The 52744-nt window shown below is 45.0% G+C and overlaps 2 protein-coding genes and 1 long non-coding RNA gene across 5 annotated transcripts; 1 reads left to right on the top strand and 2 right to left on the bottom strand.

The window, feature by feature from the left end:
• Positions 1-1078: 1078 nt before the first annotated feature.
• On the bottom strand, positions 1079-7961 carry Gata1 (GATA binding protein 1). Its single transcript, XM_063245803.1, has 6 exons — positions 7847-7961; positions 4027-4265; positions 3183-3560; positions 2943-3088; positions 2193-2318; positions 1079-1607 (listed from the first exon to the last, which is right to left on the bottom strand). Exons 2-6 carry the CDS (start codon positions 4244-4246, stop codon positions 1239-1241), a joined length of 1239 nt encoding a protein of 412 aa, XP_063101873.1. The 5' UTR covers positions 4247-4265; positions 7847-7961; the 3' UTR covers positions 1079-1238.
• On the top strand, positions 6555-50826 carry LOC134475424 (uncharacterized). Of its 3 annotated transcripts, XR_010046530.1 has the most exons (7): positions 6555-6643; positions 14615-14690; positions 21184-21297; positions 21814-21857; positions 28444-28541; positions 31216-31324; positions 50531-50826. It is a non-coding gene; the product is annotated as an uncharacterized LOC134475424 (long non-coding RNA). The 3 variants fall into 3 exon arrangements; XR_010046528.1 differs by lacking the exon at positions 50531-50826 and having other exon boundaries at positions 31216-32959; XR_010046529.1 differs by lacking the exons at positions 21814-21857; positions 50531-50826 and having other exon boundaries at positions 31216-32959.
• Positions 23141-30925, bottom strand: Glod5 (glyoxalase domain containing 5). The gene is made up of 4 exons (XM_003462584.5): positions 30769-30925; positions 28195-28338; positions 24340-24495; positions 23141-23370 (listed from the first exon to the last, which is right to left on the bottom strand). The coding sequence occupies exons 1-4, from the start codon at positions 30817-30819 to the stop codon at positions 23248-23250; spliced, it is 474 nt and encodes a 157-aa protein (XP_003462632.2). The 5' UTR covers positions 30820-30925; the 3' UTR covers positions 23141-23247.
• Positions 50827-52744: the final 1918 nt, after the last annotated feature.

Below are 52744 nucleotides of genomic sequence, written 5' to 3'. Positions count from 1 at the left end.
TAAAAACTGCCAAACCCTGTCATCCAACCCCACTGTGAGCCCTTAGGAAATGGTGCTACTTGCTATGGGGTGCAGGTGGATGACAGGTCAAGATGAACTCTCAAGACTGCCTTACCTGGCCCCTTGCTGTGCTCTGTGGCCTGAGTGATCCTAAGACCTGTCTGCCTTTGGATGTCCCCAACTCAAGAGTATGTTCCCATATGCTTATTAAATTGAAAGACAGATTTGGCTTTGAGGGTAACAGTTCATTCAGGTGAGTAGGTTTGTTTGGGAGGGTGGTGGCACTGTGTGGAACTCCCTAATTCTGTGTCCTGATCTTGCCCATAAATCTCTTCTATTTTCCACAGGGATACAGGCTGAGGAGCTCAGAGCTTGAATGAGGTCAATGAGACAACTGACAGTAAGGGGAAGTGACCACCTCAACTTCCAGCACTGGTCTTCTCACTTTGGAAGCCACCAATCCCAGTTCGATACTTCTCTCTGGAAAACAAAGTCCCTAACTTTCACCCTAAAAACTATGCCTGTTGATACCTCCATAAAGGAACATTGTCAGCCATTTGGTGGCACTTGGCAAGGCACATGCCACACATTATGTCCATGCATACACATCCACCCATGTAAGACCAGCAGGGGAATATTGCTGTTCTGAGGCATTTTCACAATGTCACACGTACTTCTGGCTCATATTCTGTGCCCAGTGCACAGTGGACTCATACTTCCTCACAGGCCCCAGAGTCATGCACAACTGCACCCTTACAACCCACATGCTTCTTCCTTATCACTATTGCATAGACATGCTGTCCTCAAGTCACCTGGTGTCACACATACCATCTCATGCTGCCTCGTCTCCACAGTTAACTGGTCACATGTCATCTCACCATGATGTATGGAACCACTGCATGCTGTGCATAGTCTCACATGTACGGTTACATTCACATGTACCAACCTTCAGTCATGAAAGGTCACGCATGCTACCTCACCCAGCATCATCCTGGTTGTACACTGTAGCCAACTGCTGTCATGAGAGAACTACCCAGTGCCACACACCCCACATAACAATGCCATTTACTCAATCACATGCAGACCCACACCTTCAGTTTTATTATTATTTTATTTTACAAAAACTTTGAAGGTCCAGGCCAGGGGGTGTATGGGGCCCAGAGGGTTGGGTTGCACAGACTGATGGCTATAAGAGGACGAAGACAGCACCCCTGTCCGCTGAGGCCATGCTCTAGCCCTCAGGAACTGAGTGGTGCCACCACAGTGGTACTGGTGGTGGGAGGCACCGGGCCTGTGGAGAAGGAGCCAGTGGGTGAGCCCAGCAGGGGGCCTGGGAAAGGCATGAGGTGGCTAACAGGCCCAGACAGCACCATGGGGCCTAGGCCTTGGTAGAGATGGGCAGTACCTGGGGCACCCAGTGTCAAACCTGAGGCCACCTCCCCACAATTCCCACTACCACTGCCACCTGCCACCACCATGAAGCCACTAGGTTGTCCTTCTGCTACTGCCCCTCCTAGGCTTGATCCACGCTTTTTTTTCCCTTTTCCAGATGCCTTGCGGTTCCGGGTCTGAATACCGTCCTTCCTCATGGTCAGTGGTCGGTTCACCTGCCAGAAGGGATGCCATGGTTGTTCCCAGCTCCAGCCATTTGTGTCTGTCAGAGCCACTTTTTTTCCACCCCACTTCTCTAAAAATAGGGACTCAGTTCAAGGACTAGGTGAATGTGTCCCAGAGGCTGATGCAGTCACCACTCTTAGGAATTGGAGGTGGTGAGGGCGGGAGGTTGGAAGCCCCCCAGGATGACAGAAGCTACCCACGACCTAGGGTAAAAGGTAGAAGTTGGGGCTGGGGGATTAGCTCAGCGGCATAAGCACCTGCCTTGCAAGCAGGCGGTCGTGAGTTCGATCCCCGGTACTGATAAAAATAAAAAAGACAAAAAAAAAAAAAAAAAGTTACGGGATAACTGGAGGTGGGAAAGAGGAAAGAGATGGGAGACAGAGGAGGGAGTAGAGAAGGAAGATGGAAAGAAGCGGCTAAGACAAGTGATTGGGAAGCAAAGGGCAGGAAGGAAAGTGAGAGGGAGATAAAAGACAGAAGAGAGGAACACAATAGGTTCAGATAAGAAACAGGGCTAAATGAGGTGGGGAGCGGGGAGCGGGAGCGTGGTGTGAGGACAGGAAAGCAGAGGTCACCTGGTGTAGCTTGTAATAGAGGCCACAGGCATTGCACACGGGGTCTCCACTGGCATTTCTGCGCCACAGTGTGGTGGTCGTTGTCTGGCAGTTGGTGCACTGAGTACCTGCCCGTTTGCTGACAATCTGGGGGATGACAGGGTGTGGGATCAGGGCTCTCGGGAAGTAGAAGTGGAGATCAGGGCTCAGTGCCTGACAGAAGGACCTGAGAGGTGGAGGTCAGGTTGAAAGCATGGGTTCCTGTCCAGGGTAGAGGGTTTTTATTTTGTATTCTATGGAGGACTATATTGATGGTTCTCAAATTTAGCCACACATCAGAATCACATGGGGAGTTTTAAAAAAGTCCCAGGGTTGAGGGTGCTGCTTAGTAGTATAGTACTTGCCTAGCATGTGTGAATCCTTGGGTTCCATCCCCTGCATTGCCAGAATCAATCAATAAATAAAACTCCTAAAGCAGCACCCCAGTTCAACCAAGTCAGCACATGGGGGATGGGCCCCAGGGCAGGGTTTGTCTGCTGCCTATAAGAGTAGTTTGAGAATGAAGTTCCTGCTCAGAACTGGGTTCCCATCTAGGAAAGGGGCAGCAGTTCCTGGTGCAATGGAAGATGAGCTCAGGGCTTCCACAGAGGACTCTCATGGGCTTTCTAGGTAGGGTGGCAGGCAGCAGTTTCTGGTATGTCTAAGGATGAGGTTCCCCTGCCATGGGGCCTCATGAGGCCCCCATCCAGCGAGGCAGGCCTGTGGTCTTACCAGGCGCTTCTTGGGCCGGATGAGGGGCCTGTTCTGCCCATTCATCTTGTGATAGAGGCCACAGGCATTGCACAGGTAGTGACCCGTCCTGTCCCTCCGCCACAGTGGAGTGGCTGTTGCTCCGCAGTTCACACATTCCCTGGCCTCTGAAGAGGTGAAGAGTGGGGGGGAAAAGGAGCCCATCTCAGTTTAATTTTGCCCCTCCCCCCTTATCTCCCTGTTCCTTTTCAAGACACTCACCACAGGGGGGCAGGGGCAGGCTCCCACGAAGCTTGGGGGAGGAATAGGCTGTTGAATTGAGGGGGCTCCCCGTGGGAGAAAAGAAGGGATTGGAAAAGTCGGGGCTCCCATAAGCACTGCTGGAGACCGAGAGTGATGAAGGCAGTGCAGGCCCCAGGGTGAGGAGGTCTGGACTCAGGCGCTCAGTCTTCAGGGTCTCCAGGAAGCTGGTGCTGCTCTTGCCATCCGGGTCTTCTGGGGCCTGGGGAGGGGAGTCCTCACGGCTGGGGCACACGGTTGTGGCAGGATAGAGCCCTGTCTTGCTGTAGGTCCAGCCAGCATAGGGTGAGCCCCCTGGGATCCCCTCCACACAGTTGAGCAGCGGGTATACCTGAAAGACTGTTGGGGGCAGGAAAAGGAAGGAAGGGGGAAAGAAGAGGAGAGGTCAGTCTGAGATCACTCCATTTTTAGGGTGCAGTGGTGCCCAAGAGCCTCAACACCGTGGCCAGATTTCCTGCCTTTCCAAAAGTTGCCAAAACAACTGCTGGCCCATGGGCAACTCCTCAGTCCGGAGCTTCCAACTGAATGGGCTAATGGGCTTTTTAAAAATTTTTGCTTTTTTAGATAGGGTCTTGCTAAGTTGCATAGCTGGACTTGAACTTGAAATCCTCCTGCCTCAGCCTCCCAGAGTGCTGAGAGTACAGGTATGTACCATGTCTGGCTTCCAGGTATGGACATAACTAGAGAAAGGTGTCAGCACATCTGTGTGAGAAGCTTCCACCCACTTCCAAGATGACCACTTAGTGCGATTTCAACCTGGCTGAGGAGCTCCATGGCCCCAACAGCATGCAGCCTGCAAAGTTACCTGGGGAGTGTCTGTAGGCCTCAGCATCCCTGTAGTAGGCCAGCGTGGCAGCTGCGGCAGTGGCTGTACTGGGGGCCGTGGAGGAGGCTGCTGCATCCAAGCTCTCAGGCCCAGAGGGAAAGAAGATCCCCGACTCTGGTGTCGAGGACACCAGGGCAGGATCCACAAACTGGGGTAGGGGTTCTGAGGTGCCCAGGGTCCCCAGGCCAGAGAACTCCATGGGGCCTCTGGGGGTTAACCTGTGAGGACAGGCAGGATCCTGAGACACACACGCCCTCCTCCCCTGCCCTTTCCTCCTGTCCCTCTGCCCTCCTCCGGGGAGCCCCTCAGTCTCCCTGTCCCTCCTTTTCTTCCTCCCTTCTCACACCTGCAGCTCCTATTCCAGGTTCTCTCACTGCCTGCCCTTCCTCCCTCCCTCTCGTCTTCACCACTCTGCTCTTCCCCGCTCGCTCCGCTCTCTGCTCTCCGCTCCTCGTCCTCCTTTCCCTTTCTTCCTCCTCCCCATGCCTTCTCCTCTCTCTTCTTTTCTCTCCCCCTTTCTCCCATCTTCCTTCCTCCCAACTCCTTCTCCACTCTTCATTCTCTTCTCCTCTCTGCGACCTCATCTTCTTTGCCTCCTCCCTCCTCTTCCCTTCCTCTCTCCCTTCCTTCTCTCTCTGGCTGTGTCTCCCAGTTCACTGTGTCCCTTTTCCCTTTTCCGCAGCTTCCCTTCCACTCCTCTTCCTTCTTTCTTCTTCCCCTCCTGCTTTTCCTCTTCGTTTTACTCATCCTTTCCTTTTCCTCCTCCTCTCCCTCTCTTCCTCCCCTCCTCGACTTCCTCTTCTGAGTCCCCCCCTTGCCCTCTGCCTCCTCCAGAAGGGTCTGTGTGGGGACTGGATGCGCGGCACGCCCGGGCTCCCTGAAGCCCTGGGTCCCTCCTCCCAGTCCTGGGCTCTGCCCTCTGTGCTCCCGGACTCCGCATCTATCTGTTGCATCTTGCCCTCTGACTTTCTCAGAAACCCCATGGTTTCCGGCTTCACTCCTCTCCCTCCCTGGGTCTGCAGACGTAGGCCCCCTTAGTTCCTCCCTGCACCCCTCAACACTGCTTATCTCTGCCATCCCCGCCCAACTTTTGAAATCACCCCAAGGCCACTGGCTTCCTCTGAGGAGGGTGACGGGTGGGAGGCGGTCCCTCTGTTCTTGGGTGGCTTGCCACAGTTCTGGTTTCCCAAGACTCCTGGTCTCATCAGTCTCAGGCCTCAGTTTCCCCGTCTGCTCTATTGGAGGTGGTGATAGGGGCTGAACTAAGACCTGGGAGATGGCCTCGGTCTCTCTCTCTCTCTCTCTCTCTCTCTCTCTCTGTCTCTCTCTGTCTCTCTCTCTGTCTCCCTGGGTCTTTTTCCTGCCTGTTTCTCCCCATCTTCCTATGCCCTTTGCATCTTTGTTTTTATGAACGTCTACTGTTTCCCCTCCAGTTTTCTGTCCTTCTGTGTCTCCCCTTGACTCCCCTTCCTCTCCCTCTGTAAGCTCTACCTGTGCACATTTAGATCCCTCTTGCTTTCTCCCTCTTCACACATCTTTCTCTGGCCATTGCTTTTGATGTGCCCTCCCATTGCATCCCCCCTACTTTTCCCTTCGAGCCCTGCAACCCTGCCTGCACACCTCTCATTCTTCCCACGACCCTGAGCAGACCTGGCTATGTACTGCCTGGGCCGAGAATGAAGCGTCCGAAACTTGCCCTGGGCCTGCCTGCTCCATTTCTGTCTCAGGGTGGTGTGCAGATGGAGTAGAAGGCCATCCTCAAACTGTCCCTATGTGTAGACCCAGACTGTAGCTGTGCTGGAAATGGCAGCCTTTGACCGACCACCTCCCTGCTGACCCCAGGATTCCCTCTGTCTGTCCTTGAACAAAGCTTGCTTTTCTATCTTTCAGGCCTCCACCTCATCTCCCATCACTTTCTTCTCTATCTTGAATCTTTTGTCGCTGTCTCTCCACAATTCTGCTTGCTGTGTCTTGGGACTGAGCCCAGGGCCCTCACACTAAACTACTGAAAGATGAGTGGAGAGGGGGAAAGCAGGAGGGACCTAAATGTATGCAGGGGAAACTCAGAGATGGAGGGCTACAGAAAGACAGAAGAACCAGAAGGGAAAACAGTAGATGTTCATAAGGCAGGGCCTTGCTAAATTGCAATCTTCCTGCTTCAGCCTCTCAGGAGGCTGGGATTATAGGCATGGGTCACTACACCCAACCCTTTCGGCGCTTTCTCTTTTTCTCTGCTGTGTGTCTGGGTTCCTCTCCAGCACTGTTCTCTTTCCCTGTCTCACTATATGTCTCTTGCTCTTCCTCTCTCCATCATTACTATGGTGTCATCCCCTCATCCTTGCCCACCATAATCTTCTAGCCTCACTGCCCCCCCAAACTTTGGTGGGTCTGGGGCTGCCCACCCCTCTGGCAGTGGCCCAGCCCTACCCCCAGTTATCACTCTCTGGACAGAGATAAAGTTTATCTCTGAGGCTGGGGGATATGAAAGCTTCTTATCAGCTGCCCCACTAGAGTAAGCGCTGCCTGCCCAGCTGCGGAGGTGGCAGGCAGCAGCCTGGCGCCCTCAACTTTCCCTCAGCCCAGCCCCTCAGCCCAGGTAACATCCTAGCCCATCCCTCAAGGGAGGGTCTCATAGGACCGAAAGGAGCAGTCTGAGGGACTGGGGGCAGAAATGGAGCTTGGGGCTTAGAGGTGGCATCTGAAGGTCAGCTATGCGGCTGAGGAAGGAGAGAAAGCTTTGGGGTGTAGCCACAAAGTTTGGGAGAAGCAAACAGGTTTTGAGGAGCGGGGGCAAGCATAGGAGTTCAGAGACACACTTTGGCTTCAGAAATAGGTTGGGAAAAAGAGAGAGGAGGTTGGGGAATCAGAAGTGTAGTTTGTGGCTGAGCAAAAGCTGACAGAAATGTAGTTGGGGGTTAGACATGAATCCTGAGAGCCATAGGAAAACGCAAGGAGGGGTGCACGGCATTTTTTAGAGCAGACACGGAGTTGAGGAATCAGCAGCTCAGGCAGGCCAAAATCTAGCTAATTAGAGTTGGGTCTTGGGTACACAAGAAGGATTTGAGAAGCAAAGGCAAGGTAGAATCAGGGTAAGAAAGTTTGGTACCAGAAGGATTTGGGGGCAGAGATATGTTTTAAGGCTCGGCTGGGGCTTGGGGAAGACAGACAGCAGGGCTTGTGCAGCAGAAGAGATTTTGGGGGAGCAGCAGACTTAGTGTTTGGAGAAACAAAGACATACTGGCAAGCAGGTGAGGAGTTGGGAGAGAGAAACGGTTTAGGGAATAAATATAGGGTTTGAGAGGCAGATGGGCATAAACTTTAGGGTTTAGCAGGTCAGAGACAGGTTTGGTGGCTGAGAGAGAACTTGGGGCCGGCACAAGGGTAGTGTGGAGCAGATGAGGGGTCTGGGAGCAGAAATATTCTTGGAGGAGCAGAAGTAAAATCTTGGGAAAACAGAAACAAATTTGAGTGAGATAGGATTTTTAGAGGTGAGGGCATGTTTTGGGGGCCAGAGCTGGTGTTTTGGGGAGGCAGATGGGAAGGTAGGAGGAGAAAATTAAAAGAGCAGGGGGACGTAGGTATCTTGGTAGGAGTAGGTGGATGTCAGGACAGAAGGAGGTGGGCTTTGCGGTAGAACCGGAGAGACAAGTGGGTCTGAGGCGTTGAGGTGGGATTCAGGGGTGGCCAACACTTAAGCAGTGGGTTAGGGGAGCCCAGAGCAGGCTTGCAGAGCAGCTGTGAGGTTCAGGCACAGGCCAAGGTTTGCCCTGCTGGGGACTTCTGGGGGGCTGAGACTGACCTGGGTGGGTTGGTGCAGAGGGTTCGGCCACCTTGGGGATGTGGAGAGTTCAGTGTGATCCCAAAGGGTGTCCCGGCTGGCCTCAGCCTTTGAGGCTCCCTCCCTCTTGCCCGCCCTCTTCTCCCTCCTCCCTCCTCTCCAGGGAGTGGCTGGTGCCTCAGTGGGTGGGGCAGGTCAGGGGAGGGGGTGTGCTCCCTGCTCATGGGGCACCTCCTGGGCACTGGGGACCTCACCTACCCTACCTTCCCGCTCAGTGGGTTTTCACATCAGACCCTACTTGACTTGGTCTCTTGTGGACCTCAGCGTCCAACTAAGCGACATGGGCTGAAACCAAGATAATTGAAACCAGCAGATATGATTTCACGACTCCATTGGGCTTCACAGAGAGGGAGGCCCCAACTGTATTTCAGTCAAATGTGGGCTGGACCCTTATGTATGGGAGCCTTCCTGGCTGCAGGAAAGGAGGAATACGGCCATACCCATTTTGCAGATGAGAAGAATAAGACTCAGAAGTGTGGACAGATTTGAACTAGAGCCCATAGAATACCTTGCTGACCCAGCTGTGGGGCTCTTCCAGGGCTGGAGGGAGGCAGTGAGGGTTAGACCTCAGGCTCAGGCTCCGACTCCGGCCAGGCCCTCTGCTCACTGGCTGCCTCCTCTGTGCTGGGGCTTACGCCAGCTCTGGCCTACCCTGAGCCAGCAGATAAGTCTTATCAGATGGAGGCCACTGTGGCTGTTGGCACCGCAGTAACAGGCTGTCTTGGGGGTGGAGGTGGGGGGCACCCAGGGACAGTGGACTTGTTGCCCGCCATACTGCCTTGGAGGCGGGAAACTGAGGTGACGCCCAGGGTTGGTTCTCCTGTGAGTTCTGGGGGAAAGGGATAGGGATGGGACGGGGTGGGGAAGGGAAAGGATGGAGAGGAAGAGACCGAGACAGAGAGGAACAGAGATAAACAGAGATGGAAATGAGACAGAGGGGGCAGAGACAGTGCGCAGAAGGAGGGACACACAGAGGAGTTGGGGACCACTAAAGACAGATAGGAAAGCAGAGAGAATGAGAGACAGACAAATGGATAGAGGGTGAAAGAGAAAACCAGAAAATGACAGAGGCAAGGGCACGGGTAGAGAAAGAAGACAGAGGTAATGTCATAGAGAGGGCATCAAGACAGAGGTCCAGCTGGGGTCTGAGCCCCATGTGGCAGTGGGGCAGGTGGCACAGGGTGTGGACAGACGTGGATCTGTACAGTGGTGTCTTAGCCTGGTCCCTGTCCTGAATATTAACAGCCACAGCCACACTGACACAGACCTGTTCTGTGCACTTTCTCCAACCAGTGCCACCTGACACACACGTGAATGTGGTAGGTGTCTGACATGGGTCCCCAGAGGGTAGGGACAAGGATCCCCAGTGATGGCCCTGGAATTCCTTGGGGTGAGGAGCTCTACCAAGGGAGGGAGACTGAGGCTGCAGAGGACAGAGGCAAAGATGGAGCCCACGATCAGCGGGTTCTGCCCAGCCACCCACGGCAGAGGGAGATGACCGTTCTCACTTCTTGGCCTCTGGGTCCTCAGACGCATGATTGGAGGTTTTGGGGGAGAGGGCAAGGCCAGGCTTAGCGTTGGGTTCACTGGTCAATCTGTGGTATGCTACACCCTGTGCTGAGTCTTGTCAGGAAGGAGAAAATCAAGGACCCAAGGGGATGCTTTCATCCTGTGAGGGACCCAGATGATTTATGTCCCCTTCTTCGGCCAGAAGATAGGGCAATCAGGTGCAGGCCCATCGGCATGGTGGCACATGCCTATAAACACTCAAGAGGCCAAGGCAGGAGGATTTCCATGAGTTCAAGGTCAGCCTGCGCTACATAGTGAGTTCAAGGCCAGCCTGAAGTATATAGTGAGACCCTATCTCAAACAAACACAAAAACAAAATGTGAAGGACCCATAAGTTGACTAGGGAGACTACAGTCATTTGAATCTATGCTAAGTGGCAACTACGTGAATCTGCAACCTTAGTAAGTGTTAAACATTCTTGTTGATTTAGTGAGTACCTGTTATATGCAAGGGATAGCACTGGGCCCTTTCTAAAGAACACTACTATCAATTCTAGTACTCATGCAGCCAGGTATGGTAGTGCAGGCCTGTCATCCTAGCATTTAAGAGGCTGAGCCAGGAAGACCACTGTGAGTTCAAGGCCAGCCTGGGCTAAAAGTGAGCTCAAGGGGATTGGGGATTTAGTTCAGCAGCACAAGCACCTGCCTGGAAAACATAAGATCATGAATTTGATCCTTAATGCAATCCTGACACCAATGGAAATGCTACTATTGGTACTAGCATTAATACTAACTTTAATAATACTAAGGGTCCGGGATTTAGCTCAGCGGTATAAGCAGCTGTCTTGCAAGTTCATGGTCATGAGTTTGATTCCCGATACCAAAAAAAATCTGTTTAAAATCAGATTTCATAGGTACATTTTAGATATAATAATCACATTCATTGTAGAGAATTTGTTCCAGTACGTGACATAACTTGATTCTTTTTTCACCCATTCTTTTCCCCTCTCTTCAATCCCTCCTCTCCTTCCCATTTACAAAAGCTGTTTCCATTTTTCTTTCTTTTATCACTTAATAGTAATACTAATCTAATACAAATTCTAATCTAGCACTAATACTGTACTTACCACATTCTAAAATTATTATTATTGGTTTATTTCATGTGTGGTGCTAGAGATGGAACCCAGGGCTTTGTGCATGTTCGCCAAATGCTCCTCTGCTGAGCTACACACCCTAGTCCTAAAACTATTATCCACGCTAACCCTAATAACAACAGTAATAGTAATAGTAATTGGGATATTAATGCTTTTACTAGTACGAATGTAGTAACAGGAGCCTCTTTATCTACTTAGAGACCACAGGCACAGTACTGAGAGCTTTCTGTGCAGTCCCATCCCCATCTCCCCAGATGTCTGTGCTGTAGATGGGTCTGGTCACCCTCACCTTCCAGACTGGGAGGATGGGGTGGCCCTGAACCAAAGCAGTTTGTCCAAGGCCTCAGCTTCTTGTCTTAGCTCGCACACACGTTTGCTGCCTGATTCCTGAGCAGGCCTCTCTTGGAACCTCAGTTACTTTACCTGGAAAATGCATATAGTCACAGATTCTCCCCCAACACCCCCGTCAGATGCAGCCCCTCAGCACAGGGCCTGTCTGGGACACCACCAGAGCTATGCTCTGTGCATGCTATATCTCAGCGCCGCCATTATTGTTAGAAACACAAGCTTCGAACTAGGGCTTCCTGGGAAAGGCCTGGCAAGAAGCGTGTCTATGACGAAGGTTTGGCCATGGGACTTACACCTCATTTCTTCGTTCTAGGGAGGATCTTGGGCTCCAGAAAGGAAGTAAAGGGTGGGGAGAGGGGTGCCTCTGAGGCCAGGCCTTGCTCCATTCCCTCCCCCATCCCGGCGGAGGAGGCACAGGCCAAGTCTGCAGCAACAGTTCAACCAGCAGAGAGGCAGCTGGGAGTGGGCAGATAAGAGAATCAGCGGGGCCCAGACTGGGCTTTGGGGACCCGAGGGGAGGGCAGGGGCGGGGTGGGGTGTCCGGGCACCTCGACCTCTCTGTCACACTTCTATTCATGACTGGTTCCAATGTCTTCTCTTTCTGGAAGCCCTCTCTCCTGGCATCCTCTGGGGTTCTTGACCCAAACCCAAGCATTAGAATATTTTTGGCTCCCTCAGGGGGTGGAGAAGAGGGCAGAGCCCGACTGGCCTTGGTAGAATACCACCAAAACATCAGCTGATGCCTAGACAAGGGCCTCAGAGCCTAGCTGTTGGTTGATTTTTGGTTTTGAGATTTTCCGAAAAAAAATTATTATTTTTGAGATGTAATAATTGTGTGTACTTACTGGGCACATTGTGATAATACATGAACACAATGTGTAATGATCAAATCTGAATGATTAGCATTTCTATGTCCTCAAATACTTGCTATTTCTTTTTTCTTTCTTTCTTTTTTTTTTTTTTTTGAGACAAGTCTCATTATTAGTTCAGGCTGACCTCAAACTCACAGCAATCCTCCTGCTTCAGCCTCTGAGTGCTGGGATTACAGGCATGTGCCACCATGCCCAGCCACTTGCTGTTTCTTGAAGCTAAGATATTGATCTTATAAAGGAAAGAGTAGGGCCAGGGATATAGCTCAATGGCATAAGTGCCTTCCTGACAAGTATGAGGTCCTGAGTTCGATTCCTGGTACTCAGAAACAAAAAACAAGAGTAGAACAAACTGGAAGGGGAGGGGAGGGATAGAGTGAGGTCGGTTTATGAGTGAGTACCAGATAGAACAAGGGAGGAGAGATAAACTAGTACTCTAAGCATGGTAGGGTGACTATAGTTGATAACAGCTGATTTTATGTAATTTATGTGTATAATTATTTAATGACAAAGGAAAACCACTTGATATAAAACCAGCTGGTGATTGTCGTGGTGGTGCACACCTGTCATTCCAGCACTCTGGGCGGCTGAGGCAGAGACTCAAAAGATCTAGCCCAGCTTGGCAACTTCAGCAAGACCCTGTCTCAAATAAAAAACTAAAAAGGGTCAGGGACATAGCTGATTATCAAGGTCCTGGGTTCTATCCTTAGGGCCACAAAAACAAAAGCTGGTTATAAGTAGTAGGTAGACTATGACTTTAATTTGTTAAAAACACTACTGAGGGTTGAGTACAGTGCCTTTGCGCTGAGCTGCATTCCCTCTTTTTTGTTTTATTTCTTCCTTGTGAAACAGAGTCTTGCTATGTAGCTCAGCTATCCTCAAATTCACAGCAATCCTTCTGTCTTAGCCTCCTGAATACTAGGATTACAGGCATGAACCACCATGTCCAGCCCAGCCCCAACACTTTTGAAAAAATTTTTATCATTTATTTATTTTTTGGTTCGGGGAATCAAACTCAGGACCTTGCGCTTGCCAGGCAGGCACTTATGCTTCTGAGCTATATATATATATATCCCTGGTCCAGAAGTTTTGATTCTGAGGCAAGGCCTTGCTAAATTACTAAATTTCCCAAGCTGGGTTCCAATGTATCATTCTCTTGCTTCAGCCTCCCAGACTGTTAGGATTACAGATGTACGCTGCCATGCCTAACAATGCTTCATTTTTGATTTTTAAAAAATTAAAATGTATAAACATGCATACAAAAAATCGTAAGAGCTGTGGGTATTTACACACATATAGTTGTACAGAATGTGCTTAGCATGCTCAAGGCCCTGGGTTCTGCCCCTAGTGCTACTGACCACGCTCAGGTTTGTCCACTCACCAGTGCCCGGGTCAAAGGAGGCCATTTATTTGGGTAAAATGATTTTATTTGTATAAAATTAGTTCTGAAGAGACCTGAAGAGAGTGGTGCATTCACTCATCTCACTGTGTGCAGGTGTGTTAGGGTTTTTATAGCAAAGAACAGTGTGGGAGAGACAGACAGGTTCAGGCTAGTTGCTCCTCGCCTAGACGTGGGCCTCTCCCTCCTTTTCAGCGTATTCTCTATTCCTCTGGGCTGGGGAGAAACACGGAGCCCTTATGGCCAAGGCCTAAGGAGGTTTAGAGGAGCAACTTGTCCCTAAAAGATAAAGTCTAACTTCAAAAGTTTTATCTTGTGGGCTGGGGATGTGGCTCAGTGGTATAAGGGGCTGCCTGACAAGCATGAGGTTGTGAGTTTGATCCCCAGTACCACAAAAAAGTTTCATTTTGTAGAGCTGATTATACAAGCATGGCATGCATACACACACCCTGGAAAGTTAAATGAGAAATTATCAACATATGACTGATGTTCAGCAATTAACTAGTCTTTTTTGTTTTTTGAGACAAGGTCTCACTGTATACAACAGAGGGCAATCCTCTTCCTGATTCAGCCTCCTGAGTGCCACACCTGGCTGTTTTGTGTATTTTTAAAACACAATTATTTCTCAAATATAAGGAACTGAAGGAGTTGGGCGTGCTGTCACATGCCTGTAATCCCAACACTCCGGAGGATGAGGCAGGAGGATCGCCTTGAGTTCAAGGCCAGCCTGTACTATGTATTGAGACTCTGTCTAAATAAATAAATAAATATGAAATCCCAAAGAGATTCGGCCAGGGCTCGCAGTCAAGCCTGAATTACCCAAGCCTGAAGGTGGAACAAGGCTCTTTTCTTCTCCTACCCAGAATGTTATTTATCTGTAGGTTTCTACCTACATTTGATGATCTCTGTAATTACTTTGAATGAGACCCTGAATATTAACTGGCAAAAGGCTATTAACAACTTTGGTTTGAAAGGCTCTAAAAATCTAACGTTTGTAATTATATACCACGCAAAACACACTCTCCTACAACAATAACAACAAAAACCCACCTGGCCAAATATCACTAACAGGTGTTTTCCTGATTTCTGTTCAACTTTCACTGCAAATGTGTTTCTTGTTTCATGGATCAGCAAGAGATATTCTGTTTCTCACAAAGAAACTAATATTAATGTAGACTGAAGTCTGTCTAATGATTTGGGTTTAAGAATATTGATAGTTGTGTAATCTTAGCACTCAGGAAGCTGAGGCAGGAGAAATGTCTCGAGTTTGAGGTGAGTACAGGCCAGCTTGAACTACATAGTAAGACCCTGTACCAAAAAAAAAAAAAAAAATTATAGTTGGCCTAGGCTTCTAAGTACTCTGTTGGGTTAGAAGGGCTTATGAAACCTGAAGCCACTTCTTGATAACCCAAAATGAGAAATTTCACTGCTGTCTTTTTTTTTTGGAACAGGCCTCCCTGGGCTGCCCAGACTGCCCTCCAACTCCTAGGTCACGAAGTGCCCCGAGAACTGTTGCTGAGGCTACAGGTATGAACCAGGGCCAGATTCCATTTTCATTTTCTTTTTCCAAGATCATCACTAAATTACCAAATGGAGAACAGCAGAATATCACACACCCTAAAGCTCTTTGGAGCCTGCCCACCCAGGGATGGTAGATGCTAAAGGCCTCTACTTCAATAGCCCTGAGCACTAACCTACACTTCCTGCTCTTTGACAAGCAAACTAGAGAAGTTCATTGTTTTAAAATCAGGAATATAGAACAGTGATGACTTTAACTTTAGGCACTTTTCAAGTGTTTCTCAAAGTTACTTACCTTTTCAGTAGGGATTCCAAACTACCCTTAAGGCCTAAGAAGCAGTTGAACCCACAATATAAACTGAGACTATTTTCTATATTATCACCAGTATAAGAGTTTCATTCACTCATTTGTGCATGCATGCATTGGCTTTTTGGAGACAGAGTCTTGCTCCATAGTTCAGGTTGGCCTTGAACTCACTGTAGCCCAGGCTGGCCTTAAACTCACGGCCATCTGTCTGCCTCATGCTCCATCATGCCCAGCAGAAGTTGCAATTTGCAGCATTGTAATTCATACCTCAACAATTGTCACACATCAGAAAGGATGTTAAAGTCAGCCGGAGCAGCTCAGTGGTAGAGCACTTGCCTACCATACACTGCATTTGATCCTGAATTCCATCCCCAGATGTTCAAGCACAAAAGTCTGAAAAAAGTGGCAGATTGCAGATTGAAAAAGTTGGCAATATTCTAGATAAAACATTTTCATGTACAAGAGTAAATGTAACCAGGTGTGGTGGTGCACACCTGGAATCCCAGCACTTCGGAAGCTGAAACAGGAGGATCATCACAAATTTGAGGCCAGCCTAGGCTACATAGTGAGTTCAAGACCAGCCTGAACTGCATAGTGAGAGTATCTCAAAAAAACAAAAACAAAAACAAAAAACAAAGAAAAGAGTAAATGTGTTTAGTGACTTATGGGGGGGGGGCAGCAAAGAATTTATGAAACTCTTCTTATACTTTGCTTTTGTTTGCTTTTTGAGACAGGGTCATACTATATAGTTTAGGCTGGCCTTGAACGCTTTATGTAGCCCAAACTGGCCTCGAATTTATGTCAATCCCCCCCCTACCTAGTGCTGGGATTATAGGCAGGCATCACCACACCCAGCATGAAATTCTTGGTATACTTTCTAAAAATTAACTTAATTAATGTTTTTGAGACAAGGTTTCATTATGCAGTTCAAGTTAGCCTTGAATTCATGTTGTAGCCCAGGCTGGTCTTGAACTCAAAGCAATTCTCCTCCTTCAGCCTCCTGAATGCTGATTACAGGTGTGCACCACCATACCTGAGTTTATTTCATGTTTAGATGTTTAAAATATTTTTTCTTGTACTTGGAATTGAACCTAAAGCCTTCACATTGACCTACATCCTCCCCCGCTCCACTTTTTTTGGTACCAGGAATCAAACTCAGGACCTTGCACTTGTCAGGCAGGCATTGTGCCACTGAACTATGTCGCTGGTCTTCCTTATGACTTTTATTCTTTTTTCTTTTTTTCTTTTTGGTACCAAAGATTGAAGTCATGCCCTCACACTTTCCAGGCAGGCACTCGTGCCACTGAGCAGAATTCCCAGCCCTCCCCCTTTAAAATTTTTGAGATAAATACTTGATGTGTTGCTATATTGCTCAGGCCAGCCTTGAACTTGTATCCCTCCCTGTTTCAGCCTCCCAGAGTACTAATATTATAGGTGTATACCACCTTGCCTGGCTTCATTTTATTATATGTATGTCTTAGTTACTTTATGCTCGTTGCTGAGACAAAATACCTGATGCCCAAGTTGGGAAAGGAAAGGTTTATTTCTTACAGTTTTTGGAGGTTTCAGTCCACACTCAGTTGGCTCCAAGACAGGCGGGCATGGCTGAACCGCCATTCATGGCAGATGCTAACAGCAAGCTCAAACCAGCAAAGAGAAACACACACCTTCTTCCTGCCATTACATCGCACCCTGGCTCCACTCCTATGTGGGTGGAGCACTGACACCATCAATCCAAGCACTATACAATGAACCATCACAAATGAACAATGCAAACTCATGAGGCCTGGGGGACACAAACATAAACCACGACATTGTATATGATTAAATTTTTTGGATTTTTTTTTTTTTTTGGTACCAGGGATTGAACTCATGACCTCGCACTTATCAGTATATAATTAAACTTTGAATTTTTTCTGTAATAGGCATTGTACAGGTTTTACACATGCTAGACAAGTACTACATACTGAGCTATACTTCTAGCTATCCTGATTTTAATATTTTTTCCAGCACTGGGGGATTAAGCCTAAGACCTCATACTTCCTAAACAAGCAGTCTGCCACTGAGCTACATCAGCACTCCATTTTTTTTTTTTTTGGTTTAGAGAAAACTAAAGTCAGATGCAGCTCTCCTGATGAAAAGTAGGGAAGGAAAAGGAGGAAGGGCTCCAATGGCTGAAGCGTGTTTATTTATACACTTGGGAGGTTGAATGTCACACGAAACCCCTCTGCCTCCATGTGCTTACCTGGGGTGCCCAGTGTTCTTGACACTATAGCTATCACCATCACTCCTTGTAAAAATTTTTTTATTTTGAACCAGGCATGGTGGTGCATTCCTGTAATCTCAGCATTTGGGAGGCTGGGGCAGGAGGATCACCTTGAGTTCAAGGCTAGCCTGGGCTACATAAGCAAGTTCAAAGCTGATCTGAACTACATAGTGAGACCCTGTCTCAAAAAATTAGTAAGTAAGTGAGTAAATAAATAAATAAATAAATTTATTTTGAGACAGGGTCTGGCTAAGTTGCCCAGACTTGGTCTCAAAGCTGCAGTCCATCTGCTTCAGCCTCCCGAGTAGCTGGGATTGCAGGTGTGTGCTACTGTACCCAGCCAAATTTTGTGCGACCTCTTATCAAAAACTCTTGCCTCTTGCAAACTTGCTAAACTTATATACTGTAGTATCAGATTCTACTCATTTTATATATGTATGTATGTCTGTATTTATTAGTTTTTTTGTTTGTTTGTTCTGAGACAAGTTCTCACTATATAGTGCAGACTGGCCTTGAACTTGCTTATGTAGCACAGGCTGGCCTTGAACTCACAAGAATCCTCTTGTCTCAGTCTCCCAAATTCTGGGATTACAGGTGTGCACCACCATGCCCAGCTAGTTTTTGTTTTTTGAGGAACTGCCACACTGATTTCCACAGTGGTTGCACCAGTTTGCACTCCCACCAACAGTGGAGAAGGGTTCCTTTTTCACCACAGCCCCACCAGGATTTGTTATTTGCTAATTTTTTTTTTTTTTTGGTGGTACTGGGGATCGAACTCACAACCTCACACTTGCCAGGCAGGCGCTTATGCCACTGAGCCAAATCCCCGGCCCTATTTGCTAATTTTTTTTAAAAAAAATTTATTTATTTATTCAGGTACCAGGAATTGAACTCATGACTTTGCGCTTGTCAGGCAGGCACTTATGCCACTGAGCTCTATCCCTAGCTCCTTTTTTTCTAATTTTAAAGAGAATAAATCCAAACCAAACCAAAACAGAATAAAGCTAATCAGAACAGAACAAAAAAGCAATTCAGGCCTTCAAAACAAGATAATAAGGAATCAACAATGGCTACCATAATGTCCCTTGTTTTCTTTAAAACAGCTGTCCACACCATCAGACATAATAAAATCAAACATAACAAAAACAGTCAAAAGAATTAAAGTGTATTTTAAAGAGAATAAAACCAAACAAAATGAAACAGAATAATGCCAATCAAAAAAAAGAAAAAAACAGTGAAAGTTACACAGGATTTCAAGACAGGATAATAGGAAATCAGCAGTGGTATCATAATGCCTCTTGTTATCTTTAAAATTGCTGCTCATACCATCAGATATAATCAAATCAAAAGAGAACAGAATAAAACCAATCAAAACAGAACACTGAATAAAACAAAACAATAAAACAGAAGAAAACAAAATATTGGGTTTAAAACAAAACAGAAGGACATTCCCCATAGTTGCTACACTGCATATTTTTATCCCCTTAATAGATGTTCAGACTACTAGTCTTGGGCCTGCAAAGTCAATCAAGCAATACAGGCATTAAGTTGTTTTTGTACCTGAATTGACTTCTTGTTACTCCTCCCGGGCCCAGCATGGCTTTTGTCTTGGTTGATTTCTTGATGATAGCCATTATTTCTGGAGTGAGATGGGACCTCAGTGTTTTAATTTGCATTTCTCTTATGGCCAGCAATGTTGAACATTTTTTCATGTACTTACTGGTCATTTGTAGTTCTTTTTTTCAGAAGAGTCTATTCATTCAATTGCCCACTTTTTGACTGTTTTTTTTTTATAGGGGGGTCTAATTTTTGAGTTTTTATATATTCTACATATTAGTCCTTTGTCCGAGGAGCAGCTGGTAAAACTCTTTTCCCATTCTGTTACTTGTCTCTTCAGTCTGCTGGTTGTTTCCTTTGCTATGGAGAAGATTTAAAATTTGATATAATCCCATTTGTTGATTCTGGATGCTATTTCTTGTGCAATTGTATCATTTTTTTAAAAATATATTTATTTATTTAGAGTCAGGATCTCACCATGTAGTTCAGGCTGGTCTTGAATTCACATCAGTCTTTCTGCCTCAGCCTCCTGAGTGCTGAAATTACAGATGTGTATCACCATGCCCAGCTTTCTAAATATTTTGAGACAAGGTCTTACTATGTTATCCAGGCTGGCCTTGAACTCCCTGTGTAACCCAGGATGTCCTTGAACTCATGGAGATTCTACTGTGTAGCCTACTGAGTATTGGGATTATAGGTGTGCATCACACCTGGTTTATTTCTCTTATTTAATTACGTGTGCTAGAATGTTGAATAGAAGTGGTGATTGGAGACCTTCTCATGTTGTTCTCATCTTCAGAGGAAGCTTTCAGTCTTTCATAAAATATGATGTTAGCTATGGAGATTTGGTTTGAGAATTTACAGCACCTGGGGGGATTGTACCCAGGGGTGCTCAACCACTCAGCTATCCCTTACCCCTCTTCAAATTTTGAGATAGGGTCTTCTTATGTAATCTAGGCTGGACTCGAACTCGAGACCCTCCTGCCCCAGGCTCATGAATACCTGGACCACAGGTGGGCACACCACACCTGGCATTGTGGTTTTTGTAATACTGTTCTATTTCTAGTTTGTTGTGAATTTTTATGAAGAAAGTGTGTTGAATTCTGTCAAATGTATTTTTTAATTATTAGTGCATCTTAGATATACATAATGGTAGCATTCATCTTAAGAAATAGAACACATTTTTTACATTTACGTTATTTCTTATTGGTACATTTTAGATATACATAATGATCACACCCATCATGGGGAATTTGTACCTGTACGTAACATATGTTGATTCTTTTTTCCCAATCCTTTACCCTCCTTTCAACCTTCTTTCCCCTCCTTATTTACAAAACCTTTGTTTCCATTTTCTTTTTTCTTTTCTGCTTTTTTTCCCCATGTTTTTGAGACAAGGTCTTGCTACCCAGTTCAGGCAGGCCTTGAGCTCTTTGTAACCAAAGCTTGTCTCAAACTTTCAATGATCCTGCTTCCCCAGCTTCTACCTTTGTTTCCATTTTCTCCCTTCCATTCTTTTTTTTTTTTTTTTTTTTTTTTGTCTTTTTGAGACAGGGTCTTGCTGTGCAGTTCAGGCTGGCCTTGAGCTCACTTTGTAGCCTAGGCTGGTCTCGAACTCACAATGGCCCTCTTGTCTCAACATCCCAAGTGCGAGTGCTGGGATTACAGGCATGAGCAACCACGCCCAGCTCTTCCATTCTTTATTCTTTTTTTTTTGTCTTTTTCGTTTTTATCGGTACCGGGGATCAAACTCACGACTGCCAGCTTGCAAGGCAGGCACTTATGCCGCTGAGCTAAATCCCCAGCCCCTCATTCTTTATTCTTGTCCCTTCCTTCCTTTCCCCCTCCTCCCCTTCCTAGTTCCCCTTCCCATTTGAACATTTTCTTCTTGTTTCACAATATCTATTATACATTTTGGTCCTTATTTATACTTTTAGTTTTTCACATCTGAGACACAATGCAGTATTTAAACATGTGTGTCCGATTTATAAAATGCTTTTTCTACATTTACTGAGATCATATTTGTCCTTTTGTTTATTGATATGGTATAGTATATTGACTGAGTTTTTGTTTTTGAGACAGAGTTTTGCTATTTAGTCCAGGCTGGTTCTGAATTCACTATGTAGCTTAGGCTGGCCTTGAATTTGTGGCAATCCTCCTGCCTCAGCCTCCCAGGTGTTTGGATTACAGATGTGTACCACTACACCTGGATTAGTACATTGACAGATTTTTATGTATTGAATCAACCTTGCATTTCTAGGATAAAGTGCACTTAATCACAGTCTATAACCTTTATATGTGTTGCTGGATTTTACTTGCATTTTGTTGAGGCTATTAATTCATATTTATTCATTTATTTTTGATTGTTTTAGATAGGATTTCACTATGTATGTAGTCCAGACTGCTGTTGAACTCAGTATGTAACCCAGGGCAGCCTTAAATCTGGGAATCTTCCTGCCTCAGCCTCTCAGATTCTGTGATTAAAGGTATGTGCCACTTTCACTAAAGAAAATGTATAGAAAAAAAAGGTATGTGCCACTATTTCTGCTATTTGATGAGGATTTTTTGCATCTATATATATAAAACATTTTTTTAAAATTGGTAACGTGGATTGAACTCATGACCATGTGCTTGCAAAGCAGGTGCTTAGGCCGCTAAGCTAAATCCCCAGCCCCTATAAAACATATTTATTAATCTGCAGTTTTCTTGTTATGTCTCTTTCTGTGTTTGTTATCAGAATAATATTGGTCTCTTACACTTTTTTTATTGTTGAGCAACATTCCATGGAATGGATACACTAGTTTCTTTCATCATTTGTTATAATTTGGATCTGGATCTTAAGTTCTGTGTGTTGAAGTCTTGGTCACCAGCCTCTGGTGCTACTGGGCAGTGGGAAGCTTTAGGAGCTGGGGCCCAGGGGCAGAAGTGGATCACTGGGGGCATATCCTTGAAAGGCATGTGGGACTCATGCCCTTCCTCCTTCTCTTTTCTTCTTGCCACAGGGCCAAGCAACCATGGACTGAAACCTCTGAAGCCATGAGCAAATGTAAACTTTTCCTCCTTAGAAGCTTATTTATCTCAGACATTGATCAGTGACAAAAACCTGACACACTACTTGTTTGCTGATGGACATGTTATTTCCAGTTTTCCCCCATTACAGTAAACCTACACACTTACAAACCACTTCCTCCTATGCACAAAGGGTTTTTCCAGGGGGTGTCTACTTTTCCATCCATTCATCTATCTGCCTACCCGCTCCTTCCTTCCTCCTTCTGTCACTTCTTCCCTTTCTTCTTCATGTGAATCATCCGTTTCCCTCCAGACAGGTAGCCTGTGGGTGTAAGGCAAGCTTTCTTTAAACATTAGGCAAGACCTGGGCAAGGTGGCATACACCTGTAATCTTAGCACTACAGAGGCTGTGGCAGGAGGATCGCCTTGAGTTTGAGGCCAACCTGGACAACACAGTGGGTTCAAAGCCAACCTGAACCACATAGTGGGACCCTCTCAGTGAAAAGGAAAAAAATAGAGAAAGGGTGAAAACTGGACGTGGTGGTGCATGCCTGAAATCCCAGCACTCGGGAGGCTGAGGCAGGAGGCTTGTGAGTTCAAGACTAGCCTGGGCTACAAAGTGAGCTCAAGGCCAGCCTGAACTGCACAGCAAGACCCTGTCTCAAAGATAATGAAAGAGAGACAGAGAGAGACAGAGAAAGAGAGAGAGAGAGAGAGAGAGAGAGACAGAGAGAGAGAGAGAGAGAAGAAAGAAAGATCACACCAACAAAGAGAAATCTATTAGAGGTCTTGAATCTCAAAGAGACAACCTGAATTTGGTTCCCAAAAAAATGTAACATCCTAGCCAAGCATGTTGGTGCATGCCTGTAGTTCCAGCACTCAGGAGGCTGAGGCAGGAGGATCACTGAGAGTTCAAGGCCAGCCTGAGTTACATAGTGAGTTCAAGACCAGCCTGAGTTGCATAGCAAGAGCCTGTCTTTAAAAAGAGGTAATATCCTGGTCATGGACACTTTGTTGTTTATTTCCAGGATTGAACCCAGGGCCTTTGCACTGAATTATAGCCCCAGCCCATTTTTTTACTTTTTTGAGACAAAATTTCCCGAAATTGCCCAGGCTGGGCTCAAACTTTTTCTTGAGCCGGAGTCTCACGATGCAGTGTAGTTGGCCTTGAACTCACTATGTAACCTAGGCTGGCCTCAAATTCATAACCTCAGCCTCTTGTGCACCAACACTCCCAGCTCTGGACTTTTTTAAAGAGCACAGACAACTCAGACCCTGGACAAAACCCCAGAAAGCAACCGAGACGGGAAGGACAGTAAATGCATTCAGGGACACAGTTCATTTATTGTGTGGCTTGGATGATGCCCTCAGACAATAGGTTTAGTCTCAAACCTGCACGAGGGGAAACAGATGAAGGGTGGTGGTGATCAGGAGATGTAGTTGGACACTTCAATCAAGTTTCTGTCTGGGTCTCGGAAGTAAATGGACATAATTGGCCCCTTTGCCCCTGTTCTGGGGACTGGGCCCTCCTCAATGGGGACATCAAAAGCCTGAGGTGGGAGAAGAAAACAAGTCAGTTGTCATAGCCTACGTGTGAGACTAAAATACAATTCTTAGCAGCGGTTTAGAATCCCCCAAACTGCCTTTATCTTTTCAACCTCATCTGGCATTCTTTCTTCCTTTTTTGCCCACAAGCAGACAGTCCTGCACCTCAGCCTCTTGCTCTGTAAAGTGGGCATAAGAATAGTATCTAGTACTGTCCAGTAAATCATAGGACCAGACTTGAAAACTGGGCACTCTGGCCTAAAGCCTATATATTCTACTGGCATGTGTCCATGTGTATGATGCCAGGAATGGAACCCAGGGCTTTCTGAGGGTTAGGCGGCTGTTTCAGCACTGAGCCACACTTCAGCCTTGTACCTATTGGTTGCTTTTTTTTTTTTTTTGTACTGTGAATTGAACTCAGGACCTCGTGATTACTATGCAAGTGTCTGTGCCACTGAGCTATATCCCTGGCTTTTTTGACCCAGGTTCTCACTCTATAGTTTCTGCTGACCTTGAACTCACTTTGTAGCCCAGGCTGCTCTTAAACTCACAGCAATCCTCCTGCCTCAGCCACCTGAGTGCTGGGATTACAGGTGTGTTGGCACCGCCACATCTATGAGTAGATAATTGTGCACAAGTATGAGGATGTGAGGAAATCATGTGTTCAGATTGAAGGAGGGCCAGGGATTTAGCTCAGTGGCATAAACACCTGCCTGGCAAGCGCAAGACCTTAAGTTCGATCTCTGGTACAAAAAAAAAAAAAAAAAAAAAAAAAGGCTAGAGGGAACTCTTCTTGGGCCATGCTGTGTTTTTCATGGTGTCTGTAGCAATTTTCTCAAGAAGAACAGAGTCCAGGGTTGTGGCTAGAGTTCAGTGGCACAGCAAGTGTGAAGCTCTGGCTCCATCCCTATCACCAACAAAACAAAATACTCCACAGAACAACAGAGAAACAAAGCAAGCAGCAACCCGAGCACCTTGAGGCGCTGGATCATCTCCTCCAGAGGCGCCTCTGTGATCAGACAAATGTCCAGGGATCCAGGCAAGGGGTGAATGGCTTTGGGTTCAAATTCCTTTCCCATCTCATGGAGGTTAAATTTCTGGTCTCCAAAACATAGTGCTTTCCGATCTCCCTGTTCAGGGGCAAGAAGATAAACAGAACTAAAGCTCCAAGGAGAGTGAGAGCTAACCCATCCCTAGAATCTTGTTAAAGAACAGGGTTGCTAAACACCCAGCTCTGCCTCACCCAGCTTACTTGCCAGAGCAATCCACACTACACCTGTGTATGTTTTGTTTATTCTGTCTCAAAATTACTTCTGTACTCAATGTTTATACCATCTACAGCAGAGAAAGTAATTTGTCTACTGAATAAGCATTTTCCTCTTTTTACTTTTCTTTCTTTTTTGAGATAAGGTCTCACTATGATAGTCAAATTGGCCTTATACACCTGGGCTCAAGAGGTTTTCCTGCCTCAGCCTCAGGATTAGTCTCACTTTTCTGGTAAACACAACCCAACTTGGATGGAATCAACTGTGTGCCCAGATTTAAAAAAAAAAAAAGAATCCTACGTCTTTGAAGCAGCATTCCTTGCTGGGAGGCCATCAAGTAAAGGAGGGTACTTAGCATTACTGTGCAGTGGATGGAGTCGGCTCGCACTCCAGGGAACCTGCCTGCCCATTCAGCAGGTGCTTTGTACCCATTCATTTCCTCCTTCCTAGCTCTTGCTCAAGCACTAACTGCCTGCTCAGCAACAGCAAAGAAAGCTCTTGTTTAGCCAAACAGGGGGCACCACAATTTTTTTCTTTCTTTTTCCCCCTCAGTACTGGAGACTGAACCCAGGGCTTTTACACTGACCTACAATCTCCAGCCCTTTTAAATTTTTTAACAAGACAGGATCTCCCTAGGTTTCTGAGTTACCCTAATTGGATTGACTTGTGATTCTCAAGCCTTGGCTTCCTAGAATGCTGGGATTAAAAGTGTACACCACCATACCCAGCCAGAGTCTTTCTTCCTTTTTTTCTTTCCTTCTTCTTGTGGTTCTTTGAGAAAGGGTCTCGTTATGTACTCCGGGCTCACCTTGAGCCCATTTGTAGCCCAGGCCGGTCTCAAATTCACAATTCTCCTGCCTTAGCCTCCTGGAGTGCTGGGACTACAGGCGTGAGCCACCATGTCTGGCTTTCTTTTTTGAAACAGGGTCTTACTCTGCAGTTTGAGCTGGTTGTGAACTTCTATGTATCTCAGGCTAGCCTCAAATCTATGGTGATCCTCCTGCCTCAGCCTCTCCAGTGCTCAGATTGCAGTCATGCATCACCATGCTGATTTAGAAACTTTTTTTTTTTGGTACCGGGGATCAAACTTATGACCTCAAGTTTGCCATGCAGGCACTTACACCGTTGAGCTAAACTCCCGGCCTGAAACTATTTCTTGATTTAGCAACTGTAGATATCTTCTTGAAATCTATGATAAACTTGAATTTAGCTCTAATTTTTATTATTTTTGTTTTGTTTTGCTTTTTTTTTTTTGTCTTTTTGAGACAGGGTTTCACTATGCACTTAAGGCTGGCCTTGAACTCTCTTTGTTGCCCAGAGTAGCCTAGAACTCAGTGATTCTCCTGCCTCAGTCTCTTGAATGGTGGGATTACAGACACTTACCACCATGCCCGGCAGCACTTTTACAATTTTTAATCAGGGGGCTTTTTTGTACCGGGAAGTGAACTCATGACCTTGTGCTTCCTAGGCAGGCGCCTGTGCCACTAAGCCAAATCCCCAGCCCCACTTTTACAATTTTTAAACAACCACTTGCAAATTTATTCATTATTATTTTTGCAATCCTGGAGATTGTGCCCGGTTTTCTTTGATAATTCTGTTGCTTTGCTGTCCTCTTTGTTTCATCTTCTCTTGTACCTTTTACCTGGTATTTCTTTTATAGTTTCTCTTATGTCATTGATTCCATATCCACTATCAAAAAAGAACTTTATTTCACTTTTACATTTGACTGATGATTTGGCTCAGCATACAACTCTAAATTGGTATTATTCTCCCACAGAGTTTTAAGTGTGTTGCTTGAATCTGATGCTACTAGTAAGTCTGATGTTAGCTATGCATAGCGGTGAAGGCCTGTGATCCTAGCACTGAGGGAGGCTGAGGCAGGAGGATCACAATTTCAAATCCTGCCTGGCAATCTAACAAGACCCTGTCTCAAAACTGCAAAATAAAAGGGCTGAGAATGTGGCTCAGTGGTAGAGCATCCCTAGGCTTGCTCTCCCCCATAGCCACATGAAATAAATAAATGGAATTGTGCTGTTCATCTGTCATTCTTTTGCTGGTGACAGGGCTACTATTTGCTCTGCAGCTCTTTCGATTCTCTTGCTTCTGACATTGCTCTCCAGTTCAAGTACAGGGGCTCAGGGAGTCATGGGCACACTCTCATCATCGTGGGTGGCCCATGCGAAGCCCACCTCACTTTATTTATTTATTTGTCTTTTTCCTTTTTATCGGTACCAGGGATTGAACTCACGATTGCCCTGCTTGCAAGGCAGGTGCTTACGCCGCTGAGCTAAATCCCCAGCCCCTACCTCACTTTATTTACAATTTGGCTATTTTCATCTTTGCTCTCTGCCCCCAGCCCCACCTTAGGCAGTCAGTAGAAGTCTGCTGTGTTGAGTCAGCAACCTACCGCAAAAAGTGCATTATCGTTCTGTGTGGGTGTTATACATGCCAGCATGCTGTAAAACTTATCCTATGTTTTCTTCTACTTTCCATAGCATCTCATTTTGTTTTGCAGCGTAGGGCAGGAAGCCAGGGCTGCATGCCTGCCACGGAGCTCCATCCCCATCCCTGTATTCCCCATGCAGGAAGCTGAAACTGTTGCAGATTCTCAAGGATATATTTCATCTCTGGAAACTCTTTTCCTTGGCTCTGTCTTTCCTGGGGCCTTTCTCTTTCCTGTTTCAAATTGGACTAATCATGCCAGGTGTGGCAGTGCACCCCTATAATCCCAGAACTCTGAAGGCTAAAGCATAAGGATCACTGCAAGTTTGAGGCCAGCCTGAACTATATAGTGACACCCAGTCTCAAAAAAAAAAAAAAATCAGTCAAAAAAACTGGACTGATCATTCTCTAGAGAGCATCCTACAACATTCCTCTCTTGTACTGTTGACTCCTGAACTTCATCTTTTCTTATTCCTAGCCTAAGCATTACTGGTATTTGCTCTTTGGTGTTACTGTGGATGGAACCCAGGGTCTCTCTCAGGCTTAGCAACAGCTCCGCCACTGATTGGCACCCACAGACCCCTAGCACATTTCTGAGGCTTTTTGTGTCTTAACAATGCTTTATCTACACATATTTTGAGTAATAATTTGGTGGAACACAGAGAGTCCTAGTTTGAATTTTGAAGGGGTCCTTTTATCTTCTGGTCTCTGATGTAACTCTTGAGAAATCTCATTTTTGTTTCTGAGACGGGGTTTCACTATGTATTCCAGGCTGGCCTTGAACTTGAGGCAATCCTGCTGTCTCTGCCTCCTAAGGGAATCACATAGGGATGACAGGATGCTGAGTATGCACCACTATGCCCAGCTTTCCTTGCATTATTTCCATGCTACTTTCCTTCCGTTCTCTCTCTGCAAGTCCCCTACTCAGAGTTTGGAATCTGGTTCCTTGGTCCTTTTATGTTTTCTTTCACATCCTATGTTTTAGTTTTCGGAGTTAAGCTCTATTTTACTCTTCCCTCTTTTCAGCAGAGCCTCACTCATGCTAGGCAAATGCTCTGCCACTGAACCAGGCCCAGCCCTTAAATCATCAGCACACTTTCAACTGCACAGAGAAGCAACTACCTTGAAAGTTGTCACCTTCATGCCCAGGACATTGGAGTAAAACATGGTGGTGTCTTTGATGCTCTTTACTGTCATAACGATGTGGTCAAGTCTCTGGATAAGGCACGGGGACGGGGACAGGGTCTGACTGCTGTTTCTCCATGACTAAAATGTAAAAAAAAAAAGTTAGGAGAAAGCATTTTGCCACTGGACACATTTGTTTTTCCTTTTCCACCCCCTCTCCAATTTCTGTTTCTTTCTTTCGCTCAGTTCCAGGAGAAAGTGCTGCAAGAAAATCTCCATAAACCAGGCATGGTAGTGCATGCCCCTAATCCCAGGACTCAGAAGACTGAGGCAAGAAAATCACTGTGAGTTTAATGTCACTCTGGGATACCCAGTAAAACTTTGTCTCAAAAAAAGACTGGGATGTAACTCAGTGCAAAGACCCTGGGTACAGAAAAACAAAAAATAGCCTTCAACACTGACTTTTCTCTGATATATATATATATATATATATATATATATATATATATATATTTACTGTCTATTTTACCAATTTTTGCTCTTCCTCTTGCATCCGTCTCCTGAGCCTGGGGATTACAGGTGTTCACCCCCATACCTGACTAGTTTTGTTTTCTTTTGAGACATGGTCTCTCTGTATGCAGTTCAGACTGGCCTTGACCTCAAGATGACACAGGCTGGTGATCCTCCTGCCTCAGCCTCCCAAGTGCTGGGAATATAGGCATGCACCACTATACCTGGCTGTTCTGTTTTGTTTTGTTTTTCGAGGCAGAGTCTTGCTATGTAGTTCAGGCTCCTAGCTGCTCTTTATACTTCCCTTCCTTTTACTTTCTAGAGTTCAATTGGTTGTTCTTTTTGCAACTTCCTGGTACAGGAGATCATATCACAGATTTTCAAATTTTCTACTCCTCAAATCTACGGATTTGGAGCAATGTGGTTCCCTGAAGCACTGCTTTAGGTGCGCACACCCCGATTTTGCTGGTATGTGGGAACAAACTCTGCCTGCTCCTCCTATAACCCAGGGTCTGCCAGCTTAGATTCACTCCCTACATCCTGTGTGGCAGACTTGGAACTTAATCCTTGGAAATTCCAAGATAGATTTTTATCCACCAGGATGAGGCCAGTGTAGCTAGGGGTATGTAGCTACTTGAGTTCGAGGCCAGCCTGGGCTACATGGCAAGACAATGTCTAAAAAAAAAAAAAGAAGAAGAGGCAGTATGGTTTACAGCCCCAGGGTGCCTGAGGGCTGAGTGGGAACAAGAGGCTGGGTCAGATCATGGCAGGCTCAGAGATGGGGCTACTAGTCTGCTTTAAGATAAAAAGGGAGTGGTGGTGCATGCCTTATAATCCCAGCACTCAGGAGGCCGAGGCAGGAGGATCACCGCAAGTTCAAAGCAGCCTGCACAGCATAACCAAATCCTATCACATACACACAAAAAAGCTGGCATGGTGACACATACCTGTAATTCCAGCACTTGGAAGGCTGAGGCAGGATTGCCTTCAGTCTGGACTACATAATGAATTTAAGGTCACCCTGGGTTCCATGGTGAGGCCCTGTCTCAGAAAACAAAAAAAGAAGCCAGGCATGGTGGAGCACCCCTGTAATCCTAGCACTTGGGAGGCTGAGGTAGGAGGATTCTTGTAAGTTTGAGAACAGCCTGGGCTACAAAGTGAGCCCAAGGCCAGCCTGAACCACAGCATAGGGAGACCCTGTCTCAAAAAGACAAAAAAAAAAAAAAAAAAAAACTGAAAAAGAAGGAAAAAATGATTGCTGAGGGTGTTGCTCAGAGGGACAGCACTTAAGTATCTGTCAGGTCCTGGGTTCAATCCCCAGTACCAAAAACGAAAGAGAGAGAACAAATGAATAAACAAACAAAAAATGACAAAACTGTAATTATACCAGGCCAGGCATGATGGTGTACGCCTATAATCCCAACATTCTGGAGGCTGAGGCAGGAGATTATCAATTCGAGCCTAGTCTGGTACGTTTAGCTACTTAGCCAAACCCCGTGTAGAAATGAGAAAATGCAAAAGGTCTGAGCTTGTAGCTCAGTGTTAAGGCCCTGGACAAACACCCCCACCCCACCCCCCGAAAAGAAGCCTTACGCCTCACAGCTGCCCTGTAATAGGTGGAAAGTCCAGAATACACCGCCCTCCCTTCCACAGGGGTACACCCATAGTAGTCCTCTTCAAGGTCTCTTCAAACTACCAGGGGTCCCGGACCTCAAGGTCACTGCGTTGTTCTCTCGCCCTCCGCACAGGGACCACGAGCCAGCCTCGGTGACATCCTTCGCGGGGCCCCTTGTACTCCCTCCACCTGTCCCCCCCCCGTGCCCCTCCGACCTATCCCCACTAGGCTCCAGGGGGAGCAGCCACGCCTAGCCCCGCACACGGACCCTGTACAGGGCTCGCGACTGCCTACGTGCGGCCTTTCCGTGAGCTTCTGCTGCCCTCTGCTTGTCTTTGAAAGACAGTGGAGGACGGAGATATGGAAGGCAGTAAAGCCAGGAGCCGCAGAGCAGGGAGTTAAGGGAGGGGGAAGCCACAGCCACTGCAAGCTCCCGCCGCGTTCACCTGAGTCCCCGCAGTCATGCTCCACAGCCTGGCGAGCAGCGGGCGCAGCATGACACGGTGGATGTCCTGGTGCTGGAGCCGACTGAGGCTGTGCTCCCGCAGGTCAAGGGGCAGGAGAGGGTGGGCGGGACCGGCAGAGGTAGGTGGTGCAAAGCCAAGGACTCTGACCTAAACCCTGGGCCTGAGGGGGTTTGGGGTGTGGCTCCTTGAGGGCTACTGCCCGTAGGCGCGAGCCTTGGTTCCATCCCAGCGCCTCTGAATCAAACAAAAAGTTCTGGGCCGAAAGGCGAGTTCAGCGCCCCAAGGTGAGACTTCGGAGTTCTCTGAAGGAGTAAGGTTAGGGTTGCTCTGTCCCTGTCTACCCTCCGCTTCTGTTCCTAAGGACTCTGGGAACGTTCTGTTCCTGTTGACCTCACGCTGAGCTCTGCCCTGCTTTCTGTCTTTCAGGTTACCTGTGTGGTTCCCGAGGACAAAAGAGTGAGATTTTCCTCCTGGTCCCACCGCGGTTGCCACCCATTCTCAACCCAAACGTTTTGGGCTGTGGCTGTTGTTAAGGGTATGAGACTGGAAATGCGGGCCTGTAATCCCAGCTACTCAGGAAGTTTAGGCAGGAGGAGCACAAATTCAAACCAGCTGGGCAACTTCGACCCCGTCTCAAAATAAAATTTAAAAGAAGCTGGGCATGATGGCACACACCAGTAATCTTGAGCCAGGAAGACCACAAACTCAAACCCAGCCTGGACAGTTTAGTGACTTAGCAAGACCCTGTTTCAAAACAAAACAAAACAAAACAAACAAACAAACAAAAAAACTTTAGAAGGGGTGAGGATGTAGCTCAGTAGTGCTTGACTAAAATACATGAGGCACCAGACATGGTGGCACAGGCCGGTGATCTCAGCACTCGAGAGGTTGAGCAGGATCACCTTGAGTTCAAGGCCAGCCTGCACTACATAGCAAAACTATATCTCAAAAAACAAACAAATATAAAAACGCATGAGGCCCTGGGTTCAACCCCAGTACCAAGAAAGGAAGGAAGGAATGGCCATTCTGCCTCAGCCTCCTGAGTGCTGGAATTACAGATGTGCACCATCACATCTGGCAACACAGGTCCTTTTTATTCTGTAGCACATACAGTAGGCACTCCATGGTAGGACGTTAACCCTCATTCATTTCCTTCTTCAGAAGTTATTGGCTATAAGTGGACATTTCTAAGGTTTCCCTGAGCATGTTTTTATTCAGATTGCAAAGATTTTTGGCCTTTTACAAGGTTTTGCCATCATTTGCCCCTACCAGCCTTGTGCACACACCTCGGTGCACTTGTGTGGATGTTGGAGATGGAGGTGGAATGGCTAGGGTATTCATTAAGGCTCTCCAGAGAAACAGAAACACTACATGATTTAGTATAATGAATTACGTTTATTTGTTTGGGACAGGCTGTCTCTGTGTAGCCCAGACTGGCACTGAACTCTAGCGATCTTCCTTTGTCAGCCTCCTGAGTACTAAGATTACAGGTGTATGCTATTACACCTGGCCTTATAAGGAATTATGAAAGCTGAGAAGGCTCACAGTCTGCTACCTGAAATATAGAGACCTGGGAGAGCTGGTGGTGTAGTCCTGAGAAGCAGAGGGTGAGGATATAAGTCCTGGTGGAGGACCGAAGATGCATCCCAATGCAAGCTGTTGGGCAGGCAGAGTGAACCCCTTTATCTGTGCCCTTCCATTCTGTGCAGACCCTTGATGGGTACGTAATGTGCAGTCACATAGGGAAAGTAATCAGCATCCCTCTAAGCCCACCAGTTCAAGTGCCAAGCTCATCTAGAGAAAGTCTTAAACACTTCCAGAAATGATGTTAGTCAGGGCACTATGCATCCCACTCAAGCTAATGAGTAACATTAACATCACGTCCACCCTTTGTCAACTGCACAGTCATATGTATCTCATTAAACCATATTTAATCTCCAAATTAAGATGATAAAAACCCCATTATTCTGCTTATTGTTAACCCATTAATGTAAGTGTATATGTAATGTAATGTGTTGTGAATGTAAATGTGATGTAATGTATTGTGAATGTAAATGTAAAAATCCATTCTGCTTATTGTAAACCCATTATTGTGAATGTAAAATTCACAGTACTTAAATACTGATATAAAGTCAACATACTTTATGTTACACAATAAAGACAGAAAAAAACCAAAGCTATTTGTTATATATACACAGACATATACAAAGAAAAATAAAGAGGAAATATTTGTAGCAAGGTGTGGTGGCACACACCTGTGATCCCTACTCAGGAGGCTGAGGTAGAAGGAGTGCCATGAGTCTGAGGCCAGCCTGGACTACATAGTAAGGCCCTGTCTAAAACAAAACAAATATTCATGAAATGACAATCTTTGGTTCTATTAACCGCCTTGGAGTTGTAGCTGGTACGGAAACTACCTTCTCTTGCAGCCCATACTGTATTCCTTTTTTTTTTCTTAGTACTGGGGATCGAAATGACAACCTCATGCTTACCAGTAAACAGCGTGAGCCACTGAGCTAAATCGCTAAATCCCTGGCTCCATGCTGTATTCTTTTTGCCTTCAGAGGTCTCTCTGCTCTGGGCTCTTTATCTACTGGGCAGTTTGAGCTTTCTTTCCTTAAGGGCCTGAGTCATTGGTGGTCCTGCCTGATTGGGGCACTCTGTGTGTGTGTGTGTTACTGGGGACTTGGACACAGACCCTTAACACTGAGATACATCCCCAGCCCTTTTTATTTCATTTTAAAATTTTAAGACAGGGTATTGATAAATTATGAAATTGCCAAGGCTGGGCTCAAATTTTTAATCCTCCTGTCCCAGCCTCCCAGTGTTATGGTTTTCCATTGATCTTGGTGATGGCATGGGAATGTTAAGAGAAACCCAAGGAGTCTCCTGGGCTGCTGTCTGTGGCTCTACAGTCCAAATGCCCTTGGAAATCAGGCTTGGTGGCCCTGACCAGCACTATTAACTCTCTTCCTTGCTTGCTGGATTCAGAGGTGTGAGAGGCCCACGTGACTGGGTGTCAGTTTTAACTGCCAATGTAGTCAAATCACTGTCCCATCTCTGGTGGCAGCATTCCCTCAGCAGAACCTACAGGAGCAGGAGCAGGAAGCAGGAACTGTGCTAGGGAATGCCTACGAGTAATGGCTTGCTTTTCCATTCCTTGTTTCCACCGCGCACTCAGCCTTTGTGCATTGCTGGGGGCCACCTGCCCTGAGGCTGTCAGGAAGTACTCTGCCGCTGAGCCCCACCTGGACCTGTGAATGTGGGTAAGGCAAAAATGGCACTAGAGGGGCTGGGGATTTAACTCAGCGGCATAAACGCCTGCCTAGCAAGTGTGAGGTTGTGAGTTCGATCCCCGGTACCAAAACTAAAACAAAACAAAACAAAACACGGCACTATATGTTGGACACTGACTCAGAGCATTTGTGGCCTTTTGCAAGACCTTGTCTCAGTTTTGCTGGATACCCAGCCACGATTGGAACTGCTTCTCTCAAAGGCCATCACACAGTTCTGTCTGGCCAACTGCTTCAGGATGGTGGAGACATGTGTAAGGCTACTGAACTCCTTGAGCGCAAGCCTGTTGCTGCTCTTGATTTGCTGGAAAGAGTTCCTTGATCAGAAGCACTATTGTATAGTTTGTCATAGAACAATGGAAGAGGCATCCTCTAAACTTCCAGATGGTAGGTTTTTCCTCTATCTTTTTCGGGGAGGGGGTGTGTGTGGATATGTAGTCCAGACTGGTCTTCAACTCACAGTAATTCTCCTGTCTCAGCTCCCCAAGTGTTGGGATTACAAGCCAGCGCCATCATGCTTAGCTTCAGGTTGTTTTTTGTTTTTGTTTTTTGGATGGGGGGGGACTGGGAATCGAACTCAGGACCTTGCAATTTCCAGGCAGGCACTTATGCCACTGAGCTGTATCCCTGGCCCTTCAAGCTGTTTTTTGAGACAGGGTATTGCTAAATTGCATAGGGTGCCCTCAAACTCATAATCTTGCCTCAATCTCCCAAAGGCTAGGATTACAGTTGTCTGCCCCAATATGGTTTAAGATGGTAGTTCTTTTGTGTCATTGGTGTTAACTTTTTTTTACTGGTACATTTTATTTATTTATTTATTTGGTACCAAGGATCGAACTCAAGATCTCTCACTTGCCAGCCAGGTGCTGAGCCACTGAGTTATATCCCCTGCCTCTACTGATACATTTTAGATATCCGTAATGATAAGATTTCATCATATGGAATTTGTACCTGTACATGATATAACTTTCTGCTTCTTTTTTACCCATTTCCTTCCCCTCCCTTTGACCTCCTCTTTACTTACAAAAGCTTTATTTCCATTTTTCCCTCCTATTGTTTTTTTCTTGTTCCTTTTTTCCTTTCTGCCTCCCCCTCCCTTGTTTTACTCCTCATTTGAATATTTTCTTTCCATTTCTCAAGATCTATTATGCATTTTGGTCCTCATGGTGGGTTGATAACAAGTGATCAACTTGTAATACCAGTTGAACTGAGTTAGTGTGGTGCTTGTGTGGATGGCTCACCGGAGGATTGGTTTTTTCCCCCCCACTAAATTCTATCTGAATTTTATCATTTCTTTGATGATGATAATAAGCAACAAACCATAACAGTATTACCTGGGGCCGAGATGGTGTCCCTAAGAGAATACAAAGACTTTCAAATCATATTATAGCTTTTGTAGATATTTCCAAACATGGCCTACATTCATAGCTATGTCAAATTTACAGTGCACCTGAGAACTGTTGCCAAGATAAAAAAAGAGAACTGGAGAGGAAGGGGTAGTGTTGTTGGTTCTCTGTGGTGTTGTGGCTGTGTAGTGTTGCTGGTTCTCCTGTGTAGTGTTGTGGGTTCTCCTTGAGGAACTTGTCGAGCTTCATTCCTAATATGAACTCAGCTGTTCTCATTGTCAGAGGAGCTCAAAACCTTGTTACTAAGAATGGCTGTGGTTCCCTTTGGGGGAGCTCTGGTCTTTACTCTCTCTACTGCTTCCTGGCTCCAGAGGGGAACATGTGTACTGTTCAGTCTCCAGGAGAAGCTTGTCATGCTGGCTCCCTGATATGAACTCAGCTGTTCTCATTGTTGGAAGAGCTCAGGACCTCACTGTCACCGAGGATGGCTGTGGTATTTTTTTGGGAAGCTGTAGTCCTTACTTCGAGTGTCACTTCCTGGCTCCAATACAGAACTCTCAACCTACTGGCACAGATCCTTCATCCTGCTGGCACAGACTTTCTAGCTTCTACCTCTGACTTTTCTTTGGGCTTTCCCAGAGCAGATTTACGAAACAGATTTGTAAGAAACATTGTCATGGGCTCTAGATCTTCAGTTGGACTAACGCAAGACATTGCCTTGGGATCTGGACCCTCAGCTGGAATTTTTGGGGTCATTAGTGTGTAAACAGATTTCTGCACTTTTCATGTTTGACTCCTTGGGTGACAGTTATAAAATAATACTATAAATTTTGTATCCCGTATTAAATTGTTTTCCTTGAATATCCTGACTACAATAGTCCTTGTTTACACTTTTTTTTTAGACAGGGTCTCACTATGCAGTTCAGGCTGGCCTTGAGTTCACTTTGTAGCCCAGGCTGGTCTCAAACTCACAATGATCCTCCTGCCTCAGCTTCCCGAGCGCTGGGATTACAGGAGAGCCACCACACCCAGCTCACACTTCTGGTTTTTTATACCAGAAAAACAATGCAATATTTGTTTTTTTTTTAAATTTAATTTTATTTTTTCAAGTCCTTTTTTCAAACATAAAAAGAAAGAAAAAAACTACAACAAAATTTTAGTACATCAATTGGGGAACAATGCAATATTTGAACATATGTACCTGATTTTATATCACTTGAGTATGGTCTCAAAGTGCATTTAGCCAGAAATGGCTCAAGCTTATCCCTCTTTATGGCAGAGTAGTACTGAATTACATACATTAAACAAAACAAAACTGTTGTACTCTACTCAAAAAACAAGGCCCCATGGTGAAAAACGGGTCAAGACCCCAAGATGACAAACGGGGCAAGACATCTTTTTAAAAGAAGCGCTTTTATTTTAGCTGGCCCAGCGACACAGTGCAGATGGAATTTGCAAAGCTGTTCAACTGAGTTAGAGTTTTGACTGATTTTTATAGTTCATTTGTGATTAGCTCATTGATCATTAAGTACATAGTGATGAGAAACAGAAATAAGGTGGGCCTTTGTTCCCCTTTGCTTGAGGTAAGAGGCATTTCACAGTGGGTGGTTAGCCAATTCATAGCCCTTGGTCTGCCAATTCCAGGAACATTTGTCTCTCATAAAAGGAACAATGGTTGACACAGCATCATTTGTCTCTTACAAGGGGAACAAAAGTTGACATAGCACACAGGTCAGTAAGGTGGGGGGGATGACGCATTACAGAACAGCAGAACGACGCAGTCAGTTAATTTATAACTATGTGGTTGGTGCTTGGTTACTAGGGTAATGAGCTCAGTACAGAATGACAATATTCCTAATAACTATCTTTTTAAGTAACTATTTTTGTTAATTATCTTTTAATCAATTATTTTAATTTTTAGCATCTTAGTATAACAAAAACATCTTCCTTATCCACTGATCAGTTTATGTACACTTGGGCTGTTTCCAAGATTTGGCTATTACAAAGTGTACTGCTATAAACATGGGTTCCCATACATCACTATGATATAATGCTTTTTAATTCATTTGAGAAGATACCAAGATGGGGAAGAGCTGAGTCAAATGGAACTTCTAGTCCTAGGTTTTTTAGGAATCTCCACACTGATTTCCACAGTGTGGTACTGGCAAAAAAAACCAAAACAACAAAAAAAAACCCCAGACTTGAAGATCAATGGAACAGATTAGAAGATGCAGGAATCAACTGCAGACACACTAAGCCACTTTATCTTTGAGAAAAGTACCAAATACATTCACTGGAAAAAGATAGCCTCTTTAATGAATAGTGCTGGAAAAACTGGCTCTACATGTGCTGAAGATACAAAATGAACCCGTATCTTTCACCATGTACTAAGATGAAATAGGAATGGATCAAAGATCTTAGTATTAAAACAGAAACATTAAATCTGCTGGAAGATGGAGTAGGTAAAGCTCTTGAAGACATTGATGCAGGCTAAGACTTTTTGAACAAAACCCTGATTGCACAGGAACTATTACACAGAATCAACAACTGGCATCTAACCCTACTGAAAAGCTTTTGCACAAGCAAAAGAAATCACCAATAGAATGAAGAGACAATCCACAGAGAAAATGTTTGCCACTGTTTCTCAGACAAAGGATTCCTATTGAGAACATATAAAGAACTAAAAATAGTATCAGTCTTCCCAGATTTGAAGACCCAATCCAAAACTGGGCATCTGAGATGAATATACAACTCCCAGATGAAGAAATACAAATAGCAAAGTATATGAAAAAGTGTTCAACATCATTGGCCATTTGAGAGATGCAAATTGAAACAGCATGAGGGCCAGGGTTTAGCTCAGCGGCATAAGAGCCTGCATGGCAAACATGAAGTCGTGAGTTTGATCCCCGGCACACACAGAGAAAATTAAAACAATACTGAGATTCCATTTCACTCCAGAAAGAATAGCCACTATTAAGAAATCAAGGAATAACAAATGCTGGAGGGGGTTTAAGGAAAATGGAACCTTTCTCCACTATTGGTGGGAATGAAGACTGGTGCAACCACTGTGGTGAAAACTGTGGAGATTCCTCAAAAAACTAGGATTGGAGGTCCCATTCAAGCCAGCTATTCCCCTTCTGGGTATCTTACCAATTAAAAACTTCATACCACAGTGATATATGTACACCCATGTTTATAGGAGCAAAATTTGTAATATCCAAATTTTGGAAATAACCTACATGCCCATAGACTGAGGAATAAATAAAAAAGATGTGGTTTTTATACAATAGCGTACTACTCAGCCATCAAGAAGAATAAACCAGAGACTTTCATAGATAAGTGGATGCAACTTGAGATGATACTCATAAGTGAAATAAGACACACGTGTAAATATTGTATTATCTAACAAATATGAGAAGCTGAAAGAAATGACTTATGTATATATATGTTTATAAAAATGATAGTTAAAATAATTATACTACTGATTTCTCTGCATGTACTGAAAAGAAAGATTTGTGCAGATATTGCTCAGACAATTGAATGCAGATGCCTTGTGTTCTGAGTGAATCATTTGGGGATGACAACGCACAATGTATGTACCATTTTTGCCCCATGATTGATGTGTTTGAAATTTTCGTGTAGTTTATATATAGCTATCTCTGCTTTTTTCTGGGTTCCTGTCACATGGAGTATTATTTTCTATCTTATCACTTTCAGTCTATGAATTTCTTTTTGAAATAAATGTGTTTCTTTTATGCAGCATATTGTTAGATCTTGCTTCTTGATCTATTCTGCCAGTCTGTTTCTTTTGATTACTGAGTTGAGACCTTTAACATTGATTTTTTGGTCTTTTTGAGACAGGGTCTTGCTGTGCAGTTCAGGCTCACTTGGTCTCACTTTGTAGCTCAGGTTGGTCTTGAACTTGCAAAGGATTTTCCTGCCTCAGCTTCCCAAATGCTGGGATTACTGCCATGCGTGGTGCCTCATGACCGTAATCCCAGCACTTGGGAGAGTGAGGCAGAAGGATCATTGGAGTTCGAGACAAGCCTAGGCTACAAAGTGAGCTCAAGGCCAGCCTGAACTGCATAGAGAGACCCTGTCTCAAAAAGGCAAAAAACCCCAAATGCTGGGATTACAGTAATGTTGATATTATAACTGACATATATTGACTCATCTTTGTCACATTATTTGCCTGTTGTTGGTTCCCTTTTTCCTACTTCTGTTTAATTGCTTTCTTTGCCTGCTGGATTCCTTCTGTTGGAGTTCATGGAGTTGTACTCCTCATTATCTCTTTCTACAGTATCCAGAGTATTTTGAGTGTTGATTTAGTGGTCATGAATTTCTTCTGGTGTTCTTTGTCATGGAAATATCTTATGTCTCCTTCAATTTTGAAAAATAGTTTTGTGGAGTATATCAGTCTGGGTTAAAGGTTTTCTTTTTCCTTTTTCTTTTTTTTTTTGTACCAAGGTTCGAACTCATGACCTTGTGCTTGCTCGGCAAGCACTTGTGCGGCTAAACTCAATCAGCGGCCTGGAGGCTGTTTTCTTTCAGGATTTGAAATACTTCAATCCAAATTCTCCTTGACTTGAGGGTTTATGTTAAGAAGTCTGTTGTGGTTCTGATGGGCTTTCCTTTATAGGTGATTTGTTTCTTTTCTCTAACACTTTTTAATATTCTGTTCTTAGGTTGTATTTCTGGAATCTTGACTATTATATACCTTGGTGTAGATTTTTTTTATCATAGTTAATTGGAGTTCTATGTGTCTTACTTATCTGTAGGTCAAATTCTTCTCCTTGTGTGGGGAATTTTTGCCAAAACTTTAACGAACAGGTTTTTTATTTTTAATGTCATGTTCAATATCTCCTACTTTTTCATTAACTCCAATCAATTTTATTTTATTCTTCTTTGCATCAGAGCTACTGGATTGATTTCTCAAGGTTCCTTGCAATTTTCTTCTTTTTTTTTTCTTTTCTGTTTTGTTGTTGTTTTGTTTGTTTGCTTTTTAGACAGGATCTCCTTATGTAGTTTAGGCTGGCTTGAATTCACTATGGAGCCCAGCCTAGCCTTGAATTCACAGCAATCCACCTGCTTCAGCCTCCAGAGTGCTGGGATTAAAGATGTGAGCCACCATGCCTGGTGGTCTCTAGCTATTACTAGGAAATCTTTCTTTCATGATTGCTAACTCAAATCCTATCTTCTATATCTGATAGTCTGTCCTTATATTGGCTCAGTCTATTGCATGTACTTTCAATGGAATTTTTAATCTCCTGGATATCTTTTTGAATCTGTTTCCTGAAGTCCACTTTTTCTGAGGCAAGATCTTTCTCTAGAACCCATCCTCACCTCAAATTCATTGTGATCCTATTGCCTCAGCCTCTTTAGTGCTGGGATTACAGGTGTGCACTACCATACCCAGCTCTAATTTGATTTTTTTTTTTGGCACTAAGGTTCGAACTCATGACCTCACACTTGCCAGTCAGGGATTTAATCCGTTGAACTAAATCTCCATCCACTCTAATTTGATTTTTTATAGAGCTTCACTCATCTGCTTTGTTACTTCCACTATTACCACTTGAAAGAGCCAAGTGGCTTGCTTTTGAATTGTTATATCTCATTATCCCCTGGGTTTGTCTTTGTTGAGCTGGAAGTCTAGGATTGTGTCTTGTTTAAATGTCTTCTCAATTTTTCTTTTTTTAGTTTAAGTCTTAGATTGATGCTTATAAATTGCTTATGGCAAGTTGCTTTATTGCTAGTGTTTAGAACACTTAGGAAATGACTACTGAAGGATGTCTTCTGGATGTAGCTGGCTTTTGGGTTTTAGTTTATATAAGATCCTACATCTTCTGTTTACTGGGAATGAGAAGTTGCTGCCTATTTGGCTTCACTCCTGGTTCTTTGGCACTGGCCTGTAATTTGGTTTATGACCCTTAGGCAATCTCAGTCTTGGTTTACTAGGAAGAACAACTGATTAGAGCAATTATGTCACCTTGAATACAGTAGTACAGTCAGCAATAACAATAGTCTCAAATAAAGCCTAGAAATGACAAAATGGGATGACTACTAATTTGCAGCGTTTAACCATATAAACTAGATTTGTGGTTATATAACAAAATCTAAAATAAAACAGAAAATTGTATATAGCAAATAAGCCCTCAGTATGGTGATTTTACCTTCAGGGGAGAAATTTTAAAAGGGGCAAGTTAGGGGGAGACAGAGAACTAGAAGAAAAGGAAGAGATTAGCAGCGGGGTCTGAGAACAAAGGAAGATTACACAAATTGTGAGAAACTGGTGAAGAAGACAGGAGAGAAAGGGAGAAAGAGGAAATAAAAACAAGAACAGAACAACAATAATAAGAAAACTAGCAACAGTGCTCACACTCATATAAAAACAAGAACCAATAATCAAGAAACAAAACAAAACAAAACAAAACAGGAAAAGAAAGAAACGAATAAATTAAAAAAATGTCCACTTAAAGGCATATCTCTTCTTTCACTCGTAGACATCACTGGGTGGACAGTGTCCATATCCGTAGTGATCAATCCCAGCAAGACAGCTGTAGCTTTATAGAGGTGTAGTGGATAATCCCAGCAAGCCTGCACCCGTAGTTCCAATGAGGTTCAGGCTGGTTTCTGGCTCTGAGGCTGGAGCCCAATGTGTTCAGCCTACAATAGTTTGTGCCTCCTGCAGGCTTGAACTCGGGTCCCTGATCTGCTGCCAACTTGAATTTGGCAGCCTTACCCTAACACTGAGATGGAACAGTCACAGCTACTCTGAGTTCCGAGCTCATTTGGCCCCTCTCCAAGATAGCTACCAGCCAGTCACCCTCTCCTGGGGGACATCTGAACCTGAATAACTCACCAGCCACTGCAGTCTGGTGTGTTTACTGCTTTGTCACCTTGGTGCGTTTCTCCATGGAGCCCCCTGGGTCACTGTGCATCTGCAGGTTTGAGTCAGCTCTCCCACATAGTGAGTCCAGGAGACCTTGCCTCCTACTACTCCTTCTTTTTCATTGAAGTCTCTTTCTTTGCTCTCTCTGTGGGCTTTAATTCTTGGTTCAGATTCTCCCTGGGTCTGGGGGACCCACTTGCTTCCTTCTCTTCCTCACATTGCTATGTCTGGATACCAAATCTCAGAGAGGTTCTTTCTCTGCTGCTTCACCATTCTGCCATCTTCCTGGAAGTCTCTTCAGATGGTAGTTTTAAAGAAATAGTACAGGGCTCAGTGGCACAAGTGCTTGCCTGGCAAGTGTGAGGTCATGAGCTCAATCCCTGGTATATAAAAAAAAGAAGTAGTACATTATTTTGTTTCATTTTTTGAGTCAGGATCTCACTGTGTAGTGCAGGGTGACTTTGAACTCGCTTATATAACCCAGGAAGCCTCAAACTCACAGTGATACCCCTGCCTCAGTCTCCCAAGTGCTGGGATTACAGGTATGCACTACTGTTCCTGGCAAGAAGCAGTGTATTGAGGAAGACAAATCCATATCCAGTGTCTACTCCAGTCAAAACAAAATGCTGTCTCCTCCACAATGAAAGGCATCCCAACATGATCACCCCAGAAAAAGGTACCAGGTCAGGGACTCTGCATTGGTCTTGGCTGCTGGCATTCAGTGGTGTCAATGGCTAGGTGAGCCTTTGCATCTGTGTGTGTGCCCGTGTGTGTGCGCATAGGGATTTAGGAAGGAGGGAGTAGAAATGTAGTGGACCCCTGAGACCACTGAAGGGAAACAGCAAAGGAAGGGAGCACTCGTGGTGTTACAGCAGCTGGAGACAAAAGATCCCTCAGATTTAGCCATGGACAGTCCCTAACGGGTCACCCCACAGAGGGTGGGCAGGGTGGTGATGATAAAAAGTCCAGCATTATTTTAGAACATACTAAAACACACACATACTAGAATAGACTATATCACTGTCCAATTCTGTGGACACTCCTAAGCTTGCCTGGACTGTTGTGTGGCCAGCCTTGCAGTCATAGAAACAGGCTGTGGGTAATCCCGGCCCAACTGCATGTACTTGCAGGCGTCCTGTGCAGACTGGTGCTAAGTGCCTGGTCTCTAGAGACAGGGCCTCGGTTGGCCATTGGCCCTAGGAAAGGTACCTGGACTCTCTGGAGCTTCCATATTAGGTAGTGGGTGCAGGTCCGATGGTAGCTGCCGCAGAGAATCCCACTGGCCTTGGAACAGGGGGAAGAGGGGACTGGAGCCCGGGGCCAGCACCCAGCCAGTCAGAGGCCTCTCTCCTCTGCTGTGAGTTTCACCCCCAGTACCAAAAAAAAAAATTGTCAAGAGTGTAATTGTCTTAATTTAGATAATTATACATGTTTTTCTTTTGGGCAGGGGATAGAACCTAGAGCCTTGTGCTACAAAAACTGCTCTACCACCGAGCTATACTCCCTCCCCAAAAGTGATTTAGTAAAAAAAAAAAAAAAATCATCTTTGTGTTTTTTGGCAGTTTTCATTATGAACAGCTATTATTAATTTTTTTTTACCAAAACAGTAAGGTCAGAATTATGTATTCTCATGGCCAAAGCATGTACTGAAGTTCATGGTCACTACTGAGTACTATATCACTCTCTGGTAAGGTCTCGATGAAGCAAACTAGCAGCGCTCAGATGCAGCTAGTCCTTCTTCCTCATCTATGTTAAGTACACAGAAAAATTCATCTCTGGTCAGGCATGGTGGCACACATGTGCAATCTCAGCACTCTGGGGTTGCTGAGCAAGATCACCAAGTCTGAGCCCAGCCCTGGAAATTTAGAAAGATCCTGCATCTAAAAAAGAAAAAAAGAAAAAGAAAAAGAAAGAAAGAAGGGCTAAGGATGTAGCTCAGTGTGAGGCTGGGAATTGAAGCTCAATCTGCAGAACTACGCACACAAAACAGAGAGAAAAAGAAAGAAATCGACAAAGAAAGAAAGAAAGAAGAAAGGTGCTTCATAAAGATGAACTTGTAGGTGAGCTTTATTTAGCTAATTACTTTAGGGTTTATTTATTTATTTTTGAGTTCTTGTTGTTTTTCAGTGCCGGAGCTGGAATTGGGGCCTCATGTACGCTGGGCAGGTGCTCTACCACTGAGCTATATATACATTTGCCCTGCCTTTTGAGACAGGCTCTGTAGCCTGGGCTGGCCTTGAACTTGCTGAGATACTCCTGTCTCAGCCTCCCCAGTGCTAGAATCACAGTATGCACCCACAAGCCCAGCCAGTAGGTGAGTTTTAATGCAACTTTCTGATGGCATTACAAGAGGAGATGAGTTGTGGTTTATGTCAGTGTTTGAGAACCACCTAACATGATAGGTCCCAGCACGGCACAAGAGATATTTTAGAAAAAAGAAGAGGAAGTTAGAGCCCAGACCTGCACACACAGGAGCAAGAGGCCACTTGAAGGAGCCATTTGCAAAGCAAGAAGAGAGGCCCCAGGGGAAAGCAACCCTGCCAGCGCCTTGCTCTCGGACTTCAACCTCCACAACCAGAGATAATAAAATTGTGCTCTTTGAGCTGCGTAGCTCAGTGCTTTGTCATGATGGCCCTAGCAGGAACAGGAACACACCATACTTTGTTCTGAAGGAACGCCTTCATCTTTCTTGTTTCTTCTTTCTTCCTTCTCCTCCTCCTCCTTCTTTTTCTTCCTCCTCTTCTTTTTCCTCCTCTCCTACTCCTTTTACTCCTCCTCCTCCTTTGAAACAACTTCTGTGTGATAAGAATTTTACTTTTGTTGTATGGCGGGGGTGGAACCAGGGCCTCACTCATGCCAGGCAAACACACTTCCACTGAGCTACACTCAAGCCCAGATAATGATAATTTTATAATATGTTGTGGCCTGGTGTGATGGTGCACAGCTGTAATCCCAGAACTCAGGAGGCTGATGCAGAAAGATTGCTCGAGTTCAAGGCCACCGTGAACTATGCAATGAATCCTTGTCTAAATTTTTTTTTTCTATGTTGCCCTTCCTTTTTATTTGCCAGGGGCAACCCATTGTTTCCATTGCTTACAAAGGGAGACATGGGTTCTCTCAAGTCAGGCCTGACACCTACCTTCTTTTCCTTTTATTTAATTCAGGCATCATTTATGCCCAGAGTGGGTCATCTGTCTACAGTAAAACCCTTCAGCCACACCCAGAACTATGTAGATCCAATTGACTAGATGTTTCTTATTCAAATTGATGTAATCAGTTAACTCTCACACATAAATGATATTTAATTGACATAAATTTATATTTACACACATATATTTCTATATTCCCAGAAAACAGGAACCTCATAACCAAAAGTAAGGAACTTAGCAGGGTAAGGCAGGAGGACTGCGGCAAGTTTGAGGCTAGCTTGGGTGTCTTAGTTACTTTTCTTGTTGCTGAGATAAAATGCCTGACACTCAAAAGTAGAGGAGGAGGGGCTGGAGGTTTAGCTCAGCGGCATAAGCGCCTGCCTTGCAAGCAGGAAGTTGTGAGTTCAATCCCCAGTAACGATAAAAAGGAAAAAGACAAATGAAAAAGTAGAGGAGGAAATGTTTATTTAGCTCCCATTTTTTAGAGGTTTTGGTCTATAGTCAGCTGGCTCCAAGGCAGGGTGGCATGACAGAGGGGCATCACAGTTCATGGCAAAGGCAGAAGGGAACAAAGTGTTAAGTATGAGGCAACAGTAAAAAACAGCAGAAGCTCTCTTTTTGCTCTTGATATCCCATCCAGCCTGACAGCCTATTGATTGATGCTACCCATACCTAGGATGGGGCAGTCTAAATCCCAGCATCAGCATCACCCACCATAGATCCAACTACCTCTAAAGAGTCCACCTATGACCACATGAGGCTTTGGGGGACATCTAGATACAAGCCATAGCACTGAAATACACAGTTAGTTCAAGGCCAGCCTGAATTACAGAGCAAGATTCTGTCTGAAAAACAAATACATAAACAAACAAACAAAACCCTCCAATATCTAAAGCAGAAAAAGAAAATGTGATGTATATATGTGGGTGTGTGTATTGTTTAGCCATAAAGAATGAAAATCTACAATTAGTGGCAACATGTTAAGTGAAACAAACCAGACATGAAAAGACAAGTACCACATGTTCTTTCTCATATGTATGGAATGGATTTAATAGCTATTTTACTTATTTATTTATTTTTAGCTTTGTTCTGTTTGAGAGAGCGTCTTGCTGTGTATTTTAGGCTGGCCTTGAACTCAGAGTGATCCTTCTGCCTCAACCTCCCAAGCGCTGGTATTACAGGCATGTGCCACCAAGCCTAGCCCCATCACTAACTTTCAACTTTTCAGTACCACTACACTGGGCTTCCAGCACATGAACCTTTGGGGGAAAACCATATCCAAGCAACAGAGAGAGAGAGAGAGAGAGAGAGAGAGAGAGAGAGAGAGAGAGACAGAGAGACAGAGAGACAGAGACAGAGAGAGACAGAGACAGACAGAGAGAACATAAATAAACAAATGGTGCAATAGCTGCCCAACAGAATACTACATGGTGACAAGGGATGAACACATCACAGCCACACATCAGATATGTGCATCTCATTGTATAACGCTGAAAACGAACAACACACAAGAATGTGTAAATTCATTTATATACTGTCCTAAACAGGCCAAGTTGTGGAGTACTTTACTACCACATGTGGTGCCCTGGATTCCATACCCAGCACCAGAAAAAAACGTTTACTCTCTGACTCTTTACAAAAGTTTGCTGACTTCTCTGGGTCTATTTCTGGGCCTGGCAGGTAGCTTAGTTTGTATTTGCTTTATACAGTAGCACACCAATTCTATGAAACACTCCTTTTTGTGCCTAAAGCATAAGACTTAAAGTTATCAGGTGTCTTGTACTGATGTTATCAGGATGCACTCAAAACCCGTATTTAACTTTTTTTCCCGCAATAAATTATGAAAATCTAGCAGTTGCAGCTATTTGCCTGCCAATGCAACTGACTTTTGTTGTTGTTGTTTTGTTTTTTGAGTGTTATAGCCAAACTCTCCATTTGTGAACAGGTAACCACAGTTAAGAATACCTCTGGTGACATGTTTTGAATTTTTTTCTCTTTGAAATAAAATAAAATAGATTTAAAAAATAAAATAAAAGGGGCAAAAAGATGCTATTAAAAATACTTTTGGACCTGGTGTAGTGGTCACTCATCTCTAATTGCAGCACTCGGTGGACTGAGACAGAAGGATTGCCATAGTATGTCCCACTATGTAGTTCAGACTGGCCTTGAACTCAGTATGTACCACAGGCTGTCCTCAGACTCTGCAGTCCTCCTGTCTCAGCCTCGTGAGTGCTGAGATTACAGGTGTGTGCCACTATGCCTGGCGCAATTGGTTTTTCAATCATGTAAATGAAACTAGTAACAATCATATATCCTCCACGAAGGATCTGGGTAATCTCTGTGGTCTCTCTCCTGTGGATTTCACTGAGAAGACTGAAAGGATTGACTGAGGATTTAAAAAATTTATTATTTGTGGTGCCGGGGATGGACCCCAGGGCTGAACACCTGCTAGGTACAGAAACACAAGAGACAAGAAGGTAAGGGCGTGGCCACAACTGGCTAGGAATGGAGGCGGGACAAGGTGCCAGGCACAGGGGTTTCAGCCTTGCCCAGGACTTCTTGAGAGAACTTAAGTAGATTTTCCCTAGGACGCCTAGAACTGATGACACTGACGAAGGGGTGACACAAGAATGAAGGTCTACGCTGAGTTTGGGCCACTGTGTTTGCTCTTGCATGGTGGTTTGTACTCATGCTGTAAGATGTGCTTTTTTTCCTACTTTATTTATTTATTTATTTATTTATTTATTTATTGGTACTGGGAATCGAACTCAGGGCTTCGCACTTGCCAGGCAGGTGCTTGTATGGCTGAGCTAAATCCTTGGCTCTGTTTTCTCATTTTTACTTGGTAAATTTGCTCTGCATTTTGTTTGTCTAGACCAGTTCTTTACTCAGGACAGAAACAACCTAGAAACCATCCTCCACTTTCCCCAGCTCTCAGGCATTCACCCTGAACTTTTTTTTTTTTTTTTTTTTAATCGGTACCAGGGATCAAACTCACGACCGCCTGCTTGCAAGGCAGGTGCTTATGCCGCTGAGCTAAACCTCCAGCCCCCTCTCTAGCAAAACTGAATCCCTGAGTATGTGATGTCTGAAATGTTTTAGAGGTGTCTAAAGTCTATGAGGTATTTTGTTTTTCTCTTTTTGAGCAGGGTTTTACTATGTAGTTTAGGCTGGCCTCAAACTCACTTTGTAGCCCAGGCTGGCCTCAAAGTGATCCTCCTGTCTCAGCCTACTGAATATTGGGATTACTGGAGTGTACCATCACACCCAGTGCTCTATGAGGTGTTTTGTTAACTGTTCAAAATGCAAGGTTTGTGGGTGGTGTTAAATCTTAAACTGTTTTGGAAACTTTCCTCTAGGGTAGGAGGTCTCCTATGTTTTGAATGCTTGCGGTTCCTAAGAACACGGTGAAGTGTTCATGATTTACCTCACAAAATTTGGGCTCTTTGAACTGTTTGGCTGTTCCAGTCTCAGAACACTTTACAGGGCTACTTCTGATGTTACAATATTTTAGCATTTTTCCCTTTTGCTTTTCCATATTAACAGTGTCCTTTGGGTGGTCCCTCCAACCAGGACATCTTGTTACTGTCACTTTGTGTTCAGGCCTCTGAATTGTTTTGTTTTGTGGTCTACTATCAAGTGTACGAGATCTGTTCCCAGATTTTCCTTTCTTTCTTTTTCTTCTTCTTCCTCTTATTCCTCTCGTTCCTCTCCTTCTTCTTTGTATTTTTTAAGATACAGAGCAGTTCAGGGTGGACTTGAGCTCACTTTGTAGCCCAGGCTGGTTTTGAACTGGAAACGGATCCTCTTGCCTTAGCCTCTGGAATGCTGGGATTACAGGCATGTGCTGCCACCCTCTGGTCCCAGATTTTCAATTCATGTCCCAGGGTCTCTGAGATTGTTTTGGGTCTTTGTCCAGGCATACTGTATGTGTCCTGTTTGGAGTTTGTGGCCTCACTGTGCCCCCAATGTGTTAAGGTCTCTGACGTGTTGGTAGGAGCTTGTGACCAGAGGACAGGGTTATGATGTTTTCTGTTCGCAGAGCACACAGTGTGAGGTCTTTGGGCTATCTGGTGACCTATGTCCACAGCCCAAGGCTCCTAAACCATTATGGACTCTCTGGCACATGATGTGAGGTCTTTGGGTTCTTTTGTACTGTGTCCAATGATGTGAAGTCCCCGAGCTATTGGAAATCTGTTTCCAGGGCTTTCTCACAGCCAACCTGCACTCCATAACATAACACAATTTTTTTTTCTTTTTGAGACAGGTCTCACTATGCAGTTCAGGCTGACCTTGAGATCACTTTGTAGCCCAGGCTGGTCTCGAATTTGATCCCATCCTCCTGCCTCAGCCTCCCAGGTGCTGGGATTATAGGCATGTGCCACCACTCCCAGCTAACAATACAAATCTTTACTCATTTGCCCTTTCCCTCTCAACGTTTGCCTGGACCATTATTTGCATGCAGACCTATGCAATGTGTATGTAACTAGTTAGGTTGTTTGTTTTTGAGACAGGGTCTCACTATGCAGTTCAGCCTGGCCTTGAACTCGAAATTATCCTCCTGCCTCAGGCTCCAGAGTACTGGGATTACAGGTGTACAACCACGCCCAGAAACTATTTACTTAGAAACAGATTTAGAAGTGGAATTGCCAAGCAAGGAGACATTATTCAACAAATATCTTTTAAAGCACCTACTCTGTGCAGGGAAGTTTTAGGTGATAAGAAAAGTTTGAGGGCTTAGAAATCCACATACTCCTACCTTGGTGATACTGACATTGTACTCGTGTATGTGTGTGTCTATGGGTGAGTTTTATCTGATAAAAACTGCCACACAAACACACACATCTCCAGCGGCCACAGCAGACTGAAAGCAGTCTCTGGGAGGGGTTGGACCCAGGGATTCTCCCGGACTCATAGGCTTCTGGGGCTGGGACAGTCCAAGGCAGGGGTGGGAGTGGGGGTGGGGCAAGGATGGGACAGGGATGGGACGCGGGCCGAACGAGCCTGTCCAGTTGTCTGGGGTGAACCGAAGCCTGGGCAAGTCACTAGACCACTCACTTCTAGGTCGCGCACACAAGGAGAACGCAGGTGAGAAGGAAGGGTTAACTACAAGGACAACTGCGCGGCGCCAGCAAATGGAACATTCCGCTCCCAGAGGTACCATAGGGGAGGGGTCTGGTATCTTGGAAGATACCATTTTATGCGTGGAGACAAGAAAGGTCTCCACTTCGAGTAAGTCACTACCTGAGACAGAGAGAAAAATGGCACTACCCTGACCGACCCTGGCTGTGTGTGTGTTAATGTGTGTGCGTGCGCACGCGAGTGTGTCAGAAAGAGAAAGAGAGGAGGGAGAGGGTGTCTGCGTGTGTGTGTGTGTGTGTGTGTGTGTGTGTGTGTGTGTGTGTGTGTGTGTTTGTGTGTGTGCGCGCGCGCTGAGCTGTGATTGGCTCCAGGGTAAGTAGAGCAGGATCAAAGCTACTTTGAGTTCTGATTGGTCACCGCGAGACCAGCTGCCTTAGCTCTTCCAGGGTACCGAGGATTTCCGGAACCATTTAGAGAAGGTTAAAGTAGGGTTCTCTGGCTCCGTACTCCCATTGGCTGGTGGTTGAGTTTCAGCGCTAGGGCTGGGTTGTCCTCCAGAGATACAGGGACAGGGCTTCAGGTATTGTAAACCATAGGTTCGAATCCCATTACGAACTTCAATTTGAAAACCCATAAAAGAAGCTGGCATTTAATGGCTTGTTCTCAAGGACTGACGCAGAGTATATCGGGTAACGTTTTTCGTTCTCTTCTAGCTAGTCATTTTTTTTAAAAAACAATGCCTATTGCATACTGTTATATTGATTTCAGGACCTACTCACCTTTCACAACAGCATTAAGCAAACTTCTCCTGGATCTCTTTGGCATCAGTCTTTCAGGCTACTTGTAGGTCAAATTGAGCAGATAGGGTTCAGGGCTCGGAATCCTCCTCCTGGACCAGCTCCTGTCCCCTGAGGGAGTGTGATTTGGATATTCCCTGGGCCTTGTGGACCAGGCCTGGAGGTGTGAGGAGGGGAATGTGTTGGAAGAGTGAACTGTCTGAGTGGACCCTAAATGACTACTCTTCTTGATGATGAGATTTTGAGCAGGCAGCGGAGGTGTCTGCTGAGGGTAAGGAACAGAAAGGTGCTTCTTAGTCCCTTCAGTCACAGGTAGTTCTGACAAGCGGTGTGTAGGGTGGAGCGCTGAGTGTGGGATGGCAGGACTCAGCTGTTTGGGCATCTTGGCTCAGGATGTAACATCAATGAAGAGGATGTGATGTCTCAACCGTTCCACATTGTGGGTCTCAGGAGTTTAGGCTTTTGAGTTATTTGTGGGTCTTTGTCATAGGACGTGACATTTCTAAGCTGTTCATGAGTCTTTGGTCCCAGATGTGCAGGATTTTTTTCCTTAAAATTGAAATTTTTTAATGACCATGTGTTTACTGTGTTGCCCAAGCTGGCTTTGCACTCCTAGTGATCCTCCTGCCTCAGCCTCCTAAGTGCTGGAATTATGGATGTGTGCTACCACACCTTGCTTATTGGTATTTTGTGACTGCTAGAGAGGCCGAATATGGTTCTTTGTACTTGTGAACAAGACTTATTTAATGTTTTTATTTTTGGTGGGAGGACTAAAGATTGAACTCAGGACCTTTACATCCCCAATGTCTTTTCATTTATTATTTATTTAGTGTGTGTGTGTGTATGTGTGTCTGTGTGTTGTTTTTGAGACAGGGTTTCACTATGTAATAAAGGCTGGCCTTAAACTCATAGCAATCCTCCTGCCTCAACCTCCTTAATGCTGGGATTACAGATGTGTGCCACCACACCCCGCCTTAGTGTGATTTTTAAAACTGGGAAATGGATGGTAATATTTTTCACCATCTCTTATACATATGTTTGGTTCTGTCCAGAGTGCAAAATAACTTTTAAAATTTTTATTAGAGGACCGAGGATTTAGCCCAGTGGTGTAAGAGCCAGCTCTGTGGCAAGCGTGAGGTTGTGAGTTCGATCCTCCATACCAAAAATAAAAAATAAAAGAAATAACTTAAAAAACAAAAAAATAAAAAAACAAAACACACACACACAAAAGAAACACAGAAGTTGTAGGTTGAAGTAAAGCAGCGCTTGCGCTTGCGCTTGCGCTTGCGCTTGCTTAGAGGGGAATTTCTCAGCGGTTTGATTTCTGCCCCGCCCCCTCTTATCTCCCGCCCTGGTGGCGGCTGGCAGACATGTTGGGAAGACATCGGCAGCGTCGAGG

Source organism: Cavia porcellus, unplaced genomic scaffold (genome assembly GCF_034190915.1).
Source record: "Cavia porcellus strain 051 isolate PalLab524CR breed Dunkin Hartley unplaced genomic scaffold, mCavPor4.1 scaffold_3, whole genome shotgun sequence".
In the NCBI taxonomy this organism is placed as follows: Eukaryota; Metazoa; Chordata; class Mammalia; order Rodentia; family Caviidae; genus Cavia; species Cavia porcellus.
This window is presented reverse-complemented; position numbering and strand designations above follow the sequence as displayed.

Excerpts from the sequence above, each read along its gene's own strand:
- Gata1 (XM_063245803.1), bottom strand. The coding sequence starts at position 4,246 with ATGGAGTTCTCTGGCCTGGGGACCCTGGGCACCTCAGAACCCCTACCC. Across the intron at positions 3,561-4,026 it reads GGCCTACAGACACTCCCCAG|TCTTTCAGGTATACCCGCTG; the intron begins GTAACTTTGCAG and ends TGCCCCCAACAG. Across the intron at positions 3,089-3,182 it reads CCTGCCCCTGCCCCCCTGTG|AGGCCAGGGAATGTGTGAAC; the intron begins GTGAGTGTCTTG and ends TCACCTCTTCAG.
- Glod5 (XM_003462584.5), bottom strand. The coding sequence starts at position 30,819 with ATGCTGCGCCCGCTGCTCGCCAGGCTGTGGAGCATGACTGCGGGGACT. Across the intron at positions 24,496-28,194 it reads TGAAGGTGACAACTTTCAAG|GGAGATCGGAAAGCACTATG; the intron begins GTAGTTGCTTCT and ends GCCCCTGAACAG. Across the intron at positions 23,371-24,339 it reads AGATGATCCAGCGCCTCAAG|GCTTTTGATGTCCCCATTGA; the intron begins GTGCTCGGGTTG and ends CTCCCACCTCAG.